The sequence below is a fragment of the Panicum virgatum genome, chromosome 2K (genome assembly GCF_016808335.1).
Source record: "Panicum virgatum strain AP13 chromosome 2K, P.virgatum_v5, whole genome shotgun sequence".
Classification (NCBI taxonomy): Eukaryota; Viridiplantae; Streptophyta; class Magnoliopsida; order Poales; family Poaceae; genus Panicum; species Panicum virgatum.
In genome coordinates, this window is record NC_053137.1 from 39,934,231 (window position 1) to 40,005,425 (window position 71,195).

Genomic DNA, 71,195 nt, shown 5'->3' on the forward strand with positions numbered 1-71,195 from the left:
TAAACAGAAGCTATCTCTGGTGATTAAAGGATATGGCCCAAGCCTCTCACGTTAGGACCCAATAAACACCAATTCCAATCCCACACCACGCCTGCAGGAAGCCTAAAATGATAACAGCCCACGTGACCCAACCAGCCACCGATTGCTAATTATTTTCGTAATTAATTTAATCATCAAACTTGTAAAATCAATTACTCCCACATAGTAACTCCGATTAATCTAATTCTTTTTCCTAAATTCATTTAAAATCAAACTCTATTTAATACAACAATATCTGTGAGATGTATTGATGTATGTTTACTTTGCTTGTATGATTGTTTGCGCACGACTCTGTCGAAATAGAATCGATTCCGGAGGAGAGTCCGGAGGAACCAGGAGACCAGGAAGCCGCCGCCACCGACGCGTACGAAAGCGAAGGCAAGTCTCATCGATCCTTTACGTTGACCATGAATGATCCTAAGTGAGGTTAAATAAAACTTGATAGACATAGGGATGACATGAGATGAAACACTGAGAGAATGAGAGAAACCACTGGATGAAGCCATGTTGCATGCTGATTTACTGCCAGACCTGCATGTTATTAGATTTTGTTAAATGATGAAATTGGGTTGGTAATGAGATCAGGGCAGTATGGGATGTGTTGGTGCATGCGCTACCGTGGTGGTAGACATGCGACCGAGCTCTGTCGTGGTGACATCTCGGGTCTGGATGGTTATGGTTGCGGCTGCCCTGATGAACCTTAAGGACCGTGTGTTGTGGTGCCATCTCACCTAACCTACTTTCAGTACGACCACATGAGCTTGTATGGGCAAGCCTTAGCCTAATCCCACTGGCTAACCTGGTAGTCGTCCGAAGTGGTTATGTTTGGGGTGGGACCTGGATTGGTCAAGACCCGGGGGTTTGTGGGCGACTAGTCGGGGTTGAGCCACGGCTGGGTGTCGGCTATGACGGAGCCGTCTCTGGACGGTGAAGTGCGTGTGGGTAAAGCGTACAACCTCTGCAGAGTGTACAATCCATTCGAATGGTCCGTGTCCTCGGTTTGGACAGGTTACGGTGTGGACATCTCAACTAGTTGAGCCACCTAGCCTATGAGATGGATGACTGGTTGTGTTACCTTTAATACTACATTTGTTATTTATTCTGGTTGATTAATGGACCTTGGCATATTAATCTGTAACTCCCTCCCCGTAAGGGTGAGGTGGGACTTGCTGAGTACTTTTGTACTCAACCCTTGTTGATCATTTTTTTTCAGAGGATCCTGACTTTGTGCTTGAAGATTACGAGTAGATCGCGTCCGCACCCAAGGTGATCGAGTGGAGCCGGGATGGACGAAGAGCTAGTCTTGCATGTCGTTATGCTAGTTGTGATCCTGTGGTTATTCTGTGTAGCGCTGTGTTGTCACTTTACCCCTCTTGTACGTGTTGAATAAAGCTCTGTATGGCTCTGGACTCCACTTGTGTAACATGTATTATGCCGGAGACCTTATTCGGTAATTAATACATGGTTTAGCCTTGATCTTCGGGTTGGGGCGCTTCAATCACAAAGTCATGGGAGAAGAAGAGTAACCATCGAGAGAACCAAAGAGTTCCCCAGCTCGGAGAACAATCCAACCAAACATTACCCCCTCTAGTAGTGCTTTCAAAAGAGGATGAAGCTACTGCTGAGTTTGTCAAGGAAACGAACCTCACAAAAGCTCAGCTCCTAGGTGATGAAAAAATCTCGGTTCACCAAGGGGCAGGAAGAAAGCCATTTGTACTGGGGGAACCTCTGATGTGGCCAGAGTTGATTGACACCCTACCAACAAGAATGCATGAGTTCCATCAGTGGTACTTGAAAGCATGTCCAGAGGGGTATATAATGCTAGTCGCTCGAATTAAACATACACATTTCTATTGGGGGATGGATGACATTTGGATCGATTTTGACCATTTTTTGTTTCTATTCCATCAAGACGCCCTAGACAAGTCCCTCGTCAGTGTATGGGCTATGTAAGTGTTTCCTGTCTATTCTATACTCTAGCTCTACTAAGTCGTTTTGATTTCTCATTCCCTCCTTTTATTTATAATCGTGCAGGATGAAATTGCAAGAATGCCGGAAGAGCGGGATTTACAAAGTTGGCTTCATGGATCCGAATGTTATACATGAGGAGAGTGTGCGCAAATATCCTAATCGGACCAAGAATAATATATTCATGTCCTTGGAAGGACAGCACGATCACACATTCATTCTATTTTCGTAAACTTTGAGTGAGTCCTTTGACTTTATTTAGTCACTTCAATTAGCCAATAAGTGTATATATCTAATATTTCTTCTATCCATATGTATGTATCAACAGTTTTCACTGGATCCTACTTGTGATCAAAATCGATCGGTCCCGAGTTACTGTGTGGGATTCCTTGAAGAAGCCACAAGAAAAATATCAAGATCTCGTACACATCATGCAAAGGGCATGGTCTCGGTTCCTCAAAGCGCAATTAGGAGTCACGTCAACACCGACTGAACTTGAATTCAACTATAACAAGCCGATACGAATATCGTACATCTACTTTCATTTATTCAAACAACATGAATATTTCATAACATGTATATATGTATACAATGTTTGAGACAGAATCAAGGAACCAACCTCTGCGGATACTACGCATGTGAGCACATGCACTATTTTTGCAGATCAACCAAGAGGATGACACAAGAAGCATTCGAAGTACGTATAACATTACTAACAAGTTCTCGCATCTAATTCCATGCAGGCACTAAATTAAAATATTGGTGTTTATTTGTACGTGACAGATTTGGAATATGAAAGAGAACCTCATCGAACTGAAAAGAGTCAGGGCAATTCAAGAAGGACTCTGTGGATTCCTGTTGGATGAGGTGATAAATCCAAAAGGTGAATTTCATTCTGATCCAAGGATAAGTGTGGCTCGAGCTGAACAAAAGAAACGCCGCAAGAATGATGACGATGACGATGATTAGAATTATTGAAGAGTTTGTTGGAAAATACTTATGAGCATTCATACTTGTAAATATTTTTTAATCCCAAACTAGTGCTCTTTTATTAGAACTAATTATAATATTTCAAGTTTATATAAATATAATGTGTATATAATTTCTTTTATTTGCTCGATATACAAATACGAATTTTAGATACGAGTATGAATACACAAACCGCTGCGAGTACGACTACTAATACTAATTAATTGAAATTGAAAAGAAAAGAGAACAAACATAAAGGCTCAAAAAGAAAAAAAAACTTCTTTTAGTACCGGTTGGTATCACCAACCGGTACTAACATGCCTAGCCTAGCTGCGTGGCCAGGCCAGCAGTTTAGTACCGGTCCGTTTAGTACCGGGCACAGTGACCGGTACTAAGTGCACGCGCACTTAGTACCGGAGCAGCGGTACCGGTCGGGAAACCTGTACAAACCGAGGGTTCCCGACTGGTACTAAAGCCCTCTTTTCTAGCAGTGCTATTAATCTAATAACATCAATTTTATAGTAATGGAATTATATATCAATAGAGTAATTATATTGTTGGTCAATCCTTGTCATCCCAATTCCTAACATGACAAAATAAACCTGTCATTTTAAAGGAATAGAGTAGAATGAGACGTGATGTTTGTTTGGGATGCTCATACTTTTCGTAACCCAAGGAAATAGTCTCTTTGTCTTCAAGGGCAGATCTAGAAAATAATAAAGTTTTAAATCTCCCGCTATAACTTCCGCTATAACCCATTATAGCTATTTAGGCATGATACCGCTATTTGAACCTATGTGTAATTTAGCCGCTATAGCCCGCTATAGCCTCATTTAGCCCGCTATTAGTTGTTTTTAGAGTATAGCCGCTAAACCCCTTAGCCCACTATTTAGAACCTTAGGAAATATACATGAGGCAGATCAAGCGCTAACATACGAACCGTTGAAGGGGTCCAATTTTTTTCATCAAAGTACATGGTGAAATTTTATGTAGCCAAGAGAGGTGCATATAGCATATATACAAGTGAGCCCCTCCCAACACCCCTGTACTTGTCGCCAACTGTCAGCTTTCTGTGCATAAAAATACAGTCAATGATCGACCTAGTCAAGTTGGGCCTGTTGCTCGTGGATCTATCGATCCGGTGGCCAATTTTTTTTCATAAAATTCGGGGCCCTATGCAGTGCAGGCACGCCACTCTGTCTCTGCACGCTTCATCACCATCAGAAGAAGCCGACGCCTTGGTTAGTTGGTAGGTCTTCCTGTCTCTCCACAACCAAAATCATCGCCATGCCATATGGCCACCGCCGGAGCAGTCGTGGACCGGCTGCTTCGCCGGCTGGCTGCAGATGCTCGCCGGCTGGAGCTACCCCCAAACATAGAAGAGGATGCGGCGCATGTGGGGCGAACGTTAGCGAGGTTTCAAGATGTGCTGGTAAGCATGGAGATGCGGTATTTCAGGATCGGTACGGATGCGCAGGAATGGATGGAGAGGATCAGGCAGATTGCCTATGACATGGAGGATCTACTGGATGAATTTGCAGACCCTAGAGGCACCACCAGATCCCCAAAGAGTGGCTCCTGGATTGCCAAGGTTTGTTATTCTTCCTTTTATAAGAGAGAATATATATGTTTATAATAATGTATTTTAACTTTTTTCATTATATATACGTAAGTGCTACGGCAAGTTTATTTCTAAACCTTCGACGCCGTGAGAGCACTATATCAGTATTTCATTCCAAATTGTTCCCCTTTTTATCGCAACGAAATAATATTCAAAGAATCACCGGTTTTATTTTGTTGTTTACAATCCAACTGTCTTTTTTTTTTAACATTCCACCTGTCTGAGAAGCATCCAACAAAAATGAATCCATCCAGTATTCATCTCAAGTAAAATTTGCAGGCAGCGTCATTCTGTTCAGCAACTCCATTTTTCTTGCATATTAGTAGATCAGAAAGAATGAAGTGTATCAGAAGAAAGTTAGATATCTCGACAGAAGATTCTCTCATATATAGTTTGATGCAGCGCAGTTCGTATGATCTCAAGCCATCCTATAACAAGAACGAAGTGTTTGATGCAGCTGCAGTTATTGGAAGAGATAATGATAAAAAAATTATCAAAAGTTTGCTCATGCAAGATCACGCTGATAAGTTGGCCATCATTCCTATAGTTGGCCCTGCAGGGTCAGGGAAAACGACTCTGGCAAGGTTAGTTTTTCATGACAAGACCGGAGGAGAGTGGAACCCTGAACTACGCATATGGGTCCATTTGGACAAGAAGTTGGAGCTTAATAAAATTGCTCAGGATATAATCTCGCAAGCTTATGAAATGGAGAACATTATGGTTCCAGAGATCACCTCAGATGATCAAATTCGATACAATCGACAGCTTATAAAGAATCGTCTTGGAGAAATTCTTCATGACAAAAGCTCTCTAATTGTCTTGGATGACATGTATAGCACAGATAAAATCCAGCTGGCCGAACTAAAGGACATGTTGAGGGGAAAAAACAAGTGTACCAAGATCATCGTGACCACTTCAAGTGAAACAACTGCAGAGTTAGTGCATTCTATTGCACCTTATAAGCTGGGCCATTTATCTGAAGATGATTGTTGGAAAATATTTTCTCAAAAAGCATTTAGTAATCCAGATGAAAACAGAAGCCTCGTTGAAACTGGGAAGCAAATTGTGAAAATCTGTGAAGGCATGCCAGGGATAGCGTATTCTCTTGGTTCAGTGATGTGTAACAGGGATGACGGTTCCTGGTTATGGGCAAGGGATAAGGAAATATGGGAATTAGAGAAAAGATTTTCAAGTGGTCTTAAAATACTTGCGCCATTTAGTGAACTGTATTACAATATGCCATCGACACTGAAGTTATGCTTTGGATATTTGTCAATCTTCCCCAAGGGATCAACAATTGATAAGGATAAACTTGTTCAACAGTGGATGGCACTAGATATGGTTGGGTCCAAGCATGGAACCTTACCTGCTCATGTTCATGGAGAGATGTACATTCAGGAACTTCTATCAATGTTCTTCCTTCGAATTCAAGAGATGCCCTCGGTATGTTATCAAAAACAAATTTGTTGAGCAGAAATATCCTAGTTCTTCTGTTAATTATATTTTACTATCTGTAATACAAATAAACGGTATAAAAGTTGAAACAATTAAAACTACTTCTCACCAAGATTAGGCTCACCTTACTCCTCACGGAGGACCCACTTATTAGCGTGGGTGGTTTGACAGGAGTTGTGGAGAACCATGGTTTTAACATTTGTAAAACATTTCTACCAAAATGTAATACTTTGTACACTAGCAATTTCCTATAACCACCTCTTGTACCAGTTTATTACTTTTCTTTGGGACACATTTTACTTTTCTTTGGATATGCATTCACCCATAATTCGCATCATTATTTGTTTTGGAGGATAATAATTGACATAATTGTTTTATGGAAAGAAAAGAAAGACGTGCATTATTTTTGGGAGGAAAATAATAACATCGTTGCTTGATGCAAGAAAACAAAACTTGACCTGCGGGGGGAAAGATCGCCCCCACAACATTGTATTAGGAAGAAGACCTTCTCACACATGTAAAAGAAAAACTCTGAACCCTTGCCGCACCTTTACACAGTGGCCCGTCACTTGTGAGAAAAGTCGGACCTCTAACTGTGTTTTGGATATGGGATAAGCGATGGTTTTTTTTTCTGTGCAAGCCAGGAGTCGAACTCCCGAGCTGGTGGTTTCCATCACAGGCTTCCACCACTTGATGGAAGAAAAGTTAAATACGTGATTGTGGCACGTACATCTCCACTAGTACAAATAAACGGTACAATAATAGTAATAATAATAATTGACCTTGTTTTGGTGGTTGTATATATGTTGTTACTTTTTGTTTGTTTGACTACATATACTTTCTTTGACTATTGATATGAAAAAATCCTATATACTAGGGATGGCAATGGGTCGGTCAGGTGCGTGTGGAGCAAAACCAACCTATAATGAAACCTGGAACGTGTAGCTACATCCACACCCGTATTGCCTTACGGGTGGAATTTTACACCTGCACCTGTACCCGCTGAGCATCCACCACCCCAATACCCACTTGGTTTATTCAAAGAACTAAAAATATGTAAGACATACTAACATGATTACATGAATATAGTACGAACTTGACACTTACAATACAATTTGAGCAATGTATGAAAGTAGGAAGTTAAACTTCCGTGTTTGATTTCAATAAAATAATAGTCCAACAACGACAATATATAGCCAAACTTTTATCCGATGGTACATGACACTTCAACTTTTCAACTTTAACATAGTCTACTAAGTTAGAAAACCAAACTTTCACAACATAGTTCATGATACATCAACAATTAATTAATAAACATAAAAGTAATAGATTATTAATAGTTCTACTTTAATAAGAATTAGGATCCAAGATCTTCATGGAATTTTTAGCACCTGCATGTGAAATTCTATAAGGGCACCCAACCTGTCTCAATACGGGTTAGGTCAGGTATGGACTTATAGGTGAAATTTTACGTTCACACCTGTACCCAACGGGTGCCAAACCCGTGGGCACCCACACCCAAATGGCCAAACCTATCTCACCATCTTTTCCCATGCTCAAAAGGAAAATGGGTAACAACATGCCCAAAATGAAACAAGAAAGAGGATTCAAAAGAAAAGATGTTTAACCATTTCCTGTGTTACATAGAATTATTGACAATGAACATGCCCTTCCGATCCTTCTTTTTTTATCAAGTTTTCTTTAGTCAACACTCTATAATTAAGAAGAAAAAGAAGAAGAAAGTGAAATTCATTGATTTTGTAAAGTAGGTTTACTTTCCAAAAATAATGAATGGCTGCAGGCAATATAACTTTTGGCGATCCTCACATTTCTTGATAACTATTTTGGAGTGATAATATACAATACTTTTTTTTAAAACATATTATAGATGTAAATGCTTACATACATACACGTAAACTCAACCCTAAATGTGTAACACACCATCCTCCAATGCAAAGCCGCACTGAGGGCTCGGTCCGCATACACATAGCACTCTGCTTATACTTTTATCCTCGCTTCGTGTAAAAGGGTTAACTCGAAGGTGCTATGGTTGGAGGACAAAAAATTATAAGTTAGGTCCACCCTTGCTCAACTAGCAAGGTGGTACTAAATGTGTGCACGCAACACTCATGAGCCACTACTAGGCCACATCTAAATAGGGACCGGTGGCACAAAATGCATAGATGCACACCCTACTCCAATGAGCACCGCTGAAAGATTGGACGATAGATGATCTTAAGATTGGCAAACTTACCACAGATGCCTTACAGTTGACGAACACGTCATAGACCATTGAAAGAATGGTGCAATTTGTTCTTCAAATATATGCAAAAAGTCACGATGTGTCAAGGACTCATCCTAGGTGGGCAGCTTCCACCATAAAAAAATCTAACCAATCGAATTATATTTACTATGTTTTGTTACCTTCTGGACGTACCTGTTTAGCTTTTTACCAAGAAGAAAATGTTGTGTGTGTTTAGGATAATATTATATTATGGATTTTGTAGAAAGCTGGACATTGCTTAGAAGAATACCTTATCCCATCATTTTTTATTTTTATAATAGTAGCTAGATATATTGCACTGCGATGTAGAGACCGGAATATTGAACTATTCTTTTATCGAAACAAAAATCTTGATATTTTTATAGTGACTAGGCACCTGGCAGTCTGTCCATACATCGATGCCATATATGTTCTGGATCCTTTCAGCTTGCCACCATACTGTTACCAGCATTTCCTTCTTCAAGTTTCTTAATAATTTAATATCCCTATGTAGAACATACATATTTCAAAACTCAGAGATCAGACACTCCTCGGCCTCCAATTATCCAAACTGAACAAAAATAATCAGATGTCCAAAATGGCATTTCATGGTCAGGATCCATGAAAATAGTAATCAAGTGTCAACAGTAGCTCTTTTTGGAGCAAATTATGTGACTGAGGTTCTGTTTGTTTGCCAGGGTACTGGAATCAGTCACACCAATGGTCCCGTGGTGGTCCAAATGCATAATCTGGTACACGCTTTTGCAAACTATGTCGCTGGTAACGACCTCATAATTCTGGATGCTGGAGACCTGTCAAATGGCCCTTCAGCAGGTGAAAAGATCAGTTACAACTATGTGGTGGTGAAGAATGACGCTGGACAATCAACACCCAAGAAAGAGTTGCTCACCAAGGCAAGAGCAGTATCATTCAAAAACTGTTCGGCATCGAAGTTTCTTGCAGATGCGATTTCGGAACTGAAACACTTACGTGTCTTAGATCTTACTCGTTGTCATATTGTGGAATTACCAAGTGCCATTGGCGGTTTGAAACATCTGAGGTACCTTGACTGTTCTGGCCTAAAGATCCGTAAATTACCAAACCAGATGAGTAGTTTACGAAACCTTGAGGCCTTGGTTCTCTCAGAATCTTATCTTGAGGAGTGTCCCACATTTGTTGGTTCTTATCTGAAGTTAACATATCTGAACCTACAAGGATGTCACAAACTTCAAACCTTGCCTCCAACACTTGGTGATCTCAAAAGACTACAATATCTTAACCTTTCAGACTGTCCTGGAGTTAGTAAAGTACTAGAATATCTTTGTGGACTCCACAAACTTCGAACCTTGGATCTGTCAGGTTTCACTGAGCTTCAACAGTTTCCTCATTTATTTGCTGGCCTAACAAACTTAGAGGATTTAAACCTGTCAGGTTGTTCTAGGCTGGATATTCTACCAGAATCTTTCGGCAATCTTGTTTCTCTCCGGTTCTTGAACTTATCAGGTTGCTCTGAGCTACAGCAGTTGCCAGAGTCTATTATAGGTCTTGTAAATTTGCAGTATCTGAACCTGGCACAGGTTCACCTTGAGTTGCCCAAGTATCTAAGCAAGCTGGAGAGGCTCCACACGTTGGACATCACTGGATATCGTTTACAAGTGTCACCAGTCGCAGCTGCAGCATTTTCAAGCATAATACAGAATATGCCTAATCTTAAATTGCTCTTGACTGACGATTCTAATATTGAAAATTACACATCCCAGCACATTCAGTGGTCCACAGATGTTGGCAAGCAGTCCTTTCAAATCAGAAACATTGTAAAAACAGGAGAGTCTCCATGTGCTCCAGAGGGGGCAAAACTGGTGCAAATGCAAACCTCTCCATATCCTCTCCTTGAGGCGAATTCGCATGAAAAAGTAAATAAGGGTACACAGGAGGTACGCTTTATTTCTTTCCAAAAACTCATTCTATAAGTTTTTCTTGTTTATTCTTAGATAGAAACTGTTTCACAATTTGGCCATTTATTATACCTATCGCTGATATCATGGCTGGTTGATGGGTGTTAATGATTATATTACATTCCCCTCAATTAATACTCTGTAAAGCTGCCCTCAGTTCAAGCATGCATGAGGAACAAAATAGTTAGCGGTGCAACTAAATAAAAATAACGCAAGAAAAAGTAGTAGACTAAAGCTGTCTAAGGCCATTTATCTCTATCTAAGATTGGAAATCATAATATTCATATTTTTGTCCACTCTCATAGACATAAACACCAAAACAATTAATCTTGTAGCCTATAAATCAATAAATATGATATTAACGACGCATTGTATGACCTTTTCTATATCTATCTAATAATTTTCTAGGGATATAAAATCTTGGATATAACACCATCTTATATTTCAGTGTTATATGAACAATTTTCCCTGATAAAACTTCAATTCTTCTTGTACTACCATTTTACTTTACTACTTTATTCCTCAAGCTTTTCAAACAGGTTTAGCTCTATATTTTTTCTTAGATATTTATTAAAGTATGTTTTGCCGCTATATCTTTGCTATATATAGAAAAATCCATTTGTCCACAATGGTCAAGGTAATAATAATATACTAATACCATGATTACTATCAAGCTTTCTTTGTTTGTTAATTTTGAAAAAAAATTGTTGCTATATTTTTTTAAACACATGCATGACGCACCTACACTCTACTAGTATGATATTAACGACGCACTGTATGGCCTTTTCTATATCAATCTAATAATTTTCTAGGGATATGAAAATCTTGGATATAACACCATCATATATTAGGCCTCCGGAATTGAGATAATGTAAACGTTAGGATTGATATATGCTTTACGTAGATGATGCAAGGTACATATTTCTTTTTATATGAATGCTTTTAATCTTGGTGGTGTAATTCACATGTGCCAACCCAATTATCTATAGATGTATTTCATAGCTATAAGAATACCCTGCTTGATAAAAAGAGGCATTGTACTGTAATTTAGGTGGTCACAACAAATAAATTGTCGAGACTAGTAGTTGTGTGGAACAACTCATTCATATACATTTCTAACAATACAACTTTTCCAGGAGATCACTGAGGTCGAGGTTTCATCTACAGGTGGACAGTGCCCCGAGTCCTCAGCTGGTACTTGCTCTAATTTTGCTTATACGTTGTTATGCATATACTCTATTTTATTCTGGTATATTAGATAATAAATGTGCAATGCACTTTAAACAAGCAAGCTGACTACATAGCGTAACTGATATTGATAAAATTCTGATAGAGGTTTTTCTGTGGCCCCCAATGCACCAAGATTTCAGAGTAATGGGTGATTTCAGAAATTTTCATATACAGGCCCCGTTTGCAATCTTTGGTTATATATGGAATATATTTGTATGCTATTGTTGGCTATATGATGGAGATACTTGTGTGCTATATTTGTACTATAAAGGAGTGAGACAAAGAGCATGCTATAAGTTACCGAATAGATACATAGCTTGGTGGTATAGAGAATCAATTTCCATCTACCACCATATGAAATTAGGATAGGCTTATATCCAAGCTTTGGAAGGTGACGCAATGTCAAATTCTAAACTAAATAGCCTAGTTTATTAAATATATTTCAATTCCTCCAAAATAATGTCGTAGAACCGCCTGAATTAATCCGACTCAAGTGCACTAACCATCACCACAAGGGGAATCCAGGCTAACTCGCACTTTAAACAGAGTAACTCACACTTTTTTTATTGTGGATTGCTTTATCAATACAAGTTCTTCAGGAATGAGAGTTAAATTTGACTATGTTTGCCCAAATTTTTTGAATAAGATAAGTCGCCAAATTTGGTGTCAAAAAAGTCAAACGACATATAATTTAGAACGAAAGGCGTAGGAGCAGCTACATAATTAGGCTAAAACACGATGGGCAACTATCCGTAAATTAATGTTCTTGGGTGTTTAGGGCCAAGCTCCAAGCTCGCAAGTTGGAATGAAGTAGCATTGAACAACTCCGGTAGCCATAGTCCTGCAGCATCCGCGTTACTCTACCCATGGAGTAAGGGTGAGATTCTGGAGTCAGTGAATGTTAAGGCCTTCACTTTTAAGGAGCTGAGGAAGGCCACGAATAACTTCACGCCAGAATCTAAGCTAGGTGTGGGTACTTTTGGGGCGACATACAAGGGGTACATTAAGAAGACGTCGCTATCCCGAGCTAAAGCAGGCCAAGAGATGATCGTTGCTGTCAAGAAGGGCAGTCGTTGCGTAGGTCATCAAGAGTGGCTGGTTAGTACTCCATCCGTTCCAAATTATTAATCGTTTTAACTTTTTTAGATACATAATTTTTACTCTGTATGTAGGTATATATTATTTTTAAATGTATAGCAAAATCGATGTATCTAGAAAATTCAAAAAATAACTAATAATTTGGAATGAAGATAGCATCGATTTATTTGTAAAGTTTTTCATGGTTTATGTCAGACTCTCATTGTTTGACATGCTATATTCGATCATCTGATTGCACAGGCTAGTGTTAAGTACATTGGACAGCTGTCACATCCACGCCTTGTAAAGCTCATCGGGTACTGCCTTGAAGACGAACAGCCGCTACTCGTATATGAATACATGTCCCGTGGGAGTTTGGACAATCATCTATTCAGGAGTAAGCCTATGAACTTTAGTCCCATGCTACTGAAATTCATTGCATATTTAAACAAGTCAAATATCATACAGAAACCACAAAATCAAAAGAAATGTAAAAAAACCTTTTTGGTTTTGGCAATAAACTGACCTGAAAAGTGAAAAACTTTATATAATCTTCTAGTTTTTTTTAACAATTAACACAGTTTAAATTTGATCTTGAACTTTTCCTTTTCTGAAAGATCATGACACTAGAATCCAAAGGAAGATGAAACAAAGGGAGAAAAGGAGTCAGTGCAAACTTTCTATTTTATCTCTTCCAGCATTAAAATTAAAGTCAAGATCGAAATGTGAAAGGAATCAGTGCTCATAGCCTAAGAGGGGTAGGGGATGAATTAGGCAAACTTAAAACCTTAACCTATATGGCTCCAACTAGAATTGCACAAAACATAAACTAGATCATGCTAACTAGATGTGCATCTACGGTTCAACTAGTGTGAAACCCTCGTTCCGAAACAAGTTTTGCAACCTATAGACAATCCTTATTTGACGCTACTCTAAAAAAGTAAAGACATACAAGTTGCAAGCATAAAATGCGGAAAGGAATTTATCCCGTGGTATCGGTTGGCACTAAGCCACCCCTAGTCCATGTTGTTGAAGCACTCAATCAAGAGTATCACTTCCCGGTCACCAAGTCTCTTTCGGGGACACCTTGACTTGCCACAAAGGCTAGGCCACCAAGGCTCATGCCAAGTTTTCAGTCACCTTAATCTCGCTTTCCACTAAGGAGCTTCTCCACAAAAGATGGGGTCTCCACGTTCTCCAATGCCGCTCCACACCAAGCCATAGGGTAAAGACTTGTCGGCGAGCCTCCAAAGCTCTAAAGGACCGGCACACTGAGATCCAAGTTGTGGTTCACTCTTCGAACCAGTCACAAAGTAGCAACACCTTTCTCTCTCTCTCTCTCAAGAGCTAACCTAGCACAAACACTCTCAAAGATGTGCTAAGATAATTCAAGGATTCAATCAATTGGTACTTTGATGGATTGGAGACATTCTTCAATGTTTGTCAGTACTGGAAACGATGATTTCCCTGTGTGAAAACCCAACAGGAAAATTCAAAAAACCCACAGAAAAATTGTTTTTGTTGGTAACCCGATAGGAAAATACCTACAGAGCTAGCTTGACAGGGAAATAAAAATTGGCTGTTGGGTTACCGACAGGAAAATTGTTTCCGTCGGTACAAACCCGACAAAAAAAAAATGTTTTGACACGTTTGGGTTTCGTATTCCTATCATACCAAGTCGACAGAAAAATCTGATTTTACCTACAGAGGAAAGCATTATTCTATCAAAATATATTGTGTCAAGCATACCGTTAAAACCAAAAAAGTTCCTGTCAAAAGTAAACCGACACAACAATTCATGTTGTACCCAGGAAAATAAGAATTTTTCTGTCAGGAGTCAATTTCTCTGTCACTATCTAGCTGACAAGAAATTCACAAACCAAATCAAATTGATTTTGATACAAATTTCAAACCACATATATATATAGAGAGATATTTATACATATATATAGAGAGATTTCATCATCATACAAACATCAGTTACAAATGTCATCCATAAAGGTTAGTAAAATAAGACCTCAACACAACATTGAACTTCTAGAACAACTAGAGATCAGTAAACTAGGTCATACTACCAGACTCCTACCGACCTAGCTAATAAGGATCCCACAACTACCAGACTCCTACCAACCTAATAAGGAGCCCACAAAAGTATCGCCATAAACTTCTAGCACAACAGTAGACAGAGATAGATAAACTCCTACCAACCTAATAAGGAGCCCACAAAAGTATCGCCATAAACTTCTAGCACAACAATAGACAAAGATGGATAAATGAAGTCATACTATCATTCTCCTAATTAATAGTGACAACTCTACAAAAGGTGAAGCTGTCATCTCTACAAAACTAAACAAGCTGCACCATTACCCAGATGCACTGTTTCTGCTCTGCTGGTTGCTGGCATCAATGTTGTTGTCAATGTGTTCTGCCGAGATCCTCAGCATCATGACCATCGTCATCAATGCTATTGTTAGTGGACTCCGAGCCAACATGAGATGATCCAGTTGCCTACATGTGAATAAGATAGATAAGCTGAATAGTAATTTGCAATAATATTTTTTTATCATGACTAGAATGAAAGAGTTCTCCAAAAATCATGAAATGGTATGTGCAATTGAGAATAATAAGTTATTGCAGACTTACCCCCTAGCACCTAAGATAGACTACTAAAACCAGTCCAAATTGGAGCCATGAGATCTATCTATCTGTCCATAAGATCTGAACTAATGCAAATAAGTCCAGATGCTATGCAATAATCAACATGAGGCCACTTCCTCACTGCTGCACGGTGTGTAGCCATTCTGAATACCACAAATTTGCAGTTAGCTTCCAAGGGACTATGTACGCACATAGTTTCCCAACTGTAACAATATTTCTTGCAAAACATTCAGCACTGGAATCAACGTTTCCTAATATTTTCAACATGTACAGAGAGATGTGTCCTTGAGGCAGAATGCAAGAAAGCAATATAAATACTCACAATTGCTTGGGCAACTGGCAGGCTGCAATGCATCCTCTAGAATTTCCTTTCCTAAGTCCCGATACAGTCCCTACAGGCATAGCACAAGATCATTTATGTAATGCACAATGAAGGAGTGCCATTTCTCGGGCCATGCTTTGCAAAGACACTGGATTTGATGGCTGCAAACCCCTCTTCCTTGCAGCAGCCCTCACATCTGCCGCCCTAACAGCACCATTTGCTATTGCAAAACGCCCATGGGTTCTTGAATCAGAAGACACATCATACAACACCTGCTCATTCAAAGGTTGCTCATGCACATGCTTCGACACTGATAGAAGAAACTAAGCTCAGCTAAAGAACACCAAATATTATCTAGTAGAAACCCACGGAACGCAACAGGGTGTAACCTTTCAATAAAGATGTGGTAGTCATGACTCTTTAGACCAAAATTTTTCCATTGCAGCAGGTTAACACCACACCTCAAATTGGCTGCATATGCATCAGGAAACTTCAAGTGTTGGAACCATTGAAGGATGGTTGCCTTGTCATTTTTTTCAATATAGAATGGAGCTCTTGGTCTCTCCCACTTCCCATTATTCTTCTCCACTAAATGGAGTGAAGGTCGGTTACAAATCATAGCTAAATCTAGTCTATCTTTCATGTTATCTTTGGTCTTATTAGTGTCGAAGCATGTGTTTCATACAGCTTCACCCATATTCTTTTCATTGTGCATCACATCAATATTGTGTGGCAGTAGCAACTTATGGAAATATAGAAGCTGCCTAAAACAAAGAACATGTGTCCAATTCTGCAATCTACCAAAGGTTTCTATATGACCTACAAATATGTTCAAATTGGCTTGTACTACCTCCCCCGTTAAGAGTCAAGGTGGCTCATCAAACACTTTTGTGTTCTTACGAAATGCATTAGCTTATTTTCTAAATACATGATCTGTTGGTAGGAAACACCTATGACAATCAAACCAGCAAGCCTTATGACCATTGCGGAGTTAGAATCCTTTGCAGCCATATCCACATGGGCTTGCCAATCTACCATGTGTGCTCCAACCAGCAAAGTCTCCATATGCCATGAAGTCATGTACCACAAAAATCACATTTCTCTTTGTCCTCATTATCTTTGTAGTATAGCTTGCAATTGTTCAACCATCAAATTTTCACACACGGCATACAAAGACCTTCTAATATAATAATAGTTTCCTCGAGTGGTAGAAGTCATTCGGTAACTTAGAATTTGGGGGAAGGAGCTCATGTATTATCCCTATAATATCATCATATTCTGCAATTGACATGTTGTATCGTGATTTTACAGCAAGTAAACGAGCAACAACAGACAAACTTGAGTGTGGTTTTCTCATGCACTAACTCATCTGCACTAGCAACCATCCGATAGAAAGCTTGGGCATATGCTATTGGTTCATCATCTATGTTAGGCCGATAGTCTGCACCTAGATCAACCAGCATTTGATCCATTTGGTCAGTCTTATCAAAACCCTCTCCATTTGCAATAATATCGCATTCATCATTCCTAACAAGACTCTCACCATGTTGTGTCCACGTTTCATAGCCTTCCCTGAACCCATATGCTTACACAAGTGCAACTCTACTGTGAACCTTTTGTGTCTAAAGTAGTTGCAGCACATGGCACAAGGATACTTAATGGTATCATTTTGACCTACACCGGGAAATGAAAATGCATGATTCAAGAACTCAGTTGTTTGATCAATCCAGTAATTAGAGGGAGTTTTGCCATGCTGCCAACCACTATACATCCATGTGCGGTGTGACATGTTAACTATTACTTTGATTAAATGAAGAGTATATTAGTTATAACATATTTTCTACCATGTTATATTAGGTACTAGAACAAACATATACAACTGTTAAAATGGCCTCTCACAACAAGCATAGAATCACATCATTATCCAAAAAATAAAGAAGAGGTTTTACCTTGACTGACAAGGCTATTGCTCGTCCTGAAATATTCTTGATTATGCTGAAACTGCACACTAGCTTCACGGCAATCTCCTTCGGTCCTTGCTCAGCCCCAAATCTGCATTGCAATACAAAAAGGGCAAGAGATAAGAATTTCAAATACAATAATATCATGCTGCTAATTAAATCAACCAGAAAATATATTCTTCGTTGCACACAGGAAAGTAAGCCTTTCCATAGGAAAGAAAAGATTCATTCCTCCATTCTAAACAACATATGACATCAGCAAAACGTAGAAATCGAATTGCTTTGGAATTCCTTTGAAAAACCTACAATCCAAATAGGCCGTAAAACAATGATAGCAAGCACGAATGGTCCTTCAGGGGGTTCACCAGTCGGATTTGAATCATAGCAAAGCTGGACCGGAGACGCGGAGTACTGGTTGTCGGCGGGGGAAATGGACGGCGGGGTCGATGGCGGGGCGGACTGCGGGGTCGACAGCAGGGCGGATGGCGGGCACGGACGGCGCGGTTTGACGGCGAGAGCGGATGGCGGCGCGGATGGCGGGATCGATGGCGAGGGCCGCAGACGGCACGAGTGCGGACGTCGGGCACAGAAGGCAGGGTTCAATGACGGGGTTGCGAACGATGAGGGCCGTGGAGGGCGGGCCGCGACTGCGGCCGTGGACGGCGGGGGGCCGCGATGAAGGAGGGCGACAGCGGGACGCGATGCCCCCGACCACGGTGGGGAGTCTATGAGGGGTGATAAAGGGATAAGGTTTTGACTTGTTTTGTAGGGTTGTCACACGGGGAGTTCCTTTTTTCATTTTCTTTTCACGCCTAGCGCGCCATCGCAAAATCTGAGCGGCAAATGACGATGTGTTCGGCAGGGAAAGGAATGAGCGCCAAAGATTGCCTCAATCGCGCCCGAAAAATTTTGGCCTAATTTCTTTGAGGGTGTGCCATCATTTTCTTGAGTATTTTCTGACCTCATAGGTTAATTCACTATTTTTCAGTGAGTTTAATTCATTTGATTTGTGTGTTTCATATACCAACAGATTAATTACCTATTGTTCTGTGTGTGAAACAATTTCTCTGTGTGTTTTATCCTACCCGACAGGTTAATTTCTTATTTTTCTTGTGTGTTACGTAATTGTTATGTGAGTTCTCTAATATCCGACAGAATAATATGAATTTTCTTGTGTGTTTTTTGGAAAACCGTCGAAACAATTCCTCACCCATAGGGAAATCATCGTTTTCAATAGTGTATGTAGCTTCTTTGAACTCCAGCAACCTCAGCTGACTTGGGGTAAGGCATATATATACATATATATATACATATATATATACATATATATAATGGGGCAACACATAACTGTTATGTCATTGCACCGATGCCCATCGGTTCAACCAGTGGTAAAGACTTTGTCAGCTGCTGTCTGACATGCACACTGGACAATACAACCACCAATGCACCTAGAAATCCTACAAACTAGAGATCACAAGTATTGTTAGTCCCATTAATTATGTTATCACACAATCACCAAAATCACAAACTATAGCCTAATGGGGCCGTGTTCCTTAGAAAATGTGCTTCCATAGACTGTCTACAATTTTTTTTTTGTAGAACATTTGTTCCCAAACCTGTATTGTTTTAGAAGTTTCACTAGATATCGGATATCACTCTTGTACTGTAGCGGTAAGCTCTCTAGTTAAGGGAGAAAATGACTAGGGTTCAATTCCTATATATTGATAAAAACAAGACCTTGCTGGCAAACAAAAAAATAGTGACATCGAGGCTGGTAGCACTACCTGTGGTTGGTTTGGATCCTCTACCAAGCTAAGGGTAGTTGTAGTGGTTCCGAGTCTAGTTGGTCATATGATCGACTCAGGTTACACTGCGAGCCTATAGGGTGAAACCAAAGCTTGTTGAGGGATTTACTTGACCGGCTTGGTTGAGGTTCTGTATCACATTCTAGAGGATTACCACACACACACACACACACACACACACACACACACACACATATATATATATATATATATATATATATATATATATATATATATATATATATATATATATATATATATATATGGTAAGGAAAAAGCACATGACTAAAAAGACCGCAATGAAGAACATGCGAAAGCAACATAGTAAACCATCTAAATTAAATAATAACGCAAGTCATCACTTCATATGGGAAAAAGCATATTACAAAGTAGAAGCACACAAAAATTCCTTAAGCAAAAGCAAACTCCACATCCACTAATTTTTATTACAACCCATCTAAGGATGCACCCTACAAAACTCAAGCACCGCACCACTGGAGGGAGAAAAGCGTAGAAGTTGCTGCTTCAAAGTGTATGGTGAAATATTCTAGGATATTACGGCTTACGTATCCCCATATAATAAAGAAACATATTTGACCATCACGCATTATGGGTGTTAGTTACATATTCCTTCCCAGTCATCAGTTGTAAACTTGTAATACCACAAAGGGCAGTCCTTCCCCACCGTACCAGCCAAATTTTTTTATAGGGTAAAGTCCGTTTTCAACCTGAACTATCACGATCGTCAGATTTTGGTCTTTGAACTACGAAACTGGACATCCTGCACCTCCAACTGCCAAAACCATTCGAAAAACAACCCTGGCCTCAGCCTAAGGTGGTTTTGCTACAGTATAATTTCCAAATTGCTTGAATTTCACACCTCTCAACTAAATAATGGATAAAGCATAGTTAATATTGTCTAAAAATCATGATATTTTGCTGAGAGGTAGAACAAGAGACAAGGAGTCTATTTTGGCTAGATGTGATACAGTAGACATAATAGAATTTGAATTATAAAATTTTAAAAATGGGTAGAATTCAAAATTCCTTGAATTTTTAGGTCAACTAAACCTTTGCTAAAAATGCATTAAAAATATGATAATTCATAATTTTTTATTTAATTTAAAAAGGTAATTTTTATTGGTCCAAGTTTTGTTGAAAGTTTTTCAATTCCTTCACAACACTCAAATTTGAATCAAATTTGATTCCTCAAATTTCTAATTTGTGAATTTCTATAGAATGGGCCAATAAAAAATAATTTGTTAAAATAAATATAAAAGTACAATTTATCATTTTTAATACATTTTTATCAAAATTTCAGGTTGCTTAAAAATTCAAGAAATTTTGAATTCTACCTACTTTTAAAATTTTATAATTCAAATTCCTTTATGTCTAATGTAGCACATCTAGCCAAAATAGATTCCTTATCTCTTGTTCTACCTCTTAGCAGAATATCACAATTAGACAATATTAACTATACTTTCTCCATTATTTAATTGAGAGAGGTGTGAAATCTTAGAAATTCAAAAATTATACTTTAGCAAAACCGCCTTAGGCTGAGGCCAGGGTTGTTTTTCAAACAGTTTCGTCACATGGAGGTGCAGGATGTCCGGTTTCATAGTTCAAGGACCAAAATCGGACAATCGTGATAGTTCAAGATTGAAAAACGGATTTTACCCTTTTTTATATGGGACATGAACTATTCTAATCTACTTCAATGTGCAGGGGGTGGTGAGGCATTTCCCACCCGTAAGCAAAATGAAGGGGATAGTGAGACACTTCCCTGGAACACCCGGATGAAAATTGCCCTTGGAGCGGCAGAGGGGCTGAAATTTCTCCAGAGTCAGGATGCTCAAATCATTCTCCATTACTTCAACACCACTAATGTCCTTCTGGACGCGGTAGTATGGAGTCTTCCATATTTTTGCCCCCTTTGAACTGACCAAGTAAAAAAAATTTGTTTGAACTGATAGTTGAATCGTTTCTTCAGAATTATGAAACCAAGATTTTTGATTTTGGGCTGGTGGAGCATAATTGGATGGGTGGCCCCGCTGAAGCAGTGGTGCTGAAGTACATCGCCCCAGAATACATTGCAACAGGTACTATGTATGCTACTTTCAAGTCTTAATTCGTAGGCTCATACCCAGGCGTACTACATTGAGGCTTGCGCAATAAACACACTACAGTTTCTTGCTAGAGCTTATTCGATCGTTCCGCATAACGTGTGTCAGCTTAATTTCAGAATTAATTGAGATAACACATTAAGCTACCCGCAAAAAACAAAGGGCATTACTAAGCTCGAATCGTCTTGGATTTAGTTTGTTCACTTAATCTGATTTCCTTTTAAATTGTGAAGGTCATGCTCACGCCAGGAGCCACGTCTACAGTTTTGGAGTGGTACTCCTAGAATTGTTGTCAGGGAAACGTGCATGGAACACTAACGGGCCGTTACATCAAATGGACCTAGTAAATTGGGCCAGGCCATACCTTGAAAAAGGGTGGCCCCTGATCAGGAGGATCGTGGATTCTAGTCTGGGGTTGGATTATTCGCTTCCCGGGGCCGAGAAGGCTGCAAAACTAGCATACCGATGCCTCTCGGGTGATCCCAGGCGAAGGCCTTCCATGGACGAGGTGGTCGAGGTCCTTGAACAGCTACAGGATGCCAAGAAGACTGAGAAGAAGACATCCCTCAGTTATGGTTCGAAAGGGAAAACGAGGGGGGAGCGCTCATCGGCCAGCAAAAACAAGGGGATTTCCCAGTGGTTAAAAGGCAGCCGGCTCAAACAACAAGGAGGCATGGATTCGAAACCAGCTCCCACCACAGGTTCTCTTTCCTAAGATAAGTTGCACAACGAGGGAAATGGAATTCTTATGTCCATACATGCAGGCAAAGCCAATCAAAACTGACTGCCGGCAAAGCATAAATTCAAGCAATTCTACGAGACATTTACTTTTGGGGGTGCACAATGATGGTCGGCTCACCATCCAATTTGGAATCGGGTGATTCCACTGAAGAACTAACAGGGCTTTCATGTGTCGAGCCTTCTAGGACAGGCTCAATCGAGCTCAATATTAATGCCAACGAAACAAGCAAGAGATGAACAGAAAACGATTCTGCGATCATGCTGGCGTATGAATCCAATAAGGACATCATATTGCGCTGTGAGCTAACTACTGAATTCTTCTGAAGAAGCTAAGCATCGATACAGAGTTTTATGCAAACCTGGCCAGTTTCGTTGCCTGGTTGCTTGTAAACTTTGGCATTGCGAGGAACCTACCCGGTTTTGAGGACGCTGCCAAGTTACGCCCTCAACCCATGCTCATAATGAACGCCACTCTGGTGGCTCTGGAGCTGCACAGCGGAAGGCACAAACAACGGAACCGTTACATTTCAGCTCAGATGTTTATTTTTTTGCTCTTCTACACGCGCTTTTTTACAGTATTATTCTTTACATGTTTGTGGTACATATTGTGATATTTGTCTAAATCTATGAAAATGTAAGGCAGAGTCTCCTCTGCCTTTTGCTTCATAGGAAAAAAAGATGGAAGGAGGGTCATCGAAGAGGCAAACTGGTGAAGAGCCATGACTAATAATACAGCCAAGAGCCGGCCGTTTGTTATTGCACGCCATATACAAGCATACAGCTAACTAAAAAGCCACCCATATAGTGATGTTGCCATAGACATAAATTAAATTATTGATATTTAGCGCACCTTATTCTCTCATAGTTTTTTTGGGAAACATCTACGTCAGCTGGCTGTAATCTAGCGGTCCGCTTTCCTTCTCTCTGCTCTGCAAAAAGAGAAGACAGAATGGAGATGCAATGGTACTTTTGTTTCCTTGTATGTATTTTAGATATCAAAAAAGAGAAATTTTACAATGATTGGAAAAAATAGGTGCCGTCCATCTGATAAAATCCTACGGTGGTGAAGGTAGGAGGTACCCAGAAGTACCTTGGGTAAAGTACCCGGTACTTCCAAAATGTGGGACTAAGTACCAAAAATAGTGGGATCAAGTACTAATTTAATTTAACTTTTATAGATCAACGACCCAAAAAAATTCAAGGGAACAAGTCACTACTACAAAAACGATTTGTAGCAACGCCTCATTTTTTTAGGGGCGGACCAAAAAGTCACCCGTTTCTATAAATGGAGCGAGGGTACTGTAGAAATGGTTCGCCCCTAAAGATGGCATCTGTAGGGGCGGCTGACCCCCTCTGCCGCCCCTGAAAATGGTTGCCATTTTTAGGGGCGGGTGGGGGGGGGGTCAGCCGCCCCTACAAACAATCATTTTTAGGGGCGGCTCACCCCCATCCGCCCCTGGGCGGCTGAGGGGGTGAGCCGCCCCTAAAAGTATCATTTGTAGGGGAGGCTCATCCGCCCACCCGTCCGTAAAAAGGTATATAAAAATCTGTGTCTTTCTTCCTCCTCCGGACCCTCCATTATTGGCTCGGGAGAGGTGCTCCCCAAGATCGAAAAAAGGAAAAAAGAGGGGCGATGTTTTCAACTCGATTTCCTTGAAGTTTGGGGCTCTAGGAGGTAAGTTGACACTAATTTCTTGTCATTCCTAAGCTCTTTTGTTAGATTTGTGGCTCAAATGGTGCTCTCGTTCCCTCTAACTAGCTCTAGATCTCCATGGTGTGCATTAGCCATTTGAGATACCATTTGCCTCAAACTTTTGGATGAAGTTGTGCTATTTTAGATGGAAAACAAGATTATCTAACCATTAGTATTGGATCTACATATTTTAGCCTCATTTCTAAGTAAAGTACTCACTAGATCTATGGAGGAGAGAGAAGAAGATTTGTTTTTTCCCCCTATTTTCACTCACATGCATGATAGATTTTTTTTGCAAGAAATTGTGTTACAATAATATGTTTGGTTTTTATTTTCTTATTTAGTACTATCTAAATTACATTTTATTAATATCTATGCTTATAGATTAGTATGTATATTTGCAATGCCATTTATGGTTATTATACTTTGAAGAAATGAATTTATGTTTTCCCTAATTATTTATGTAAGGAGTTGCTTTTTTTAATTCATTTGAATTATTTGTTACAGTTCAGAGATGTATAGGACATGGATGTACACTGCAAAAAAGACAGACATCTATTTTCGTGGAGAGCTTAACAAATTCATTCAAGTTGCCGAGAACCACACAAGAAATGAGAAGACACAGCTGATGCATTGTCCATGCTTTAACTGCCAGAATTTGAGAGTATTCAGCAACCCAACTACAATCAGATCGCATGTGATAGTGAGGGGTTTTGTCAAGGACTACATGGTCTGGAAGCAACATGGCGAGACTGATGCTCCACCACCTCCGGCGAATAATCCACTGAGTCAAATCGTAGAGGACGACGATTTTGACAGAATGGTTAGTTCTTATTTTCATGATGGCAGAGATGATGATGGTGTTAGTGGATCCCATGGTGATGATGGTGATGCTGATGATGTTGCGGTTAGTGGATCTCATGGTGATGATGTCAAGTGTCCCATGGATGGTGATAGTAGTGATGATGAACTTGATGATGGTGATTTTCTCGGTCAGTTGTTCCGCCACACTAAAGCGGAGGTATTGGTTGCTAGTGCCCGGGGGTTAGCAAACTTCGAGATGGTGAAAAAATCAGTTGAAGAACTTATTTATGACCGCTCGAAGGGATGCCCGAAACATTGGACCGTGCTTCGTTTCATACTTGAGCTGTTGACTCTGAAGGCTAAGCATAGTTGGTCAGATGGTAGTTTCAATGATCTGCTGCATATCTTGGCTTGGTTACTTCCAAAGCCAAATAAAGTGCTAGCCAACACATACAGAGCAAAGAATCTTGTCAGCCCGTTCACCATGAGTGTGAAAAGAATCCATGCCTGTCCTAATCATTGTATATTATATCGTGAGAACACTTTTAAAGATCTGAAAAAGCCCTGTATGTTCCGCAAGTCGCTACAAAAACAATATTGGATACTATGGTGATGACAATCAGGATCCAACCAATGTGAATAAGGGGAAGGGGAATGTGGCAAAGAATAATAGTGCTGCCTCCGTTGAACTAGATGATGCTACTTTAGTCATTTCTGAGAAGCAGAGCAGAATTCCATCCATGGTTATGTGGTACCTCCCAGTTTCCTATCGCCTTAGGTGTTTCTTCTCGAACCCAAAGGATGCTGAGCTGATGCGCTGGTGGGATTCAGATAAGCGCAAAAAGGGTGACGGAAAGCTCCGACATCCAGATGATGCTCGACAGTGGAAAGTATTCGATGACAAGTACTATCTGGAATTTGGGAATGACCCAATAAATGTTCAGTTCGCGTTGAGTATGGATGGAATGAATCCGTTTTGTGAAAAAAGTAGCACCCACAGCACATGGCCAGTGATACTGACAATGTACAACCTGCCTACATGGCTGTGCCAGAAGAGGAAGTATCTGTTGCTATCCGTGCTTATACAGGGCCCCAAGTATCCTGGCATCGATATAGACATTTTTCTTGAGCCTTTGATGTAAGAGATGGAAACTTTATGGAAGGAGGGTATTGATATATATGATGGTTTTGCGCGGCAGCCCTTTAATCTTAGAGCTATTATATTCGTCACTACCCATGATTATCAGGCATTGTTTGTCCTGTCAGGACAGATCAAAGGTAGGATGGGATGTACAGTGTGCGTGGATGACACCGTATCGTCTTTCCTTGAGGGTTCTCGGAAGGTAGTTTACCTTGGATACAGACGCTTCTTGGTTGAAGGGCATAGGTACCGAAGTAAGAAGTTTTATAATCATTTTGATGGCAACCCTGAATTCCGTTCTACTCCAGAACGACGAGACATGCATTATGTTTTCAATATGGTATGAAACGTCAAGGTCATTTATGGGAAGAAGGAAGATGGGAAGAAGAGAAAGAGAGATAAGGCACCTACTGAAGGCGTACCATTCAAGAAACAGTCTATCTTCTACAAGTACTTGCCGTATTGGGCAGATCGTGAGGTCCGCAATGCAATCGATGGTATGCACCTGAAGAAGAATGTGTTTGGTAACACAATTGGGCTCCTTCTGGAGACATCAGGCAAAACAAAGGATATGTACAAGTCACGACAGGACTTGGTAGCCATGAAGATAAGAAAAGACCTTCACCTTGTTGACAAAGGGAATGGTAGATATGAACTTCCCCCAGCTAGCTACAACTTGACACATGATGAGAAGAAGGCGATGTGCGAGAGCTTAAGAGGGATCAGAGTCCCGAGTCGTTTCACATCCAACATAAGGAAACTAGTGTCGATGAAAGATTTGTCACTATGCGGCTATAACTGTCATGATTGTCATGTGTTGCTTATGTTGTTCCTCCTGATTGCAATCAGAGTGATCAAGCCAGTATATGTAAGGATGGTAATTACTCGGTTATGTTACTTCTTCAATAGGATTTCACAAAAGGTTATAGATGAAGATGGGTTGCAGGATCTCAAAGAATTCATTGGGGGAAACTATGACGCAACTAGAGATGTGCTTCCCTCTGGGGTTTTTTGACATAACCGAACACCTAATGATTCACATGGTCGACCAGATACGGGCACTTGGTCCACTTTACCTTCATGAAATATGGACGTATGAGCATTTTATGTCCATCCTCAACCGTTATGTACTGAATCGTGCTCATCCAGAGGGGTCCATGATAGAGGGATACAGTACCGAGGAAGTCATCCAGTCTTGCCTAGGTTACCTAAAGGATAACGTGTCTCTTGGTTTGCCAATTCCATATTTTTTGGGGAGGTTGGAAGGTGTGGGCACAGTTGGGAGGAAAATCTTTATCGACAAAGATTTCAAAGGTGTGCAACAAGCATATTATAGCATCTTGCAACACCTCACGATAATGACGCCTTTAGTCAATGGACACTTGAGCATGATTCGTGCAGAAAGTAACGGTCGCTCGGCTGATTGGATCATGAGAGAGCACAAGCGTCGACTGACTGCATGGTTAAAGGACATGCATCTACCAAATGGGGAGACCGTGGAGGAACAAACAATCAAAAGATTGGCAGCGGGTCCATCTACCCAGGTCACATCATGGCAAGGTTATGATATTAATGGATATCTATTCTATACTGCCGCCAAGGACTAGAAGATCGTGTCCCAGAACAGTGGTGTTCGTATTGCGGCCTTAGACGAGAGAACATGTGAAAATACAATATATTTTGGTGTCATAGAAGATATATGGTAAGTGCACTATGGTTCCAATATACAAATATCAGTCTTTCGGTGTCATTGGGTCAAACATTTGAAAGGTGTTGAGGTGGATGCATATGGACTCACGATTGTAGACCTCAACAATATTGGTTATAAAGACGATCAATGGGTACTTACTTCACAGGTCGCACAGGTACTCTATGTAGCTGATCCTGCAAAGAAGACAAAACACGTTGCCGTCCCTGGAAAACAAGATATCATAGGAGTTGAGAAAATTGATGATGTGGAAGAATATAATCAGTATGATCAAATGAACCTCTTCACAGACCTACCACAAAAGATGAAAATTATAAAAGCAGACATTAGAAAAGATGAGAAGCCTTGGGTGCGCAAAGATGGTGAATCGAAAATTGTTACCGCTTAAATATATCGTGCATTCCTGTATTTTGAATCAATTATAAATATGAGGTCTACTAATGTGCAAAAGTGATTGTAATATGTTTATGGTAATACAATTGTTCAAAACATTAGCCTTAAGATGTATGAGATTTTGATATTGTTGTTTACGAGATTCTGAATCAAAGTTAGCCTTAAGTGGTATGGGATAGTAGTGTGACACATGTCTATATTGTTGTTTCAACACTTTTATTTATTATATACAATGCAATGTGATTTTAATATTTTTTTCAGTGTCACATATGTCACAATATACATGTCACAATATGGTAGTGTGATAAATTTTACTATTTTATCAAGTGTTTTACTATTTTTTTGAATTAAAACAATTTTCGGAATCCATTTTTCAAATGGATTTGTAGAGGCGGGCCACCCCCCACCCGGCCCTAAAAATACATTTTAGGGGCGGGTGGGGGGCTAGGCCGCCCCTACAAATCGATTTCTAAATAATTCAAAAAAAAAATTAATGCAAAACAAGCTTGAAAACAGTTCAAAAAAATGAGTAATTTTTACCGTAAGCATTTAGCGACCTATAGAACTCATAAAAATTATGAAAACTACAATTCAACATGTTTTGTGTTTAAGAGTGTTCAAAACTCAAAGTTAGCCTTAAGTGGTATGGGGATAGCAGTGTGACACATGTCTATATTGTTGTTTCAACACTTTCATTCATGTCTACATTGAAATGGGATTCTAATATTTTTCTTGTGTCACACATGCCACAATATGGCTATGATAAAAAAATCACTATTTTATTATGTGTTTTACTATTTTTTTTGAATCAAATGAAATTTTGCAATTATTTTGAAAAATATTTGTAGGGGCGGGTAGGGTGGTAGCCCGCCCCTAGAAATGTTTTTCAAAATAATTGCAAAAATTCATTTGATTCAAAAAGAGCTTGAAAACAGTTAAAAAATGAGCAATTTTTACCATAAGCATTTAGTGACCTGTAAAACTCGTGAAAATTATGAAAAATACAATTCAATATGTTTTGTGTTTAAGAGTGTCCAAAACTCAAAGTTAGTCTTAAGTTGTATGAGATAGTAGTGTGATACATGTCTATATTGTTGTTTCAACACTTTTATTCATTATATACATTGAAATATGATTCTAATATTTTTCCTGTGTCACACATGCCACAATATGGCCATGATAAAATTTTTACTATTTTATCATGTGTTTTACTATTTTTTTGAATCAAATGAATTTTTGGAATTATTTTGAAAAACATTTATAGGGGCGGGTGGGGGTGGCCTGCCCCTACAAATCGTTCTCCTATAAATACCGAGGACTTAGAATTTTTTTCAGTTTTCCGGGCAGGAGCGAACAGACGCCGGGAGGCTGCCGAAATTTTTCAGCCCCTCTCAGCCACGCCGTCCCTCCTCGCCGCCGCGCCCGCCTTCCTCCTCCACCGCGCCGGCCTCCCCGCGCGCCGCCTACCTCCTCGCCGCCAGCTCCCTCTGCGCGCCCTCCTCACCACCGGTTCCCTCCGCGCGGACCTCCTCCACCGCGACGCCCTCCTCGCCGCCGGCGCCTTGACCTCTACCGCGCCGGCCTCCCCGCGCGCACGGTCGCGGTCCTCTCCCCGCCGCCGGCGCCTCGACCTCCCCACGCGGCCCTCAGATCCGGATCTACCCGCCGCCGGCGCGCCTCGACCTCCCTGCTGTCGGCGCCCGCCGCCTCGACCTCCCCGCGCGGCACAAATCCGGATCCGCCCCGCCGCCGACGCGCCTCGACCTCCCCGCGCCGTCCTCCCTCCCCACCGCCGGTGCCCTCCGCCTCGACCTCGCTGCCGCCGGCCTTCATGTGAGCTCGCTCCTCGCCTTCCTCCCGCCCCCCTCCCCATCCCGTCCCGGCCCGCCGCCGCCACCGCCATCGGCTAACCCGCCGCAGGCAAGCCCCAGCCATTATTTTCTGTTTTCTGATATAAGCCGTTTGAAATCTGTTTTTTTGATAAATATAAGTGTATGAAAATTGTGAATTTTTATTGTAATTTATGTGTATGAAATAAGTTAGTGAAATATAGTTATCAAAATTTGTGAATTGTTATTGTAATCTAAATATAAGTATAGATTTATATTTGTATATATTTTGTAGCATTTCTTGTTCAAAATAATTGTAAATTGAATGAAATAAAAATTGAATGTGTATGAAATTTGTGAAATGTAGTGTTTTATATGATTTTTTAGACACTCTAATGTTGTATATATTGGATGTATATTTCTTAATTTTTTTGTAGTAATATTGAATCATCTTGTACTTATGAAGTCTGCATTTGTAGCATTTCTATTCAAGTAATTGTATATTAAATATGAAATGTTCGTGATCGGTGTAGAAGTCATAGATGGATCCTCCGTCGTCATCCTCCCCACGAAGGGATGACGCAGAACTGCAAAACGAGCTTCGAGAAATTGCATCCCAAATGGAGTTGGAGACCCAAGCCAACGTCGATGTCCAATCCGTGACGGACGAGTCTGAGAGTAGGGATGATGATGGCCCTAGGGTTGGACAAGGGGCTTGGGTAAATGGTAGGTGGGAAGATCCGCTTGATCCACACCCAGTTCCGCAAAGAGAACGTCGTTCAATGGAGGCGCTTGATCCAGATTACGAACCGGAACAACGTCAGGTAATGAATACATGATTAATTACAACGAATCATTCCATACGTTTTCATAGATTGCGCATTAGGACTTGATGAATCATATTATCCATGTAGGCATTGACTGGAAGGGGTAAGCACCGATGCGGACCCCAAGCCCCACAGAGTAAGACAATGAAAGCTCGGGACCTGATCCTGCAAGTGGAACCTCCATTGAACAAAACAAAAGGAAACGGGGTCAGCGAGGAAGAAACCAATATCCCGAAGGACAATTTACTATTAATGCAATTAGCCTGGCAGGAGAGCCCATAGATTCTCCGCAAATTGTACCAAGGTTTCGGAATGCTATAGGTGCAATAATAAGAACAAAGATGGTTTGGATCCGACGATCCCCAGTTGGCCCCTAGTTCCTGAGGGGAGAAAAGAAGCGATGTGGCAATTGTTGAGTAGAACATTTATTGTGCCCAGAGAAACTAGAGAACAAGTAAAGCATTATGCTCTGAAAATGTTGGGTGAAACTTTCCGCCGGTGGAAGAGCGAACTTAATACACGGTATGTCCAGAAGGGTTGAACGCCATTTGCGGATTACGGGGACATCACACTAGCATAATGGGAAGAGTTTGTTCGACAGAATACCACTGAAGAAGCTCTAGCCCTAAGCCAGAAGCAAACTGAACTAGCAAAGAGCAACATACATAAAGTCTATCTTGGGCCAGGTGGGTACCAAAGGAAGATCGATGGGATGGCGGCATGAAAGTGAGGCGGCAATAGCCGCTGGCCAGCCCGACCCTTATGAAGGATTGGACGATCGTGAATGGCAGTGGCTTGAAGCAAGGAAGCCAAAGATAGTTGAAGGGAAACCAAAATTTAATCGGCCTGAGACCGAGGAGGTGGCAGAAAGAATGTTACAACTTGTCGAGCTTCAGAAAAATGGTCAGTTCAAAGCCAATAAGGAGAAAGATGTGCTCAGTATGGCCATTGGGTCCAAAGAGCATGGAGGCCGTGTTAGAGGTATGTCCTCTAAGTTGAGCATCAAGGATGGGTTCGAGAAGGACTAGGCGAGGTACAGGAGCCATGACTGATATAAAGAAGAAATCGTTGTTGTAGCAGAGAATGCAATGGAAGCAAGGTTTAAGGATTTATTTTATGCAACACTTGCGGAGCAGCAGCAGTCAGGGCGACTAATGTTCCCAGTCTCACAAGAGGTGGGGCTTCAACAGATGGTGGTCATGCCCCCTCCGGTACTTGGCCAAGCGAGTTCAGCATGTTCACAGAGTAGTGTCGCCTCGACCACAGCTCAGCAATACTCGGTGGATACCATAATGAGTACTACTCCCTGCTTGTTGCTCTATCCTATTGGTAGAGCTGGAAAGACAAAGGAAGTAGCCAAGGCTCAGATGCATCTGGCTAGGGGTTTATTTGAGGGAAAACCGATCCCCATCGGATATGTATGTGTACAAGTAGAGCAACTCTTAAAATCAAGCTATTAGGATAACGAGATAGATTTTTCCACTACAGATAGAAAGAGTTGCCATGGAGAATGTGTTGGTACCACCATTCTATGGCATAAATGAGATATCTTATTGGTTGGTCAAGTACCTTTGGCTACTCAGGCCCTGCCACCACCACAACCACGAGAGGCATCCCCAGCTACTCCATTTTCACGAGAGGTATTGTAACCTCAGGCTCCACCGTCACTAGCGGCTTTAGAATCATGAGAGCCATCACCACCACTACAAGAACCACCTCGAACATCACCACCACCACGAACATCACCACGAGAGCTAGATCCGCCATCGCCATCACCAACACCACGACAGCCATCCCCACAGGCCCCCATATCACCACCACCACGAGAGCCATCCCCACAGGCTCCCATATCACCACCAGCACCACGGAAGCCATCCCCACAGGCTCCCATATCACCACCAGCACCACGAGAGCCATCCCCACAGGGCCCGGTATCAGCACGGGCTCCGCCAACAACCCGATCATGAGAGCAAACTCCACCGGCCCCGGCTTCGATGTCGCGATCAATGATGCCTCGAATGCTGCGGCCTTACCAAAAGGACAAGGAAGGGTCAGAAATTGTGAATAGATGGCACGCCACAAACAAGAAGTCTGATGAAAGTGTTAAGAAGGCTAAGTCCAAGGATAATCCACAAAATTCTAGTGCCAGCAGACGGTCGGGCTTTTCTACCACCCGTACTGACACCGATTTCAAAAAGTCAATTGGGGTTGATGACATTCAAGACTTGGACGATGCTCCTATAAAATTTGAGTACAGAAAAGACTTGCTACCGGGCTGGGCACTAGCAGATTGTCCTCCTTTTATGAGAAGGCTTCATAATTGGTACAATACGGCATGTAGACTTGGACTCAGAACCATATATGCCCCGCACCATCCGGATGTATTCGGAACTAAGGGGCCTGAAATCTTTGATATCACGTTCGATTTTGAAGACATCCAGCAAATGTTCTGCCTTAAAGAACATGGTATTGAAATCGTTCGACTCTGGTGCATGTAAGTGTTCATAATACTAATTCATTTTATATTACGGCATAAAGTATAATATTATATGCATAAATATGTAATTGTCATCCATTATATTCTACAAGATGCAAACATTTGATGGTATTATTTTTAAAAAGAAGGTCCGATATCTTGACCCGGCAGCGATTTGAGAGGCCAAGCACGTATCGCCAAAATGGATGAAGGATGATGATGACCACCTAAAGTTGTTTAAAACAAAGAATGCTAAACAAAAGGAACGAAAAAGATTTCATCAAGAGACCTTCACAAATGTTGCTGCCTACATATCACTTATGATGTCACGATGGGAAGACAGGGATGTCATATTTGCGCCATACCACATCCAATAAGTCTAGTATTAACCATTTCATAATAAACCATTGCTATGATCCATGCCTCCAAAATGTACGTAATATTTTTATCAGAAATCACTGGATTGCGTTCCAACTACAACCAAAGCTCGGAAGAATTCTCGTATTGGACTCGTTGGATCAGTCAACCAAGAGATACCAAGAATTCATAGATATACTACAATTGTGAGTGAATTTCTTATCTTCCCTAAGCATGTCATGCTTATTTCTCTACAGAACTATATATATATATAGAGAGAGAAATTAACTTTCAATTTCTTTCATTTTAAAACAGGGCTTACAAGTACTACATTCGTAAAGGAGGAGCTCATCCCGCTGACAAACCAAATGAAATGACTCTGCGCACAAGGTTCCCATGCCACAAGCAACCCGCATGCTCCGTGTACTGTGGGTACTACATGTGCGAGCATCTAAGGGTGCAAGGGAGATATACTACGGACCCCGAACGTGTAAGGGGCTACTCTCTTTATTACGGATATATGCATGTCTACTCTGTTTTTTTACTGTAACCAGCACTTGCTTAATTTTACAATGAATTCAATAATTGCAGATTCACCCTGTGCCATACGGAGAGGTGCTCCAAGAGAAACAACTTGTAGATGTAGTCGACGATTTGTCCCGTTTCATTTTGCATGAAGTGGTCAACGTGAGGGGCAAATTTTTTCACGAAGCACAAGATTTGGCAACGGATGACAAATACATTGGGCTTCGTGAATGGCACAACCAACAACACCGTGCTGCCACTAGTAGCGGTCCTAGAGAGGATTAGTGAAAAACATTTATTCAATATACACTTCCATGATGTATTGTAATGGTGTTTGCTTTTCATATAATTTAATTTTGTATGTGTAAGAATTTTTAGTTACCGAACATATTCCAAGTCTCTTTCGCCAACTATTATCGATACTTAATTTAATGATCAGAATCGACGGGAATGCAAATTGTAAAAAAAAAAGCGGGAAATGTTATCGAAAGTTTCAAAAATCGAATCTATGCGAGCGGGCAAACCTTTTTAGGGGCGGGTGAGGTGGTGCCCGACTCTGAAAATAGAATTTCAGGGGCGGGCGACCCCAGCCCGTCCCTGGAAATATATTTTTAGGGGCGGGTCGTGGGGTGACCCGCCCCTGGAAATGCATTTTCAGGAGCGATCGACGGCGTGATCCGCCCCTGAAAATGAATTTTAGGGGTGGCCCGCCCCAAGAAACCTATTTTTAGGGGTGGTTTCGCTACCCGCTCCTGCAAATAGGCATTTTTAGCAGCGAGAACTAGCAACAGGCATACTACCCGCCTTAAAAAATACGTTTTTACTCGCCCCAACAAATGCTTTTAGTAGTAGTGAGTACCTGAAAGTACTCTTTAGTACTTTACAATCATTGTAAAAGAGCTCGTAAAAAAAGTGCTCTACCCTCTATGGGCCACACGCCCACACGTTAATGTGCTGTTTTTTTTTTGAGCAAACACGTTAATGTGCTGTTGGGCTGTAAGATGTGCTTTTCCGCGTGCGCAACGGAATCCCGAATCCGAGCGCTACGAGCCTACTACGCTGACCAACACCGAAGTCCGCTCGGCTCGGCCACGACCACGACGCACGCAAGTAGTTCTCTACATATATCATATTTGAAGGAGAAGGACGTGATCCCGGAAGCCAACGAGGCAACGAAGCCAAGAACGGCACGCGACCCTGTTCCGGATTTCCATTGAGGCGGCACGAAGAGCCCCGATGGACAGCGGCGCGATCCGCCGGCGCCTCGGCCCACGGCGCGCCCTGTCCCAGCTCATCCTGCTCGGCGTGCTGCTGGCGCACGCGCTGATGGCCTACACGGCGGTGAAGGCGGCGACCGGGGCGGAGTTCACCTCGAGGGTGGTCCTGTCCGGCAGCATGGAGCCGGCGTTCGAGCGGGGCGACCTCCTGCTCTTCCGCAAGGGCGGCGGCGGCGACCCCATCCGAGCAGGCGACGTGGTCCTGTTCAAGCCGGCGCACGGCGACATGCCGGTCGTCCACCGCGTCATCCAGCTCCACGAGCGGCGAGATGACGGCGGCGGCGGCGTCGACATCCTGACGAAAGGGGACAACAATGGCGTCGACGATTCTGAGTTATTGTACGACCAGCCGTGGCTGCACCGTCACCATGTCATGGCGAAGGCGGTCGGGTACCTGCCTAACGCTGGATTCTCTGGAGGTGGTTGGCCTTTGGAACAATAGAGCAACGCAGCGATCCGAGTTTGCGCCGATCTTCGACGACATTCAGGAATTAGCTTCTTCGTTCTCATCCTTTTGTATTGTGCATGTCAAACGCACAGCCAATAGGGCCGCCCATGCTTGTGCTCATTTTGCCGCTTCTAGTGACTTTGAAGTCTGGGCAAATGATGCTCCTAGCTTTCTTCTGCAGACTCTGCAAGATGATTGTAATCTTGCAATGAATGAATGAAGAAGCTGTGTTCCCAAAAGAAAAAAAAAACGCTGGCTGGCCGAGCGTTGCCATGGACGAGAAGCCGGTGGTTCGCAAAGTCGTCGTTGGAGTTCTGGGGCTGGGAGTGCCGGTTACTGCACTTCTTTAACTGATGCTGTCGGAAGTGACCTGATTCTGCAACTCACCAATGATCCGCAACCGCACTTCTTTAGTAAAGGGAGGATGAGAATAATATAACTTCCAATTAGACATCACCATGCGAGGAATTGAATGATCAAGAAGGGTATAAAGCTTCATATGGAAAGCCCAAAATTACTGACCGAAGATTGTCTCTAGGAAAGTTTAGAGGAAGGAGACATGTTGTGCGTGACTTTGAACGAAGAACTAGAATTATATACATTTACCTTTTTTAATCATTTTGTACATCATATAATTTGAATGTATTAGATGATTGAGGGTAATGTGGATGCGTGATCATGCAAAAAGTCTCTTGTATCTCCATATAAATTGGAGAAAATTAGTTTGTTGGCCCTTCAGAAAGTTGAGTTTAGATTCTTGGCCCTATCCCGTTTCAACTTTGGTATATGGCCTCAAAGCTAAATTGGTTTTAGTATATGTCCCTCCCGTTAGATTTGTAGGCTTCCATCCAGTCCAACTGTTAGTCCTTGGTCTCTGCTCATGGGGAATAGACCATTCTACCCTTCCTCACCTTAACTTTTTGCCCAGTTGCCCCCAAGCCCCGCCCCGACCCTAGCACTGTTGCTCGTGGTGGCGGCGGCCTCCCTCTGTCGTGCCCTCTTCCTGGCAGATCCAGGCGCCCCCCGCAGTGATGGACTGGCCGCCAGATCCCGAGCTCCCCTCCGCCTCCCTTCCTACCTGTCAGGGTCTGGCCCGGCCTCACTCCGCCGCGATACGGCGGATCTAGGCGGCACTCCTGACCTGCGTGAGGTTTCCCGAGGCAGCCAGGGCAAGGGGTCCTTCGCCGAGCGAGGGACGCGGGCCAAGGCGTGCCCAGCAAGGGTGCCGACGGCCGCGCAAGCAAGAGAACCGGGGGGAGGGCGCGTAGGGAGGCAGCGGCGCCGGGGCCAGCGCTGGTCTGGGCGCGTGGCCCTCCAAGGGCGCCACGAGCGAAGCCCCTTGCCGGAACGAGGATGATGGTGCTCAGGCTTCACAGGGGGCCGACAGCGAGGATGAGCTCAACGACACGGTTCAAGGGTGAGTGTAGCATCTCTCATTATTTATATTCCATCACCTACAAATTTGCAATAGTAAATAGGTTCAATTCCTTGTGCAAACAGGTTCGATTCTAGTTTCAATTTGGAAATCAAATTGTTGGGCAACAGAAGAAACTGCAGGAAGGATGTTAAATTTTTTAGCTTTGACATGGTAGTGGATTCAGATAGAACAAATTTCAAGGGTTTGGTAGAATCAGAGGTAGAGAAATATCCTTCAGGGTATATGGAAGTTGCTCATATCCAATACTATGATGAAGCTCTAAAAACCTTTCTTGAAATAAACCCGGATCATGAGTTGATGTGTATGTTTAGTAAGCACCGCAAGATGAGGGTTATAATCATGTTCATCACATATCGAGGTTCTTCTGATCCATTTGTGCCAGTTACAAAGTGGGATTTTAATGATAATTTTCGAACCAAGAACACCATAGAGCTTGATGAGGGTGCTCACTTTAGGAACCCTAAAGCACATAAGGAATATGTAGGTGTAGAAGAAGAGGCCATGTACTTAGAGAATAATCCACGGATGGCACTACAGGTTGTGAATTATCCAATTGATAAAGGAAACGAGCAGGGTGCAAGTGCTGATAGTGAGCATGGTGATGATAGTGAGCAAGATGATGATGAAGTACATGAGGAAGATGAGGAGCCATGTACTGATGGAAATAATGATGCAAATTTAGAGTGTGACGTAGAAGATCCTCCAATGGTAGTAGGCCCCACTTCTCCTAATATGGCTGCTTTCAGATTGGCTATTTCTTAGCATGCAATTAAAAATCAGTTTGAGTTCAATATTGCTAAAAGTGGACCTCGGAGGTACAGGGTATATTGTTCAAGGAGAAACTTGGACACGTGTCGATGGTGGTTGTATGCATCTTCCCGTAAAGGCACCACCACTGTGACGGTAATTACTGAATCTAAGTTTTTTGTATCCTTTTTGGTGTTGTTGGTTACTAATTATTTTTTTTTCCACTTGTGTAGGTGAGAAAAAATCCTCATCCTCATAGCTGTTCTATTTCAAGAAGGAAAAAGAAGGTGAAGTATGCAACCAAGCATTGGGTTTGTGAAAAGATGAATGACCTTCTCATAATTGATGCAAATTTGGGTGCAAAGGAATTGCAGAAGAAGCTGAAAGAGCACCACAAGGTTCACGTCCCCTACAACAGAGTTTACGATGGTAAGGAGTTAGTATTGAAACACCTTTATGGAGATTGGGAGAACAGTTTTGATAACCTTTATAGGTTCAAAGCACAGATTGTAGCACATTTCATTGTTATTTGACAATTAAAGTTCAATCATGAATTAATTAGCGTCATTAGATTCATCATTTATGAAACTGTGTAATTAGTTATTTTTTCCAACTGCAGGGCCTTAACCGCAGAAAGTGCATGTGTAAATAAAACCATATACATGCAATTGCAGCTGATGCAGCCGCAGTGCATGCACCTCCGGCGTTGCCTATGTAGGTAAAGCAGACAAGACACAAGGCAATGAAGCAAAACAAAAATCAATGTGCAGCCAAGTGTGAAGCCATGCTAGTTACTGTCCGGCGATCAGCGGCGTGGCCGCCTAGATCACCAGATGAGGAAAGAGGACGGCGGCGGCGGCGGCGTCGTCGTCCTGCTATGTTTTCTGCCGCCCCGAGCGAAGCGAGCCAGGGGCGTCTGGCGTCGACCAGACGGGCAAGCAGGAACATGGGGTCAGCGCTCAGCAACGTGGGCTGGAGGGAGCGTGCCTAGCAGGCGAGCGCGCCCACGGCCCGTCGTAGCAGCCGAACCTCACGCGCCGAGCAGGCGGGCAGTCAGGAACGCGGCAGCGCGCGGCAACGCAGGGCAGAGGGAGTCAGCGAGGGAAGGCGCCGAGCTGGCGAGGCCGCGGCCGTGACGGCAACGCGCGGCAACATGGGGCTGAGGGAGGGCGCCGAGCAAGCGAGGCCGCGGCCGCGACGAAGCAGCCCAACCGCACGCACCGAGCAGGCGGCAGGACTGGGGCAGCGCGCGGCAACGTGGGGCGGATAGAGCGCGCTCCTCCACCGCTTGCTCTATCCGCCTCCAATCCGTCCCGTTCCTCCATGGCGAGGCCGCGGCCGCGATAAAAGCGGTGGAGGAACGGGGCAGATCGGAGGCGGCGGCGATAGGCAGAAACGCCTTTTCTTTCCAAACATGTGCGTCAATAGCCGGAGGAACGGGACCCTCTCTATTTTTTCTTCCAATTTCCTTCCAAAGAAACAGTGCGTCGACCCTGCTCCTTCCGTGTGCGTGGGCATATAATAATAAGGAAAGGAAACAAAACAAATCTAGCCCCGTGATTAGCGCTTCCGGTTGTGGGCGTATGTTTTAGAATGTACTCGAGTAAAAGAGGTGAGTATGTTAAATTTTTTGGTAAAAAACAAACTATTTGAATGGAAATATTTTCCTTCTATTAAAACTGGGACTCCATCCTTTCGTCAAATCTTTTGGCCTGACAAGTGAGACCTCTACAAAGAGTAAGGTGGGCCTATTCTTGGTAAGAAAAGATTTCAGTTGTTTCAACTTTTATAGTATAAATATAGATAGATGAATAGTAAATAGCTTTTAATGTTCGACGGTTACTTAAAATGCTTACCGTTTATTTCAGCCAGCCTTATTTCTTGTTTAAGCCTTTCGGCTATTTATTTTCTAATAGACTTCTGGTCACACTTCTTATAAAAACACTGCTAAGAGGAGAAAGTTATTGGGAAGTTTTCTAAAAATGTTGCTGAGTTATAAGTGTACGTAACTCCTGGTCGATTGCCTATGAAGTATGGAGCCGTCGTTTCCAGAATAAAGCTGTGTATCTCTAATAGACTTTTATTTGTTGTAAGTATTTTTTTAATATTGTAGCTCATAATTCCATTACGACTTCGTTATGAATTTGATCCTAACATACATGTAGTTATGCATTCGTCTTTTTCAAAAACAATTGGGTGCGACAAATATTGTACACAAACCATTACCTATGATTGGTCCCTATACTTACTTTTGTTGATATTTGAAGAATATTGGCGCTTTCAAATTTTAATATGAAATTTCTTATAAAGAATTCTTGGGCATTATGCATGATTTATCACTAAACCACATATCTGTAAAAAAATTATTGGGAAGAGGAGAAAGTTCTCTAAAAATTTTATGACAGATAAATAACAAGTCATTCTCGAGAAAATTTATGACAAATTAATAAGGAGGTAAAATGACACTTTTTATTAAGAGTAAATTGTACCGACCATACAACAACTTGGCAGGTGGGTGCAAATTGGTCCAACAACTTGTAAAATGCTCAATTTAGTACAATAACTTGACAATTGTGTGCAGATTGATCCAACAACTTAAAAGATGCTTAATTTAGTGCAACAACTTAGTAAATTAATGCATTCACGGTCCAAACATTACACAACAATGTATTTGCTAACATTAGGTCACAATAAAGAGTATATTCACGTCAAAACGTATTATTTGACCATAGATTTTCATGTCGCAATGGACGCCAATAATTTATTCTCAAAATAAATTAATTATAGTTTTATTAAAAATAATATAATATTTAACCAATCACAGTAGATGAATGTCAATAATTCTTAAATTTATAAATATAAATTATTGATGGTGAATCTGTTGTTGTTTTTAATTATGTACAATTTTTTATTAATTCAATTAAATTTTAGAATTATACCATTAGCATCACTAAAACACTGAAATCGATAAGAGAGACCCTGAAAGTTGAAACCTTAGGTTTCTTCAGCGCTTCTACTCATGTATTCAACAATGCTCATATTTGTTTCTGTTTATTACTTTATTTAGCTCATTTTTCCTTTCTAATGAATATAGGAGGCTTTAAAAATATATGTACCAAGCTCCTAAAGGTATCAATAGTTTGTATCAATATATTGACTTTTTAGCTTAACAATGCATATAATCAAACATATTAAAAACAGTGATGGTGAATTTTTCAATATTTAATATCAAATTAAATAGTTTTAATCAAAATTAAATCACTATACACAAATAATTAATGTAGAGACATAATATTAATTTCAAAACATCGGGAGTTCTTATCTTGGCCAAATATATTGCCACGCAGGCGCAACACAAAAATAATGATCAAATAATACTTAATAATTTGTCGTAACATGAATATACTCTTTATTGAGACCTTGCTAGTTACACTGTTGTGTAATATTTGGACTATGAATGCATCTATTTGCCAAGTTATTGCATTAAATTGGGTATTTTACAAGTTGTTGGACCAATCTGCACCCACCTGTCAAGTTATTGCACTAAATTGAGCATTTTACAAGTTGTAGGACCAATTTGCCCTTACCTGACAAGTTGTTGTATGGTATTTACAATTTACTCTTTTATAAACCATATTGAGCACTAATTAGTTGTTGCATGCACATACACATACCAAATAAGGTAAAATAACTTCTCTATATAACCTATATAGATGCACACCACTAAGAGTCATTAACTCTATTTCTCTTAACATGCAAGCTATCCACGTCATATAGATATCTACTACATCAAATGCCAGGTCGCCATTCAATAAGATCATCTATTTATTTATAATATCGAATTTCTGTGACTAATAGCATCCATGCATATGCAACTTATTAGTCTTTGCGGGTACCACGCTACAAATTTCTACACGGAAAGTCAATCATTTAAGAACCGTTCTCAACAAAATGAACATGTTTTCATATATAATATCATTAGCAAAAGAATGTTGTCATACAATCATCTTAATATTTTTATTTTTAAATGTCAATTTAAAATTCTGTTTAGAAAATTTACGCAGCAACGCGCGGGTATTACTTAGTTTTCTAATAATAGTGACTTCGTTTTTTATTCTTTTGAACGGAAGCATTAGGCCACTCCCAACGCTCCAAGTCAGCCGGTGTCTATGAAATTAAAGACTGCCACCTCGCCAAAAGTCTGATGTGGCATGGAAGTTAAAGAAGAGAGAGGAGAGAAAATATAGAAACCGTGTCGTGCATGCGACACCGTTTCGGCAGCATCTCCGAGACACAAGAAACCCGGGCCGCGTTTGGTTGCAAGTAGCGCTACTTACGCTACGAGAGAATCTTGTCTGTATGAAGCACTAAACGAATTTATTTGAAAAACTTTTTTATGGATGAGTGTAACTTTTCGTGACGAATCTAATGATGGTAATTAATCCGTGATTGGCTACAGTGATGCTACAGTCCTATCCTCTAATCGTGCGGTCAAAGGCTTCATTAGATTCGTCACACGAAATAACACAGATGTTGTGAAGTTAATTTTATAAAATATTTTTATTTAGTACTTCTAATTATTGGTCAAAATTTGCTACAGTAGCTTGCACTACACAAACCAAACACGGCCCCAGACGAATCTGCATTGGGCTGGACCCATCGTTTCTTCGCCTCGTATTAATTAGGATTGGAAAGAGAGAACGAGAGGGCTAATCCCATACATCTTCCGGAAGGCGGAAAAGCTATCAAACTTCCACTTTAAAATTCATGCGTAATATACATCCAATAGTGATAAACAGAGGCGGATCAGGAATCCAGAAAAAAAAGAGACAAACCTGCACGGCCCGGAGCTCCGCACGGCCCTACCAGACTTGTACCTGACTTGCATCGGGGTGCGTGTTACTTTGTTAACAGAATATTCAAACGACGTAACTTTCAAACCATATACCCAATTTAAATTCCGTTTGAACATAGACGTTGTTCATAATTAATATAACAAAATGATATCCAATTTGCATATATTATTTATATTTAAAAAACTCAACAAATTAGGTGTACTATTTCAACGTTTTAGTTATACCATTTCAACATTATTGCATAAATGTTGAAGTAGTTTATTTTAAATGTTGAACTTAACTTATGCAAATGTTGAATCTATTATTTCACATTGGATGCATGCTGCATGCACTATCTCTAGCAAAAATAACGAACTAGTAATGCAGTGAAATCTCAAATGTGATTTGTCACGAAGTAACTAAAATCTCAGTGCAACAATGTAAAGGAAAAGTTCATAGTTCTGACCTAGTTAGCGGTGCTCACGTTGCTCCATTGTTGTTGGGCTTTTATTATTCATCAGTGGGCTTTATAGATAGATGTTTATTCATCTTTCAGAAGTTATATAGGAGCTCCCGATCGAGAGAGGCCACGAAAAGTAAAGAATCCGATGATTTTTTTTTTGATCCCACCAAGAAACAACCAGCGTTGGGCGGTACAGTTTCTAGAGGCCATGTCTAGCTGACTTTGGCAGCTATGGAAACTGACGGATAGTTTCTGGATTGGGGATGGTCTTACACACACGGCTAGAAAACGGGCCATGGAAACCGGTTGGAAATGGCCTTAGGCACCGGTTTTCCAACCGGTTCCCGCCAACCGAGACCAATGGCCTCGCCTTAGGACACCGGGTATTTAACCCGGTGCCTTAGGCACCCATTGGTATCGGTTGGAAAGTCCAATCAGTACCAAAGAGGTTGTCACGCTGACGCAAGTTGGCAGCCCCTTTGGTACCGGTTGGTCTTTCCAACCAGTACCAATGACATTTTCTTTTTTTTTTTCCAAATCCAGTTTTGTTTGTTATACTTATTACTATTTATTCTTTTATAATTGCTAAACGCACTCAAGCTCTACAGTACTATACGTTCATTGGTCGTTTGTGTTCGTTTTCAGAGAATATTTGAAACTAACTAAAAGTGAAATGCCAGCATATAATTAAGCTAATTAGATGAACTAATATATTTACAAATTTACAAAAATCAAGACATAATGTTTAAAAATATTTACAAATGTACAAGTCATGTTTGTATTCCAACTACTGGTCCCCTTAGGAGGTCGATGGAAGTCCTCTATGGATGTGACCGTCGTGGTAGAACTCGCCTCTAGGATCCAAGATCTCGTTCAAAATAAATTCGGCGAGCTGCTCGCACAGGGCGTTGATCCGATCAGTAGAGTAACATTCATCCCCCATTTGAGACATCGATCATTTAGAAAAAAAGAATTAACATCATGTGCGTTAGTACAATTATGAAAATATACTAGTGAACGGTTTGGACGTACTCCCGTGTTTTCATCAGTAGCCTTCCCGTATGGAGTCATGATGTGCAAGTAGTCGCATACGTAGTACCCGCACCAATTAGTTCCTTGTTGTTGTCTCGCACACTTAAGGAGAAACAAATAAATTACTCAATTTAGAACAATTTGGGATTATATACTTAATTAGACAAATCTTTATGAATCAACATACCGGATAATCCATGTTAACGTTCAGTTCGGGCCTCCATTGACCACGTTCTTTGTTATTTTTCACAAAATTTTTTCAAACCCTGCACTCAAAGTTAAGTTTGATATTCAGGAATTGTTATTAACAGAAAAAAGATTTGATTGTGCCAACTGAACTTACCTGTTCAAGGGGTCAAGGATATGTTGGATTGCGGACTTTGAATTTCTCATTGAGTCAAAGACTATAAGATTGCCGGTCTCTACGGAAAGTATGAGTAAAATCCAATGATAACTGCGGATATAGATATGATATATACATACATGCATTAGACGACTTAGTATTTATTTAGTAATATAACAGAGGATTGAGTCGACTAAGGCTTACCCAAAGTTGTATGGTATGAATATATAGGATTTGTAATTTTGCCTAGTCAACGAATCGTACATGTTTTGGCACGTTTCCTTGTAATTTTTGTTGAGCACTTTCTGGTTGACTAGCAAAGGAGACATGAAGCCGATCTGATGGTGCCATCCATGTTTTCGGCTTTTTTGGGTCTGCTGTCTAAACGATACAATAGAAATTTTATAATGCACACATATAATTATGTTCTCGTTAACAAAAAGTATTAGTGTAGAGGTAAGTGATACTTACAAAACCCAAATGGTGATGATAGAGGCGTCGAGGGCTTGTCGATGGTAAATGTGATATAAATTTTCGAAGTACACCCAGAAGTCCTCCTCCTCGCGGAAGAAATCATGGTCACGATACTTGACTCCAAACATTTTCCCTTCGTCATTCGACATTCGCAGGTACCATCTATGCAAATTGAACATCTGCGTGCCTAGACTTTTCTCCTCTTCCTCAGTGACAAAAGGTTTTTCATGCTGGAATGGAGTAAGAACAGGAGCGACAGAGATTTCCGCCTCCACTTGCCCCGTTGCCTCCTCTAGCGTTAATCCGGTTTCAGAAAGAAATATCACGGCCTGTAGGTCCGTCTGGAGTTGTACGTCCGTCGGGTGTAGGAGTGGCAACCCTGGCACCCGGAGGGGCTCGAGTCCTTTTTGTTGTGTGCCAAGCTGAGGAATGGTCTTGCCATATTTTTTCTTCAGATTTCTCACCTTGTGTGCTTTTGTCAGAGTACGATCATAGTCCGAGGGTAAGCTTTTCGGTTTTGGTGGGTTGTCTAGGTTTGCGAGAAGCTTTTTCCCTAGTTCTAGAGGTACCTTTTCCCTCGGCGGGGGGACTTTAGGCTTCAATTGTTCTTTTATATATCGAGCATTCTCCTCTTCCAACTCCTCAGCGGTTTTCTCGTAGGTTAATTTTCTTTCGACCATTTTCTACTTCTTCTTTGAGGGTCCAGCCGCTGGGAGGGATGCTGTCTTTTTCTTTCCTTTTTCTGGGTCAGGAGGAGTTGGAGTACTCGTGGCCCTTTGTGCCGGTGGAGACGGTGGTGAAGGAGGTGGTTGTGGGGACGGCGGTGAGGGAGACCGCGGAGACGGGCGATCGGTCTGCACGGGAGCCGTTGTGCTTGCAGTAAGTTTGATGTCGGCCTTGCACCATAGAACGACCCCGTGCAGTGCATCTCCCAATGTCTTCTCTCCATCCCTTCCAACGAAGTCGAGCTCAAGATCCTCATTATTTCCAACTATCTGCTCAACTGTGACGGAGGTGTAGCCAGGGGGTATCGGCCTTCCATGAATTGTAGTAGAAGGATTCAGGGGCAGGGCTGACCCGTATGCGACATGAATGGATATATTTCTTGCTCGCACATGAAGCTCGCACGATGTCGGCATGGTGACATCGTCCACTGGATACCTCTGGTCATCTACCGCCGTTGGCTCAATCTGGGGTTGATGTTCCGCTTGTACGTCAGGCGCCACTGTGGATGCACAGCTGCTGCGTTGCTGAGAGACCGGGCTTATCACAACATCCGGGTGCGACCCAGCAGTGCCCCTTTGGCTCAGAGCTAGCTGCACTGCCTTATTGACCCTGGCGTCCATCTGAGATTCCAAGGACGCAACCTTCCTTGTCATCTCTTCTTGCATGGCATGAAGTTTCTCTTCCTGTTCGGCTTTGCTCTTTCGGTGAGTCTTGTAAGAGGAATCTCAGGCCCAAACAACTTTCCATGGGACCACGCCGATGCCGCGGGCTCGTCCAGGGTGTTCCGGATTCTTTAATGCCCTTGTCAACTCATCATTCTCCCTTTGAGGCTGGAATGTTCCTTGTTGGGTCTCATCTATTGCAGTGACTAGATCGCGGGACACTTCTTGCATATGCTCGGGCACGACCAAATTTCCATCCAACTGGTTTAGTGTCATGCCATTAGCAAATAACCACCACTTGGATCTATTCGGCCAATCCCAAGTCGTCAGCCTGATGCCTCTATCCATAAGGTCCTGCTCCATCTTCTGCCATTTTTTTATTAACTTCTTGTACCCGGCAGCCCCAAGGTGGTGGTGATGCCTCTATCCATAAGGTCCTGCTCCATCTTCTGCCATTTTTTTATTGACTTCTTGTACCTGGCAGCCCCAAGGTGGTGGCTGTACTTCTTATTTGCTGCATTCACCTTGGCCTATTCGGATTTTTCTTGGGCTTCCTCTGATAGTTTGTATTGTTTGAACTCCTCCCAGTATGGTTTGACCTGAGGAAGATCGTCCCAGTTTGGCTCCTTATCCTTCTTGATGTAATTGATGTACAACTTCTTCTTGAAAGTTGCAAAGGCAAGGGTCATCTTTTTCAAGGCACATTTCTTCACAAGTTCTTGGTCAACTCCTTCCGAAAGAGTGAACATATCCTTGAGTTCTGCCCATAGCATTTCCTTCTGATGTGCAGGCACGGCGTGTTGCTGTTCTTCGGGTTTTCTCATTTTCCATAGTCTTGTGGTGATTGGAATTCTTGCCCGAACAATAACCCCACATTGGTTGACAAATTTTGTGCTAGCAGCCTCTGGAGCACTTGGACAACCCTCTGCGTCCACTTCTGTGATGACCTGTCTTCCCTCCATTTTCTTGGTTGGCCGGCGTCTCCCTTTTGACTGGCTCAACGAAGTCGATGCGGAGGTCGACTAAATTACAGAAAAGATATGTTAATCACAAAACTAATCTACTAAAGTCACCATGCATATAGTTTTAAGATTCATACTGGAACATGTTGCTGTTGATTGGGCGGCGTCGCAAAGTCATCATCTTCTTCATCGGCATCTCCAGACATATTCAGGAACGAATCAGCTGTCCGAGCATCTTCTTCAGCGATTGGCTGGGTGGTGTTGGCCCTCGTATCTTCGTTTATTGCATCCAACATGTATTGCTTGGCGACCTCATCATCACCGAAGGGGTCCATCATTAACTGAAACCGTAAAAATGTGTTAGAGAATGTGTCCATCCTTAAATGAAGCAGGAGAATTCAATTCTTTGAACGAATATGCGTGTTTAAAGGAGAGAGAGTGTATGTATGTTAGAGGGAGGGAGGGAGAGAGAGAGAGTATGTGTGTGTGTGTTTGTGTGTTAGTGGGACAGAGAAAGAGAGAGAGAGAGTTAGTGAGTGTGTGTGTGTGAGTCAGTGTGTGTGTGTGGGACAGAGAAAGAGAGAGAGAGTTAGTGTGTGTGTGAGTTAGTGTGAGTGTGTGTGAGTGAGTGTGTGAATGAGTGAGTGTGTGTGTGTGTGTATGTGTGTGTGAGCGAGAGACCGAGCATCAGTGAGGAGACAGCGAGAAAGCGTCGGTGGGGAGACAGCAAGAGAGCGTCGGGGACAAGGAGACAACGAGAGTTAGCGAGAGACCGATCGCCATTAAGAAGTCGTTAAGAAGGAGAGAGCGTCGTGTTTGATTTCATAATTAAGAATGAAGAATTCATAATACATAAATACATGCATGAGTTACAGAAATACACGAGTTACATGATAAATACATGAGTTACATGATAAATACATGAGTTACAGAAATACATGATAAATACATAAATACAAGCATTATTCACTCTCTATTTAAATACATGATTAAATAAAGTCTCTCTAATAACTAAATTCTATAACTAAATTATACACTATATATAATGAAAACATTGTACACTATACATAAGACTAATAATAGAGGCATGGCACAAAGATGTACTGGAAAAGTACTGGAAAAGTTGAAAAATATGTAGAGCACGATGCAAGGATCGCGTGAGCACAAGAATCGCTAAAATCGGAATCAAAATGTGAAAGATATGGCTAAAATAAGATTCTAGGGGCTTATTTGCAAGAAAAATCTAGAAAGGGCCTCTCTGGAATTTATTTTGAACTAGGAAGGACTGCGGGTTAATTTTGAAGAAACTCAGGGTCTCTTTAGCAAAAGCGCCGGGGCGGCTCTGGTTCGGCTTGGATCTAACCGATCCGATCCGTTGGATTTCGATCTAATGGCTGAAACAGGGTGGGGGCGGCTTGAGACGCAGCTGCTGGCTCAGCTGCGGCTCGGCTCTGCTCGGGCGACGGCTCAGGCGGACGGTGGCTTGGCTAGCGGCTCTGACAACGGCGCGGCTTGGCGCTAGGCGGAGCCGGCGGCTCGGGCGGGCAGCGCTTTGCACCGGCGGCGAGCAGAGGCGGCGGTGGACCGCCGGAGTACACCGAAAACGGTGCTCCGGGGCTCGGTTCGTGGCGGGGTTAGGCCGGGGAGGGAGAGGGGGCGACGGGGAACGCGGCTAGGGGGTCCAGGAGGTGCGGCAGTGGCCGAAGGTGGCCACTCGGCGGCGAGGGGGCGGAGCCGCGGCTTCGGCGAGGAATCGCCGGTGCGATAGAGCGACAGAGAGAGGGGGAAAGGGGGTATGGGGCTTCCTCACCACCTCACCTAGCTCCGGTGACGAACGGGCGGCGAAGAGGCACGGCGGGGCGGCGGATCGACGGCGGCGGTGTAAGGATCACCAGGGTGTCGGACCCTAAAGGGGGGTGAATAGGGTCGCTAATTGCTTTCTATCCTAGGGCTCAATCTATTTGCATGAGATAAACCTAACACGTCCTACACATGCTAGTTATGACTAAGGTTTATCTATGCTACTCTCTACTTACTCCTAAAAGACTTGCAACCTATAGCCAATCCTAATCAAACTAACTAGGAAAGTAAAGGCACGCAAGATAGAGTAAATGCGGAAACGTAATACGGTAAGTAAAGAGGTAGGGGAGAGAATATGCAAACTCCCGTGAAGACACCAAGACACACGATTTAACGTGGTTCGGTTAGGACACCAAGTTCCTCCCTACGTCCACGGCCACTTGTCCAACAAGAACAAGTGTGATGCCAAGTCTCTTCGCTTGATCACCGTCTTGCGTTCGCCACCAAGGCTCCCGGCAAGCAAAGGCTAAGTGACCCCAAGTCACCAAGACAAGGCCACCGCCACCGTCTCTCTCGAAGCGTCACCAACGGCACCGTCTTCACTATTGGAGCTTCTCACCAAGAGGGGTCTCCTTCCCCGCACAAAGTGTCGTTGCCTCTCCACACCAAGTCAGAGGGTCACACGACGAGTACACAAGATGCTTGCCGCAGCTTCTGGGTCCATTGCACCGACGTATTCAACTTTCTTAACGTTGGTTCAACCGGTGAAACCAAAATCCCTGGTGTGCTCCAAATCAATGCACCGACGTATGTGATTTTCTCAGCTTCGGTTCAACTGGTGATACTAAAGTATCTCTGTCTTGATTTCTTTGACTTGGATTTCTTCACGGTCTCTTCAATTCTTGTCCTTTGGACCGAAGAGGTTTCAGGGCGCCTCTTCGGGCGGAACCACCGTAGGGGCGGCCCTTCGGGCCTAGCTACGCATATCTCCTCTTTGTCATGACTTGAACCTAAAAGCCTGAGAATGGTCATCTTAACAATCATATTAGTCCAAGTGTTGTGTTTTCTATATCAATCACCAAAATATTATATTGAAATATGGCATGAGAGGCCATTTTCGCTACATGCGGTGCACGGGAGCGGTGCTCGGTGGCGGCGGCGCAGAGCTGCAGAGCGAGGAGCGTCGACGGCGGCGGTGCACGAGAGCGGTGCTCGGTGGCGCAGAGCTGCAGAGCGAGGAGCGTCGACGTGGGGCGGCGGCGGAGGTCGAGGCGGCGGATCGGAGGGCGGCAGGGAGTGGAGGCACGGCGCTTATATAGTGGAAGCCTTTGGCACCGAGTCATAAAGTCACCCGGTACCTAAGGCAGCCATAGGTACCGGTTGGGTATCCAACCGGTGCCTAAGGAATGCTTAGGTACCGGGTGACCTCCCACCAGGTGTCTTAGGTGCCCAACGCGCGGGAACTGAAATTCCCATTTGGCACCGGGTGGGGAACGAAAACCGGTGCCTTAGGGTCTTTGAAATTTACTTTTGTAGATTTCTGGCGGGATGAGATCTGAAATCCCTCGATAGCTCAATGGTAACTCTGTGTAATTTGTGCGCCGCGGCCACGGTTCGAACCCGCGCCCAACCCCTTTTTTTCGAATTGCCTGCCTTAGGTACCGGTTGACAATTCTAACCGGTACCTAAGGCTTTCTTTTAATTACTACATTATAAATCATTTAGGTGCATAACTAATTATTTTAATTGCATAATAAATCAAATAATTGAATAATAAATCATTTAAATGCACAATAATTCTAATTACTATATGATAAATCATTTAGATGCATAACTAATTATTTTAATTGCATAATAAATCAAATAATTGCATAATAAATCATTTAAATGCACAATAATTCTAATTACTACATGATAAATCATTTAGATGCATAACTAATTATTTTAATTGCATAATAAATCATTTAAATGCACAATAATTCTAATTACTACATGATAATTCATTTAGGTGCATAACTAATTATTTTAATTGCATAATAAATCATATAATTGCATAATTAATCATTTAAATGCACAATAATTTTAATTACTACATGATAAATCATTTAGGTGCATAACTAATTATTTTAATTGCATAGTAAATCAAATAATTACAGAATAAATCATTTAAATGCACAATAATTCTAATTACTACATGATAAATCATTTAGGTGCAAAACTAATCATTTTAAGTGTATAATAAATCATAATAAATCAAATAATTGCATAATAAATCATTTAAATGCACAATAATTCTAATTACTACATGATAAATCATTTAGGTGCATAACTAATCATTTTAATTGCATAATAAATCATAATATATCAAATAATTGCATAATAAATCGTTTAATTGCCCAATAAATCAATTCATTGCATAAGAAATCTGATAATGTTCACAGAAAATATTACAAGATATAATCATTCAACTAAGGGAATATTAATGATGGTTCGCTTTACAATCGTCCCTTCATTATGATCATGACGTGCGTACGGAGGCTCCTCTTCGGCTAAAAGAATACTTGTGTCAACCTCCACTGCGAACGGAGTCATATCTTCAACCTTATTGTATTCTTCTTCATCTGTGACATCGTCGACTCCCACAATTTTTTTTCCTGCCAGAACAATATGGCGCTTTGGCTCATCTCTGGCACCTACAAAACTTGATTTATTCCTGGACTTGTCCTTTCTCGGTTTGCTAGACATGCCCTGCACATAGAAAACTTGAGTGACATCTTTAGCTAGAACGAATGATTCGTCTCGATAGCCAAGCTCTTTGAGGTCTACCGTTGTCATTCCGTACTCGTCGATATCGACACCTTTTCCTGTGAGTTTAACCCATTGACAACGAAATAGAGGTATCTTCAATGGCCCATAGTCGAGTTCCCAGATCTCTTCAATGTAACCAAAATATGAGTTCGTTTGGCCACTAGAGTCGGTGGCATCTATACGGACACCACTATTTTGATTGGTGCTCTTGTTATCTTGGGCTCTTGTATAAAATGTGTAACCATTAATTTCATATCCTTGGTACATCAGGATTGAATTTGCCGGACCCCTGACCAGCCAAGCTAGCTGCTCATGAATTTGATCGTTGGCCATGACTTCCTTTTGCAACCAGGTGGCGAATGTATCGTTATGATGTTTTATAATCCATGTCTCAGACTTCAAAGGGTATATGCTTCGCACAATTTGCATGTGCTCCTCCATGTATGGAGCCACCAAGACTGATTGTTGCAGAATTGTGAGATGTGCTTTGCTCAACGTGGCATGATCTGTGGCATTTACTGATTTTCTTCCAAGTGTGCCCTTTCCAATCAGCCGCCCCTCATGACGTGATACTGGAATCCCAATTGGGCAGAGTTCTTCCACATAGTCAACACAAAACTCAATGACCTCCTCTGTGACGTAACCCTTCACAATGCTTCCTTCTGAACGAGCCCGATTACGAACGTATTTCTTTAGGACTGCAAAGTATCGTTCAAAAGGGAGCATATTATGAAGGAAAACAGGACCGAGAATACCAATCTCTTTGCCCAGGTGAACTAGAAGATGCGTCATAATATTGAAGAATGATGGAGGAAATATCATTTCAAGACTGACTAAACTTTGGACAACATCCTCTTGTAGCCTCCTTAAACTCGATGGATCGATTGCCTTCTGAGAAATTATGTTGAGAAAGGCACATAGCTTTATAATTGTTGCTCGAACATTAGCTGGTAGAATACCTCTAAGTGCAACTGGAATCAATTGCGTCATCAACACGTGACAGTCATGGGACTTTACGTGTGCGAATTTCTTCTCTTTAAAGTTCAGTAGCCTCTTTATATTCGAAGAGTAGCCTGATGGGACCTTGATACTGTTCAAACAGTCGAACATACTTTGCTTCTCTTCCTTACTAAGAGTGTAGCACGCAGGACCTAGATAATGACATCCTTTATCCCTTTTTTCTGGATGTAGGGCGGCCCGTTGTTTCATACGTTGAAGATCTTGCCGCACTTCTAATGTATCCTTTGGCTTACCGTAGACACCAAGGAAGCCTAGAAGGTTCACACAAAGATTTTTTTGTTAGGTGCATCACATCAATTGCGTGGCGGACGTCTAAGACTTCCCAATAAGGTAACTCTCAAAAAATACTCTTCTTCTTCCACATAGGTGCACGTCCGTCATCACTCTGCACTGATCTGCTGGCGGATCCTTTTCCGAATACTACTTTTATATCTTTGACCATTTCAATCACTATTTTCCCACAACGATGTCTAGGGTTGGTACGATGATCTACCTTTCCATCGTAGTGAGCATGCCTCCTCCTTAATGGGTGCTTGATCGGAAGAAATCGACGATGACCCATATACACGATCTTTCTACAGTGCTTGAGGTACGTGCTGTCGATTTCTTCTAAACAATGGGTGCATGCCCTATAACCCTTATTGGATTGTCCGGAGAGGTTACTTAGTGCTGGACAATCATTGGTGGTTACGAAAAGTAATGCACGAAGGTTAAAATGATCCTCTGCGTGCGCATCCCACATACGAACACCCTCCTCTTTCCACAACAATAGAAGATCTTCAATCAATGGTTTCAGATACACATCTATATCGTTACCGGGTTGCTTCGGGCCGGGGATAAGCACCGGCATCATAATGAATTTTCGCTTCATACACAACCAGGGAGGAAGGTTGTATATACAGAGTGTCACAGGCCAGGTACTATGGCCACTGCTCTGCTCACCGAAAGGATTCATGCCATCCGTACTTAAGCCGAACCTTATATTCCTCGCATCATTTGCAAATATTGGGAATGTTCTATCCACTTTTCTCCACTGCGACCCATCAGCGGGGTGTCTCAACATATTGTCTTGCTTACGTTCTTCTTTGTGCTATCGCATCAATTTACCATTCATTTTGTTCATGAACAAACGTTTCAGACGTGGTAATAGAGGGAAATACCACATCACCTTGGCAGGCACCCTCTTCTTGACACGCATCCCCTCAACGTCGCCTGGATCATCTCGAGGGATCTTATACCGGCATGCGTTGCATACAGGGCATGAATCCAAATTTTCATACTCACCTCAATATAGGATGCAGTCATTAGGACAAGCATGTATCTTCTGTGCCTCTAATCCTAAAGGACAAACAACTTTTTTGCCTCGTATGTTGTCGCGCGGCAAGGTGTTACCCTCAGGGAGTAAGTTTTTTATAAGTTTCAGCAACTCCTCGAATCCCTTGTCAGACAAACCATTTGATGCCTTCCATTGTAACAATTCTAATGTCGTACCCAACTTTTTTTGTCTTGTTTGCAATCAGGGTACAATAATGTTCTGTAGTCCTCCAACATACGCTTCAGATCTCTCGATTCCTTTTCTGTTTCGCAACCTTCCTCAGCTTCGCGCAGCATCTGACCAAGATCATCTTCTACAACGTATCCTTCAGTATCTTCTTCATGCTCACCCATTGCAGTGTCATTGAAAAAGGCATTATAATTGGCTGCAAAGTCAGGAATCCTGTCCTCTTCTTCTGCATTATTATCCAGTATAATTCCTCTTTCGCCATGCTTGGTCCAAACATAGTAGTTCGGCATGAAACCACTATTGAACTAGTGACTGTGGATGGTTCTTGATGATGAGTAATCCTTCTCATTCTTACAGAATTTGCATGGACAACGAACGAAACCGCCATACTTGTATTTCTCGGCCGCTTCTGTGAATTCGTGCACGCCATCAATGAACTCCTTTGAACGCCGGTCGGCCATGTACATCCATTGCCGACTCATCTGGGTCCACAATACATTTATATACATCATTGTAGTGTACAAATAGTTCATTCATACTACCAATTTATAACTAATATTGAATACGATATTAATAAAACTGAACTACAAAATTATAACGATGCATATGGCCTTCTGACTTCATGACTGTGTAAAAACTTTGTTTCTCTACAAGAAACGACGCATGTGGCCTTCTGGTCTAGTTGAGCTGCGGGTCTCGAATTGGTGCAGCATGCATCTCGAATGTGGAATCTTGTAAAGTTTTGGAATTTTGAAGGGAACTAAATAAAGCACCCTTACATATGTAATTGATAATATTTCCATACAAAATTTGAATTCAAATATATAATTGATAGTGCATATAACTATAATAAATAGATACTATTCACTTATCAAATAAATTGATACAACATATAAATACAATAATTTGATAGTATTCACATATCAAATAAATTGATAACGCATATAACTACAATAAAATGCTACAACTAAAAATAATTATCACATGTATAAACTAAATTAAGTGATAACTGCTTCTAAAAATCAATTGCTAAGTTATGGAGAAAAATAACTAACCTTTTTAAAAAATAAAAATTCGTCTCCCCTCCCCTCACTCAGCTGCATTGAACAGTGAGTTCACGGCAGCTTGGAGGAGGGAGGGGTTGGGGTATTTATAGGCGTGACTCAAAAGCACCGGTTGGTGCTCAACAACTGGTGCCAAACAATAGGCATAGTCACCGGTTGAAGTTACCAACTGGTGTCTTTGTTGTGGGCACGTGGCGGCACCGGGTCATGGCAAAACCCGGTGCCATTGTCCTCCCTTTAGGCACCGGTTGGTGCAACCAACTGATACCTATATTTGTTTTTTTTTTTACCGGTTGGTGGCACTAACCGGTGCCTATACTAGGGATTTGGTACCGGATAATATTTTAACCCAGTACCAAACCCCTTATCTTTAATAGCCGCTGGCCAAAGGTACCAGTTGCTTTTGCAATCGGTACTGATGTGGGGTAACTAGTATCTTTGACCAGTACCTTTGTCCCGTTTTCTAGTAGTCATATGTTAGTGGTGGATTTTCTCTGCACCCGAAGTAAATTCGAGCGAAGGGAGATCCAAGAAGCATCATCTCCTGTCCCTGCCCAATGAGGCCCGGTCAGCGACAGCGGCAGCTGCGTTGGAACGCTGGCGTCACCCCCTATCGCATCATCTCCTGTCCCTGCCCAGATCCTGATCCCCTGCGGGCTATCAGCTGTGGCCGGTGTTGCTGCCCCATGCCAGCCACTCGTAGGCGCGCATCCGGTGTGCACATGCACGATCTCAGAGGCAAGTCCGTGACGCAGGCAGTGGCACTAAGCTCGTCTTTTGCCCAAGCTGTTAACCATCCCTCCTCACACGCAGAGAGAGCGAGCGAGCGAGAAACAGGAGCAGAGAACAGAGAAGAGAGACACCAAAGAGCAGAGCACAGAAATGGCGGGGGAGAAGCAGGAGAAGGGTCGTCTGCAGCTTCTGGACTTCTGGGTGGGCCCGTTCGCGCAGCGCTGCCGCATCGCGCTGGCGGAGAAGGGCCTGCCGTACGAGTCCCTGGAGCAGGACCTCTCCAACAAGGGCGAGCTCCTCCTCCGCGCCAACCCCGTGTACGGCAAGGTCCCCGTGCTCCTCCACGGCGGCCGCCCCGTCTGCGAGTCCCTCGTCATCCTCCACTACCTCGACGCGGCGTTCTGCTCCCCGCCGACCCGCGCGCCCGCGCGCACGCCAGGTTCTGGGCGGACTTCGCCGACAGGACGGTGTTCGCCTGCGGGACCCGGCTGTGGAAGCTGCGCGACGGGGAGGCGCGGGCGCGGGCGCGGGCGGAGATGGTGGACGCCCTGCGGGCCCTGGACGCCGAGCTCGGGGACAAGCCCTACCTCGCCGGCGAGGCGTTCGGGTTCGCCGACCTCGCCGTCGTGCCGTTCGCGGCGTGGCTCCCCGGCTACGCGCGCCTAGGGGAGTTCCGCCTCGAGGAGGTGTGCCCGAGGCTGGCGGCGTGGGCGGAGCGGTGCGGCGAGAGGGAGAGCGTCGCCAAGAACGTGCACCCGCCGGACAAGGTGTGGGAGTTCATCACCTATCTCAAGGACAAGTACGGTGACAAGTGAAGGGACGGATCGGACGGATTCGACAGGGAAATGGTTCATGACTGTGTGTTTACGTCACTAAAATAGTGGGGAAAAAACTCAAAACATTCGTATCGTCGTGTACATCAAAACTATGCGTTAGTTTTTTTATTTATCTATATTTAATGCTCCATGCATAAAGTAAAAAATTTGATGTGATAGATGAATAGTAAAGTTTAGAGAGAGAAATTTTGGAAGTGAACACAGCCCATCTGACTTTGGTTTCTTTACATTTGGATCACTACACCTGTCAATGGCCAAATTCATTGAATTATAGCAAAACCTATAGATATAAAAACGGTTCTCTTGATTAATTCTAGCACCAACCTTGACTTTAATATCGACAAATTATTGTGGAAATTATTTGTCAAGTTATTGCAAAACTACAAATGTAAGAAAGATACTCCATCATAAAAGCGGAGATTTAACTTGTCGAGTTTACAAAACTTGCTCCCTCCACTGGCGAGCCGTAGGGCCCTTCCCCTTACTCCCTCGGTCGCCGAGCCGTGGGGCTACGCAGCCCCTCCCTGCTGCACGGCGTCACGGCCGCCGATGAGGAGGCGCGCCACCAACTCCTGGTTGCACTCTCCACGTGCCTCCTCGAACTCGCGCCTCCGCAATGCACAGCACCTCCCGTTGTATGCTCGTTGTCGAGATCCGCCCTCGCCTGTCTTTGGCCCCTCCCTTCTCCGGTTCTCCGTCGCCGGCGAAGGGAGGGAGGGAGAAGGAGGGCGGCACGGCCCCGCGGCGGCCGTCCACCATCGTCGCTCCTCTGACGGGAAATCGAGCCCGGCGAGGCCAAAGATGAAGGGGCCGAGAGTGCCGCGGTGGTGGTGGTGCCACTGCACGCGCGGGAGGCCAATAGCGTACCGGAGCTGTTCCGCTGGAAATAGCGAAAATGAGCGCTTCTGCTGAGATAGCGGAAGCCTTTGAGTACGCTGGTGCAGCAAAAATTTCGCTACCCCGTGCTGAAGGAAGGGGTAGTGTACCCGATCCGGACAGCCTAAGCCTGTGTACCTAGATAGTTACTGTGGGCAGTAGGTTTAGATTCACCCTGAAGAACTGCAAATTCGAATTGTGAAATGTGAAGAGGGAGCTCCCAAACTCACGGTTGACTGAAAGAGTATTTCAGTTTGAACAGAGCAGCGACTTTTCTTCTGATTTCTGACTCCTCGAACGCATGGCATCCGTGTGCCGGTACGAATCCCAGTACTACCACGCCCCAACCTCGCTCACCTGTTTTCCACAATCACGCCCCTTCGCCCTCCCTCCAAACTTACCAGCTCCTATAAATCTCCCACCGCATCGCAACTCCTCCCTTCCAAACCCCCAGCCACCCACAACTTGCAACAATGGCGTCCCCTCGCCGCGCTCACCTCCTCCTGACCATCGCCGTTGTGCTGCTGCTACTCTGCCATCTGGGTCGTGCATTGCCATTGCCTTCACCTTCGCCGCCGCCGTCGAACGCCGCGTCGCCGTCCTACCCTCCTCCGGCACCGCCCGTGCCGAAGCTGCCGCGCGGCCTGCCACGGATCATACCGGCGTGGCCGCTGCCGGTGAACCCGTTCACGGCGAAGGCGGCGTTCATCCGGTACTGGAACCGCAAGGTGCGCGGCAACCGTCCGCACCCGGCCTTCTTCTTCGCCAAGCTGTCCCCGCTCTCGGCCCCCGACGCGGCCGCGTTCTCCACCCTGGCCTCCGCGGGGAAGCTGGCCTCCCGCATCCGCGACTTCTGCGCCGCGGCGTCGCTGTTCTGCCCATCCACCCCCGCGGCGTCCTGGTCGGCCGCGTCGTCGTCCTCGTCCGCGGAGGGCGCCGGCGGCGGCGCCGCCTCCTCCGGCGCCAGCGGCGGCGCCACTGCAGCTGGCTCCCCCGCGCCGTTCAAGAACTACGAGAACGGCAACTTCAGCAGCTACGGCAACAGCGGCGGCGGCGGCGCCGACCAGTTCGCTGTCTACTCGAGCGGGAAGAGCGGCCCCGTCGACTCGTTCAAGCGCTACGGCAAGGGCTCGCTGGGGCGGAACGACTCCTTCACCAACTACGAGGTCGGGGGCAACGTCGGGACATCCAGCTTCAGCTCGTACACCGGCGGCGCCACCGGCGGCGCCGGGGAGTTCGCGGGGTACGCCGGGCAGACGAACACGGTGGCCGCGACCTTCGCTGCCTACGACTCCGGCGGCAATGGGCGCGCGCACGAGTTCGCGGCGTACGCGCAGGACGCCAACTCCGGCGTGGAGAGCTTCACCAGCTACGGCAAGGCCGCCAACGGCGCCGCCGAGTCGTTCAAGACCTACGCCAACAACTCCAACACGATCGCCTCCGGCTTCATCACCTACGGCGAGAAGGCCAACGGCTTCAACGACTCGTTCGCGTCCTACGGCCTCGACGGGAACGCCCCCGAGAACACGTTCCGGAGCTACGCCTCCGGGAGCAACGCCGCGGTCGACGACTTCAAGGGGTACAGGGACCAGGCCAACATCGGCGACGACAGCTTCACCTCCTACGCGAGCAACGCCAACGGCGCGGAGGCCGGCTTCGACAGCTACGGCAGGTCGACCAGCCCCGGGAGCGTGGCGTTCAAGGGCTACGGCCAGGGCTCCAACCCCAACCACCGCATCGGCTTCGCGCACTACTCCGGCTACAACACCACGTTCAAGGCCTACTCCAACGAAGGCGTCGAGTTCAAGGAGTACCAGAACATGTCAGAGATGGAGGTATCCAAGACGGCGGCGGCGGCGACGGCGGCCGGGCACATGCAGCCGAGGTGGTCGCCGGAGCCAGGGAAGTTCTTCCGGGAGCGCGACCTGATGATGGGCAACCGGATGCCCATGCCGGACATCGCCGACAAGATGCCGCACCGCGCGTTCCTGCCGAGGGACATCGCCGCCAAGATACCGTTCGAGGAGGGCGCCGTGGCGGCGCTGTTCGGGGCGGCGCCGGGCACGGCGATGCGGCAGGCGGTGGCGTCGACGGTGGCCGAGTGCGCGCGCGCGCCCAGCCGCAGGGAGACGAAGCGGTGCGCGACGTCGGCCGAGGATGTGGTGGACTTCGCGGTGGAGATGCTGGGCGGCGGCGGCGGCGGCGGCGGCGTCGCGGTGCGCAGCACGGAGTCGGCGGCGGGCGGCGGGCGCGACGTCCGGCTGGGCAGGATCGCCGGCGTCGGCGGCGGCGGCGTGACGCGGTCTGTGTCGTGCCACCAGAGCCTGTTCCCGTACCTGGTGTACTACTGCCACTCGGTGCCGCACGTGCGGCTGTACGAGGCCGACATCCTGGACGTGGACTCCAACCGGAAGATCAACCACGGCGTGGCCATCTGCCACCTCGACACGTCGGACTGGAGCCCCAGCCACGGGGCCTTTGTCGCGCTCGGCGGGAAGCCCGGCGAGATCGAGGTGTGCCACTGGATCTTCCAGGGGGACATGACCTGGACCCTTGTCGATTGAAGGCACATCCACAAACAAACCCTTTGGGTTTTGGCCTTAGCTAGCTGTTGCTGCTTAACCGTCTTCTCGATTTTGAGAGAAGCCTAATTGCAAGTTCTGATTACTTTTGTTTTCAATTTAGAAAGATTTCTTTTTGGACTTGTTGCTAATACAAATATGTACTAGTAGTACTGTGTGGCCGATCAAATTGACTTTTAGCATAGCCAATCAAATTAAGAAAACTATTAAATAGGTTAATAAATCTCTTGTTGGTGACAGTGGTTGTTTGGAAGCACCTTGTGCATGCTAAACTACATATTGCACAGTAACGGACAGTGGTCTAGTAGTTGACCAATAACCGATCTACCTCCCGCTCTATGTATCATGCGCAACTATATATATGGGCCTGACCCGACCAAGTCTATAGAAAAATACGCTAATCCAACATATTCACAATAACATATATTTCATGATGGATTCAATAAAATAAATTTGATATTGTGAATATTATTATTTTTTATAAGTTGGTCAAAGTTTACTAAATTTTACATAGGACTAACCTAATACGACATGTAAATAAAAATAGAGAGAGTATCAAAAAAATTCTCTTAATAAGCTTTAGGAAAGTTATTGATATCTTAATGAAAAGGTGTTCATGAAAATATGATGCATGTATTTATGCTGAATGTGCGTTCATATGTACAAGTGTTTGCCTAATGTATTTTGGAGGGAAAAAAGATGCTAGAGCAATGCGAAAGAAAGAATATTGGGCTAATGCTAGCGCTCAGGGGCGGTTAAGCTGACCAAGGTGGGGCTTTGGGTCACCAGCTCCCTATGTGCTGGCACACCATAGAGAATGTGGGAAAGAAGCACCACTTTTTTTAAATGGAAAATAGAACTTCCATTAATTATTTGCTCCTTTGGCTATATACACTCACGCATGAGTGCAGAGGCAGGAATTATTTTTCATTTATTTTAGTGGCAGATGCAAGAGTTGGAATTAGTGAGGCTTATTTCTCCTTCTTCCTCCTCCTCTTTTTTTCTTCGTTAATGGATGAAATATGTTTTTCTTGGAGGGGGGGGGGGCTTAAGCCTCCTGTAACCCCAAGATATGGATCCGCCCTTGCTTTATCTAAAAAAGATATGCTCGAGGCAAATTGCGAGACGCCAACAAAATCACAGAGTTTGGTAGATCTTCTTGCCACAATAGATTAATATTTGTGCATTTCAGGCCCATGGCCGCCATCACAATCTTTGCGGATTGGAATCGTGCTAATTGGATCTAACACCACGCTCCACAGTACTGTCTCAATCTGCAGTTAAGAAGAGGTCGACCCGTCTGCCAAGATGGTCAGGAACGGCACATCGGCAACGGCCTGACAGACTCCCATCCATTGCTCTCATCACCTTACTCGGCATGGAGAAGGTACGGTGGTGATGGAGGACACTCCTCAACACATCACACTCTGGGAAGGACACTGTAATACCGCAGACCAAGACCAAGGAACATGAGATAGACGACGAAGGAGACTAATGCATTCCGTCTCCACGATGCATAAATCACAATCTTTGCGGATTGTAATCGTACGTGTTTCGTAGATCAGTATCCGAATTCCTAGATATTCTTTGGGAGTATTGTCATATCTTCAACTTGTCACGCTGACCCAGGTGCCGCGCCATCTCCGATGACAACCCACGCACGACCGCCGGCCAACCTTGGTGTCCAAGCTGCTGCATGATCCATCGCACTTGTGGATAGACCTTTAATGCACTTTTCCAATTATTGAAGCCTCATTAGCTCTCTCTTCCTGCGATGGCCCCATTCCAAATAGCCCAATATCACCATTGGGGGATAGTTTTTTTTAGGATGGGCTATTTGCAAATAATTCAAAAATAGCCCCCTATTTGATCCCTTTGGACTATTTTGTATCTAAAAGGTGGAGGGATAAACAAATTCCCAAAGATCCAAACAGGCCAATGTATAACCGCAGATCAAGACCGAAGAAACTAGAGATGGTAAATAATTTATTTCCATTTGGGATGGATGATGCATAACAACTCCTTCCTCCCTCTCTCTTTCTTCTTCCTCCTCCTTTTCTTCTTCATTTATGGATCAAATATGTATTTTTGTGTGTGGGGGAGGGGGGCTCAAGCCCCATTCTATCCCACGTTGGATTTGCCCCTGCTTTATCTTAAAAAATCTAAAAAAGATATGCTCGAGGCAAATCGCGATACGCCAACAAAACCACATTTGGTAGATGATCTTGCCACAACATATTAATGTTTGTGCATTTCAAGCGCATGGCTGCCATCACAATCTTTGCATATTAGAATCTTGCTAATTGGATCTAACACCACACTTCATAGTACAGTCTCAATCTGCAGTTAAGAAGAGGTTGACCTGTCTGCCAAGATGGTCAGGAATGGCACAACGACAACGGCCTCACAGACTCCCATCCGTTGCGCTCATCGCCTTACTCGGCATGGAGAAGGTACGATGGTGATGGAGAAGGACACTCTGCAACACATCACATTTTGGGAAGGACACTGTAATACTGCAGTCCAAGACCAAGGAACAGGAGATAGATGACGAAGGAGACCAATGCATTCCGTCTCCATGATGCATATATCACAATATTTGTGGATTGGAATTGTACGAAACTCGTAGATCAGTATCCGAATTCCTAGATATTCTTTGGGAGTATTGTCATATCTTCAGCTGGTCACGCTGACCCAGGTGCCGCGCCATCTCCGACAACAATCCACGCTCGAGTGTCGGCCAACCTTGGTGTCCAAGCTGCTGCATGATCCATCGCACTTGTGGATAGACCTTTAATGCACTTTCCCAATTATTGAAGCCTCATTAGCTCTCTCTTGCTGCGATGGCCCCAGTCCAAATAGCCAAATATCACCCTTGGGGGATAGTTTTTTTTAGGGTGGGCTATTTGCAAATAATTCAGAAATGCCCCCCTATTTGGATCCCTTTGGACTATTTTGGAGCTAAAAGGTGGAGGGATAAAAAAAATATCCCAAAGATCCAAGCAGGCCAATATATAGCTGTAGATCAAGACTATAGAAACTGGAGACGGTGACTAATTTATTCCCATTTGGGATGGACGATGCATAACAACTCCTCCTACCTCTCTCTCTCTCTTTCTTCTTCTTCCTCCTCCTTTTCTTCTTTATTTATGGATGAAATATGTTTTTTTGCCCCCTTCTATCCCCCATGTTGGATTCGTCCCTACTTTATCTTTAAAAAATCTAAAAAAGATATGCTCGAGGCAAATCGCGAGACGCCAACAAAGCCATAGAGTTTGGTAGATGGTCTTGCCACAACTGATGAATGCTTGTGCATTTCAGGACCACCCCGTTCTTGTAGTATTTTCTAGCTTACCGTGTGTTTGGGCTGCTGAGTTTTTCTTTAGAGAGAGAGAGAGAGTTAGAGAGAGAGGGGGGGATGGGCTGCCCAAACTAGTTGTATCGCAATATTTGGACCTTGTCTGTGCTGTCCATGGGCTAGGGCTGGAAAAAAAGCTCGAGGCTCGTGAGCTGGCTCGGGCTCGGTGCAGCTCGGCTCGGCTCGGAGCAGCTCGCGAGCCTTGAACGAGCCGAGCCGAGCCCAGATATTAGGCTCGTCCAAACAGCGAGCCGAGCCGAGCCGGCTCGCTTCAGCTCGTGAGCCGGCTCGCGAGCTGGGCCAACCCAGTAGCAGGCCGGCCCATCCACCCAGCAGCCCATCCACCCAGCGGCCTCATAGGCCCATCCACCCAGTAGCCAGGAGGCAGGACGCGCCGCGCCGCCGCCGCCACCAGCCCGCCGTCCCCTGCCGGCTGCCGCCCTGCCGGACTCCGGAATGCCGGTCCCCGCCGGCCGCCGCCCTCGCCCCCACTCCGGCCCTCCGGGCCGGCGGCCGCCAGCCCGCTGCCCGCCACGGCGCCACCAGGCACCAGCCATCAGCCGCGCCCGCCGGCCGCCGCCCCTACCCTCCAATGGCGGAGCCTCCCCGGTGAAGCTCGCGGCTCGTGGCGTGCGGCGTGCAGCGGTGCTCATGGCGGCGGCGGATAAGCAAGGACGGCGTGCACGGAGCTCGCTGCGGCGCGCGGAGCAGTAGGGGACGGGCGGACGGCGGCGTGGGGAGCACGGCCGCGGGCGTGGGCGGCCTTCTTCCCCAAAGCCGGCCATCTTCGATTCGCGGGCGCCGCCGTCTTCTCCTCCCCTGCGCGGGCGAAGCCGACTGCCACGGGTCCACGCCGGCGCCCCCCCTCCCTTCTCTCCCTCGCTGCCCTGGCGGGTCAACGCCGGCCCTCCGCCCCCTCCCTCCCTCTCCGCCCTCACTCTCCTCTCCTTCCTGCTCCCCATCCTCTCGACGGCCATGGCGCTCGCTGCGTGGGCGGAGCACGGCCGCAGGCGTGGGTGCGTCCTACCTCCCCCTCCCTCGCCGCCACCGCTCCGCCCGGCCATGCGCCGCTGCAGCTCGGCCGCGCGCCGTCGCGCGTGCTGCCCGGTCGCTGGCCGGCGGCAACTGCTGTGCCCCGGCTCGCGAGCCGGCTCGAGCTGGCTCGCGAGCCTCCTTCGAGCCGAGCCGAGCCTACTGAATGAGCTCGCCAAAGGACCGAGCCGAGCCAGGCTCGGCTCGTCCACCCACCGAGCCGCACCGAGCCGAGCCGAGCCTGGCTCGGCTCGGCTCGTTTCCAGCCCTACCATGGGCTGATGATGGACTGAGCGGTGTCATTCGTTGTTGGGCCACTGGGGAACAAACGGTGATATTTTGTTAGGTGCTGAAAGGTAGAACATGTGCTTTCTTCGCAGGGCTAGCTTTCTACCGGACCCGCTGCATGCCGCCACAAAAAAAAAGAACTGCAGTGTGTAGAGATTTGACCAGTGTGGTGGTTTCTCATAGCGTCGTGGATCTTGTTACAAATAATTAAACATCTGGTGACCTCATCAAACATCAAGATGGAAAAGAAGCGGGAAGTCACCCGCGCTTTTACCCTGGCTTGACCTGGCCATGACGCACGTTCATCCCAGGAACGTGGGCAACTAACCATGTCCTCATGTACGTGCATCATGGGGAGTTCACTACTACAAAATAGGCATTTAATCCTCCTCATTTGTCCCGGCCGTCGTTGGACCCGAGACCAATGAATGCTTTAGTCCCGGGTCCAAATGGGTAGCCAAGCAGCTGGGGTGCAAGATCTTTTTGTCCCGGTTGGATCCACCAACCGGGATCAAAGATCACTTATTTGTCCCGGTTGGTGGTTCCAACCGGGACAAAAGATTCCTCGGCTGAATGGTCCCGGTTGAAAATACTGACCGGGAGTAAAACAAGCACATTAGTCTCGGGCGGAATCAAGAACCGGGACTAAAGACTGGCATGCAAATTTTTTTCTTTTCCCGTCGCCTCCCATCCCATCTATACTTATCTATCTTCTCCCCATCGTCTCTCCCATCCTCTCATTTCTCCCTTATCCTCTTCCTAATCCTCTCCCTCTTCCTCTAGCTCCTTTCTTCCTCTAACGCCAGATGTCTTTGTGTTGTGCTGGCCAAAAGCAGAGCAAGCGGCGGCGGCGGCGGCGCGGGGCCGCGGCGAGCGGCGACCGCGGCACTGGGAGGCGGTGGCACGGGGCCCGGCGAGCAGCGCCCGGCGGCGGCGAGGGGCCGCGCCGAGCAGCGGCGCCGGCACTGGGCTGCAGCGAGCAGCGGGCTTTGAGATTTATTTGTTTGTTTTCTTTTTTTTTTTCCTTCAACGATTCTGGGATTGAAATTATGTGAATGATTTGAGATAGATTACATGAATGATTTGTTTGTGTATTCCGATTGTGTTTGGTTTAGTGAATGATTTTGTGATTGAGAATAAAAGATTTGGAAAAGCGGGAGCCGGCAAATGTGGGCGAGCGGTGGGTGAGGTCAGACCTGCGGATGCTTTTTTTTATTTCGGAAAAATAACATTGGTCCCGGGTCATGAGCTGCCGGGACAAATGGACAAGCACATTAGTCCCGGATGTTCAATCCCGGTTGGAAAACCGGGACCAAAGGCTGTTGGCAACCGGGACTAAAAGGCTGTTCTGTAGTAGTGGTTGAGCGGGAAAATGGAGAGTTTAAACTCTGAATAATCCCATATGATCAATGGAAAAAGCTGCCCATTCACCTCTTACATTTGTGTTCATTAACATTCACACACACTCACAACAGATCTATCCATAGACGCGCAATCTCCATTGTAGAGCTTCAGCGGCACAACGAACCGCCTCATGCAACAATGCTGTAGGTTTTGCTCCCTCGAAACCTCCTTCGTCAGCTTGCATCGTAGCACCGCTGTCTGGCACCCGTTGACTAGTTTAGTGCTTGAACAAAAAAACCTACCACGCTAATACCACTTGTTAATCCTCGCTAATACTGAAGTAGTGAAGTGGTTGTGACGAACTGCTACATTCGTGCAAGCATGCATAAAAAAGGCTTCGAAATAAACCACAAATTCTTTGGCCCCAACAGTTTTTTTTCCTCTCAAGGTAACAAACCGATAAACTTCCTTGACCAAAAAAAGCCATGATGTTTAAACTGTCCCGTGACCCTCGTTATAAGTTTACACTGAGGTAGGTACTAGGTAGCCACTCGCCGATCCGTCGAGAACGAAGCTCCTGCTCCACTAGGCACGCGATCCCCGGCCCTTAGCAGCTGCAGATGCAATTGCTGCGCCCGTCGGTGGCTTTGCCAGGAACCCAGGATCAATCAACACAGCAGTCAGCAGGCCACAAAAGTCGTCTCTCTCCTAATCATGTCATTTTCATCTAACTTCTCGTCAGCCTTGGAGACTGATGAAGAGTGACCAACAACAATGTACGAGCACTAGAATAGTAGGTAGTACAAGCATTTCTTTTGTAGCCTAATCAGCAGTCATGTGGAGTATATGTTTAGTTTTCATTCCTTTTCCTCCTGGAAGAACCAGACCGGCATGCAGCGATCTGAAAGTTCAGTTACATTAGCCTCTCAAACACTGGATGGGCCAGAACATGATGCGTTCTAGTTTGACTTCACTCGACCGTTTGTTGGTTGCCATGGTACCGATCGGTGTTTGCATTATGAGCGAGGGCCCTGCAGCTGATCTCAGTGCAAACTTCCATCTTTTGCAGCGATCGAGTTGGCTTGTCTCTCAGCCAGCAATCCATATAATTGCATTTGCAAACTCAATTAGCAGATGAGCTTGTAGGCACCGGTGATTGAATGGGTTCATTGTTTTCTTCAGTTGTATTTGCAAACTCTATTAGCAATCCTTATCAGTTGTATATCTTTTCTTCAGATCTAACTTCTAACTAGTTTTTTTTTTCTAACTAGCTAGTGAAGGTGCACCGGTGAATTGGTTTGTATTCTCTCAAGCAGAAAGCCTGAACAACTGGTAAGCACGATGTTAAGTGGCAACGGACGGTGGTGGTTCATTGCTGCTCATATGGGTCGTTTGCAAAGGTTGCATGATATTTCTTGATTCTGATGTATGGACGGCCGATTGGTTGGACTAGTTCAGCGTCTTGAGTTGTTGATGATGCGAACGATTCTTTGTGCAAGTGGCGCATTGCATCGATGCTAGCTCCAACTGGTCTTATTAGAAATGCCTTGTGCAGGTCTTATTGATGATCAACTGTTGGCAAAAAAATTATGTGTAAAAATGTGCATAGAGCACCGCACACACTTTGAGTTGTTGACATGCTGGGAGAAGAGAGAAGATTAAAGAAAAATGGGGGCCTGCAAATGACTTTATTTATATTATGGTCCCAAAGCTAGATCCACGCTGAACTCCTCTTTAGATTGGCATAGTTTTGGACAATAGACGATCTTTGGTAAAGACTCTCGATCAGTCACTAAAAATATGTGACTGCTTGTGATCCTTTTCAGCTAATGTCGGCGTGCTACCACAGACTTTTGGCGTAAAGATTTGCATTGGTGACAATTTCTTTCAGCAAAACTTTTGTCAGAGACACTCTTAATATGCAACCATGACACTGCGTACCATGGTGATCAAGTTCACCCACCGTCGTGCGCATAGTTAAAGTTGTGGCGCAAGCACCCATAAAAAAATAAAGTTATGGCGCGAGCATGCGCATCCCAATATTTTTAAAATGGAATTCCTCAAAATTTAAAAGCAACGCTTCGCATGCTGAACACATACTCTGAAAGTTTTGACTGGAGAGCTACGATTCATTCAGCTTCAGCGTGCACAGCGCAAGATGATTAAAAACAACAAAATAAAATTCACATGCTGAAGTTGTTTTCTTCAGAGCTCACAGCTAGTTCAGAAGCATGCATGTTGCACACACCACCCAATTATTTCTAAAGATGATGATTGCAAGCAACAAAAAGTACTTCAAACCGCACGCTAAGCATCTACTACCTTCTCGTCCTGGCTCTCCTCTAAGTTCCCATTCACCTTCTTCACGCACAACTCACTGATCATATCTTTCAGTGCTTTCCATGATGGTCCTCCCTCTTCCATGGCTTCCTTAGCGCAGGCCGACAGCTCCGCCACGTTCTTCGCTGCCTCCACCCCTTCCTCACCTAGCATGAGCACCCTCACCACCTTCGAAACCTCCTCACTTGTGACTAAACCCCTGATAGTTCTGTCACTTGTCTGAACTCTCACCGCGATCTTCAACTCATCAACTACGAACTTTGCATTGAAAGGTTGATCGGCATGCATAGGCCAAACCGCTAGCGGCACACCGGCTGCGACACTCTCGAGTACCGAGTTCCACCCGCAATGGCTCAAGAACCCTCGCACACTTTGATGCTTCAAGATCTCCAGCTGGTCCACCCACTCCCTCACCACCAAGCCTCTGCCCTTTGTGCGCTCCTCGAAACCCACACCAAGGTCAATGTTCATGGGCCTAACAGCCCATATGAAGTCCACCTCAGCCCGCTCAAGCCCATCCGCGACAGCCTTCAACTGTGGCTCCGGGATCGCCGCCAGCGTCCCGAGAGCAACATACAGCACCGCCCTGCCATCGGCCGCCTTGTTGTCAAGCCACTCCATCCAAGAGGGCCGGACCCGGGCCTCGGACGGTGCCGATGCTGGTTGGGCCAGGCAGAGGGGCCCGACGGGCCAGGCCCTTGGGCCCACATGCTGGTTCCAGAAGTCAACGTAGGGAGATTCGAGGCCATGGAAGGTGTTGATGATCAGCCCTTGGCTCTCCTCTATGGCCTTCCCCAGCTTACCGTCGAGCTCCCGCATGGGCGCTATGGAGGCCGGGTCGCCGAAGGGCGCCATGAAGTCTTCGAAGGTGAGCTTTATGTGCGGGAACTCCGGCACGGTGAAGGTGGCCGGGTTGCCGTCCGCGTCGACGACGTCGTCGTGGTTCAGCGTCGCGCACGGGTCGTGGCGCACGCGCACCTCCCGCATGACCTGCGCGAACGCCGAGATGCCGAAGAAGGACACCTTCGGGACGCCGAGCCTCTCCGCGGACGCCTTCGTCCAGTACAGGAACGGGTCGGTGACGAGGAGGCTGGGCGGCGGCTGCATGTCAGCGAGCGAGGCCTCGAGCTGTGGCCGGAGCAGCGACGTGGCGTCGGCGAAGACGGCGAAGGAGGCCAGCGACGTGAGCCCCTCGGCGCTCTCGACGCCCGGCGGGATGCCCGGGACGTCGGCCGGGAAGGTGAGCTCGACGACGGCGGCGTCCGCGCCGGACAGACCCTCCCGGACGAAGGCAGCGGCGTTGCCGGGCGTGGTGAAGAAGGTGACGGCGGCGAGGCCGTGGCGGTGGAGGTAGTGCGCGAGGTGGATCATCGGGATCGTGTGGCCCTTGGCCAGGAAGGGGAACATGGCGATGTGGGGGAGCGCAGCATGGGTCTCTGGAGTCGAAGAGGCAACAGCCATTGCTATCTAGCTAACACGGCGGAGCCGGAAAGTTTTTGCTGTGGCAATGGAAGCTGATGCCAGTGTGCTGCATACTTTATAGCTGGTGCAGGTACACAACGTAGTAGGAAGAAGCTCACATTTCAATTGGCTCTAAATAAACAATTCCCCATTGCATGGTGCAAGAAACAAAACTGATTAAATTAGCAGTGGATACCGCCAATAACTGGTCGAAACTAAAGAACTGGAAGGCATATGTTCTGACTTTATTTTGAAGAAAAAAAAAGAAGTAGGACCATTTTAATGGTAGCCAAAATCGTAAAAAAGTGCTAAGCATGCCAACAACTGGAGTAATTAGTGATTGGGAGCATCTATCTCCTTTTGTGCCCTTGAAGATGGACACGCAGAGGTTCATTGAGATGTTGCTTTCTGATACTGAGATTCCATTTATTTCTTCATTATTCATTAGCCATTTTTTCCTTTATATGGGCCATGATTGACTTCAGAATCGGTCTAATCTCACCCAATTTCAGCTTCCCAGTCGCTCTCTCGCTTGGTATATATATATATCAAAGGATAAGTAGCTGCTGGCTGATGGACAAGATATATATCGTAAGTAGTCAGTGCATATATGATTCAACGGCACAAGCACAAGTAATTCTGTAGTCTACGCACTATCAGTAACATGGGAGAAAAAAACGAAAAAATAATTATAATAAAAAATGTAATCACCTCTACCCAAAACAGATATCCTCAGCGGATAGGATGATGAAGCCTTGTAGCGTGGAGTATAGTCATTTTCTGGTGTAATTAGTTGTAACTCT

At 44.4% G+C, this 71,195-nt stretch overlaps 6 protein-coding genes and 1 pseudogene across 10 annotated transcripts; 5 read left to right on the top strand and 2 right to left on the bottom strand.

Annotated features, from left to right (window-relative positions):
- Positions 1 to 4,119: 4,119 nt before the first annotated feature.
- Positions 4,120 to 23,169, top strand: LOC120676226 (receptor-like kinase TMK3). The gene is made up of 9 exons (XM_039957460.1): positions 4,120 to 4,567; positions 4,877 to 6,040; positions 9,014 to 10,249; positions 11,407 to 11,464; positions 12,279 to 12,598; positions 12,839 to 12,974; positions 21,049 to 21,224; positions 21,314 to 21,422; positions 21,680 to 23,169. Exons 1-9 carry the CDS (start codon positions 4,271 to 4,273, stop codon positions 22,159 to 22,161), a joined length of 3,978 nt encoding a protein of 1,325 aa, XP_039813394.1. The 5' UTR covers positions 4,120 to 4,270; the 3' UTR covers positions 22,162 to 23,169.
- On the bottom strand, positions 14,488 to 18,263 carry LOC120676235. 5 transcript variants are annotated; one of them, XR_005675734.1, is made up of 6 exons: positions 17,825 to 18,263; positions 17,507 to 17,609; positions 15,727 to 15,829; positions 15,558 to 15,627; positions 15,221 to 15,378; positions 14,488 to 15,085 (listed from the first exon to the last, which is right to left on the bottom strand). XR_005675734.1 is itself a non-coding variant. In XM_039957469.1 (5 exons), the coding sequence occupies exons 1-5, from the start codon at positions 17,899 to 17,901 to the stop codon at positions 14,941 to 14,943; spliced, it is 498 nt and encodes a 165-aa protein (XP_039813403.1). In that variant the 5' UTR covers positions 17,902 to 18,260; the 3' UTR covers positions 14,488 to 14,940. The 5 variants fall into 5 exon arrangements, 1 of the variants encoding a protein (XP_039813403.1); XR_005675740.1 differs by having other exon boundaries at positions 15,558 to 15,829; positions 17,884 to 18,260; XR_005675742.1 differs by lacking the exon at positions 15,727 to 15,829 and having other exon boundaries at positions 17,884 to 18,259.
- Positions 23,170 to 24,394: 1,225 nt separating the features above from the next.
- LOC120695290 lies at positions 24,395 to 25,826 on the top strand. The gene is made up of 2 exons (XM_039978576.1): positions 24,395 to 25,174; positions 25,308 to 25,826. Exons 1-2 carry the CDS (start codon positions 24,395 to 24,397, stop codon positions 25,824 to 25,826), a joined length of 1,299 nt encoding a protein of 432 aa, XP_039834510.1.
- Positions 25,827 to 35,176: 9,350 nt separating this feature from the next.
- On the top strand, positions 35,177 to 35,659 carry LOC120695291 (signal peptidase complex catalytic subunit SEC11A-like). The gene has a single exon (XM_039978577.1). It carries the CDS (start codon positions 35,177 to 35,179, stop codon positions 35,657 to 35,659), a length of 483 nt encoding a protein of 160 aa, XP_039834511.1.
- Positions 35,660 to 56,389: 20,730 nt separating this feature from the next.
- On the top strand, positions 56,390 to 57,538 carry LOC120696030 (annotated as a pseudogene).
- Positions 57,539 to 58,182: 644 nt separating this feature from the next.
- On the top strand, positions 58,183 to 60,822 carry LOC120696031 (BURP domain-containing protein 14-like). Its single transcript, XM_039979197.1, has one exon. The coding sequence runs from the start codon at positions 58,461 to 58,463 to the stop codon at positions 60,549 to 60,551; it is 2,091 nt and encodes a 696-aa protein (XP_039835131.1). The 5' UTR covers positions 58,183 to 58,460; the 3' UTR covers positions 60,552 to 60,822.
- A 7,871-nt stretch (positions 60,823 to 68,693) lies between these two features.
- LOC120676254 (UDP-glycosyltransferase 90A1-like) lies at positions 68,694 to 70,654 on the bottom strand. The gene has a single exon (XM_039957493.1). The coding sequence runs from the start codon at positions 70,390 to 70,392 to the stop codon at positions 68,899 to 68,901; it is 1,494 nt and encodes a 497-aa protein (XP_039813427.1). The 5' UTR covers positions 70,393 to 70,654; the 3' UTR covers positions 68,694 to 68,898.
- Positions 70,655 to 71,195: the final 541 nt, after the last annotated feature.

What these genes read in the sequence shown, in the direction of transcription:
- LOC120676226 (XM_039957460.1), top strand. Translation starts at nt 4,271, where the DNA reads ATGGCCACCGCCGGAGCAGTCGTGGACCGGCTGCTTCGCCGGCTGGCT. An exon ending in GAATTCAAGAGATGCCCTCG is followed by an intron (nt 6,041 to 9,013) that starts GTATGTTATCAA and finishes TTTGTTTGCCAG; the next exon opens with GGTACTGGAATCAGTCACAC. An exon ending in TAAATAAGGGTACACAGGAG is followed by an intron (nt 10,250 to 11,406) that starts GTACGCTTTATT and finishes CAACTTTTCCAG; the next exon opens with GAGATCACTGAGGTCGAGGT.
- LOC120676235 (XM_039957469.1), bottom strand. Translation starts at nt 17,901, where the DNA reads ATGATTCAAATCCGACTGGTGAACCCCCTGAAGGACCATTCGTGCTTG. An exon ending in TTTTACGGCCTATTTGGATT is followed by an intron (nt 17,610 to 17,824) that starts GTAGGTTTTTCA and finishes ATTGCAATGCAG; the next exon opens with ATTTGGGGCTGAGCAAGGAC. An exon ending in CAATAGCCTTGTCAGTCAAG is followed by an intron (nt 15,830 to 17,506) that starts GTAAAACCTCTT and finishes TTGAATGAGCAG; the next exon opens with GTGTTGTATGATGTGTCTTC.
- LOC120695290 (XM_039978576.1), top strand. Translation starts at nt 24,395, where the DNA reads ATGTATAGGACATGGATGTACACTGCAAAAAAGACAGACATCTATTTT. An exon ending in TCAGCCCGTTCACCATGAGT is followed by an intron (nt 25,175 to 25,307) that starts GTGAAAAGAATC and finishes GATGACAATCAG; the next exon opens with GATCCAACCAATGTGAATAA.
- LOC120695291 (XM_039978577.1), top strand. Translation starts at nt 35,177, where the DNA reads ATGGACAGCGGCGCGATCCGCCGGCGCCTCGGCCCACGGCGCGCCCTG.
- LOC120696031 (XM_039979197.1), top strand. Translation starts at nt 58,461, where the DNA reads ATGGCGTCCCCTCGCCGCGCTCACCTCCTCCTGACCATCGCCGTTGTG.
- LOC120676254 (XM_039957493.1), bottom strand. Translation starts at nt 70,392, where the DNA reads ATGGCTGTTGCCTCTTCGACTCCAGAGACCCATGCTGCGCTCCCCCAC.